This window comes from Heterodontus francisci, chromosome 7 (assembly GCF_036365525.1).
Source record: "Heterodontus francisci isolate sHetFra1 chromosome 7, sHetFra1.hap1, whole genome shotgun sequence".
Taxonomy (NCBI): Eukaryota; Metazoa; Chordata; class Chondrichthyes; order Heterodontiformes; family Heterodontidae; genus Heterodontus; species Heterodontus francisci.
Window position 1 is genome coordinate 68,729,635 of NC_090377.1, and position 72,089 is coordinate 68,801,723.

Genomic DNA, 72,089 nt, shown 5'->3' on the forward strand with positions numbered 1-72,089 from the left:
TCATCTGCAAACTTGGAAATATTACATTTAGTTCCCTCACGCAAGTCATTAATATATATTGTGAATAGCTGGGGCCCAAGTACTGATCCCTGCGGTACGCCACTAGTCACTGCCTGCCACCCGGAAAAAGACCCATTTATTCCTACTCTCTGTTTCCTCTCTGTCATCCAATTCTCAATCCATGCCAGTATATTACCCCTAATCCCATGTGCTTTAATTTTGCACACTAACCTCTTATGTGGGACTGTATCAAAAGCCTTCTGAAAATCCAAATGTACCACATCCACTTATCTATTATAAGGTTCTCCCTTATCTATTCTACTAGTTACATCCTCAAAAAACTGCAGTAGATTTGTTAAGCATGATTTCCCTTTTGTAAACCCATGCTGACTTTGTCCAATCCCGTTTATGCTTTCCAGGTGTTCTGGTGTCACATAACAGACTCTAGCATTTTCCCGATTACTGATGTAAGGCTAACTGGTCTGTAATTCCGTTTTTTCTCTCCCTCCTTTTTTAAATAGTAGGGTTACATTTGCCATCCTCCAATCATTAGGAACTGCTCCAGCGTCTATAGAATTTTAGAAGATGACCACCAATGCATCCACTATTTCCAGGGCCACTTCCTTTAGTACTCTGGGATGTAGATTATCGGGCCCTGGGGATTTGTCAGCCTTTAACCACATTAATTTCCCCAGCACTATTTTTTCACTAATACTGATTTCCTTCAGTTCCTCCCTCTCATTAGAACCTTGGTTCCCTAACATTTCTGGGAGGTTATTTGTGTCCTCCTTTGTGAAGACAGAACCAAAGCATGTGTTTAATTGTTCTGCCATTTCTTTGTTCCCCATTACAATTTCCCCCGTTTCTGACTGTAAGGGACCTACATTTGTCTTCACTAATCTTTTTCTCTTCACATATTTATAGAAGATTTTACAGTCAGTTTTTTTATGTTCCTCATAAGTTTACTTTCATACTCTATTTCCCCAGCTTATTCAGGTGATGCTGTACTAACACAATTATTTCTGAAAATTTTTTATTGCCAATATTTTACTCAGCAACTGCAATATCGATGCCCAAAGTAAAAATTTAAGCACAATAAAAATTCAAGAAGTTATATATTTCATAATAATGTGATTAAATGTATTAAGTGAACTGTCTTTTAATGTCTTCAGTAAAGTTAAAAACACCCTTTCCCAAAAGCCTGGGCGTAAACTTTCTTATGAGAGCAATTAATAGAATTTGGATTGTGCAGTATGCTCAAATTATTTTTTTAAATGTGCATCAGTACCATTGTAGCAGATCTGTTGGATTTTATTTTTGTTCAGTTATCCATCAAAATTATTTGAATACAATTTTTGAAATTTGTCCTCCAGTTTTTCTCATTGCCCTGCCCCTCCTGGCTCCACATAAATATACATTTTTAAAAAAAAATTTTGTTGACCCCAGCAGACCCCGTACCACTCAGGGCAAACTAATAGCCGGATTGGGTCCTAAAACAGGTGTTGTACCCCTTACAAGCACATTCAAAGGGCCTGACAACTGTTTTTTGCAGCAGTGAAGGACGCCTCTACAGCACCTGAACCAATAGGGTGTTGGATGTATTCCCAATACTGTTCAGTTGCAGGAGCTTGCTCCCCTAAATTGAAGCTTTGTGCCCCCATTTCCCACATGGAAAACAGGTGCAACAAGATCCAATTTTTCCAAGTGGAAAAATTTGTTAAATTTCAAAAGCTTCAATAATCACCTGTATTTGGTTGATAATTAGCAATCAATGTTTATATTTTCCTCGATGTGAGAGAGAGAGAGAGAGATATGTTCAGGAACCAATCACTGCACACTAAAGTCAATATTTACAGAGATTCCTTAGTTACAAACCACTGCTGCTAAACATGAGATTCTCCACCCCCACTCTGCACCATAAACAGGATATGTCAGTGGCGCAGTGGTTAGCACCGCAGCCTCATAGCTCCAGCGACCCGGGTTCAATTCTGGGTACTGCCTGTGTGGAGTTTGCAAGTTCTCCCTGTGTCTGCGTGGGTTTCCTCCCACATGCCAAAGACTTGCAGGTTGATAGGTAAATTGGCCATTAGCAATTGCCCCTAGTATAGGTAGGTGGTAGGAAAATATAGGGACAGGTGGGGATGTGGTAGGAATATGGAATTAGTGTAGGATTAGTATAAATGGGTGGTTGATGGTTGGCACAAACTCGGTGGGCTGAAGGGCTTGTTTCAGTGCTATATCTCTAAAACTAAAAAACTAAAACTACACTTCCCCTCAGCAAAGAACACCCACCTCCCCCCCCCCCCCCACACACACTAGCAACTGCACAACAAATTCAAAGACTTCCATCCCAGAGCTGCTAAATTGCAGCACAATTTCTCAGTGCTCCCAAAATCCATGATTTCCAATTTACAGCTAACAGCTCCATATGGTCTATTTTGTGCATTAAGCTTTAAAATGGTAAAGGGGTAGAAATGAAATATATAAATAAAGGAATTGACTCAACATAAATAACACCAAGGGAGATGTACTAATTTTTATTTGTATATAAATATATAGGTAGATAGAACGAGCCAATGTCTACAGTGCATCATAATTAATACTGAATACAATAGTTTAATAGTAAATTCTAAAGTGGTGCCTAAATAATGCATCTGATAAATGTATTTGACTTCCATCATGAAGTGTGAAAAGCATCTTTTTCATTGTATATTTCAAACACACATATACACATAACAAAAAACAGTGATTTCATACAGCAATATTTTGATCATTCATAACTACATAAATGTCTCCACAAAGAATTACATTGAGAATAAAATCTAAATGTTAACAACGAAGAATATATAAAGCAACAATAAGTCTGAAGATTTTAATACATATATTTAGTTGGTGTGTCTCAACAAAGCATTTCTTTTTGGTCAGAATTTCCCTCTTTGCTCCAGAAAGGCAAACTCCCAAGCACCCTGCTATGGATATAATGTTTTGGTTGCTCATGTTCACTTAACACTGAAAAAAATGGAATGACTATTGTTTAACACTCAAAGTATTCAATACTAGAATTTGAGAAAATTGTAATTCATTTCTTAGAATGTTGATCTCTGGCCCGCATCTTCCAAGTTAAGGTGTTTCAATCTTGCTGCGCTTTCAGGAACTTGTTCCATATTGGTTTCAGTAGAAACGTTTGTTTTGTTTAAAATTGATCCTTCTTCACTGCCTATGTTTTCTTTTATATGTTCTGGAGGGCGCTTCCACCCTGGACGTGTGGCAATCCACAAGATGCATCCTCCAAAGAGTAAAATGAAAACTCCCAGGGTATTGACTAATATAGCCTCAGGAGGTGATTGAGAATATGGGAGTGTCATATTACTACCCGACCGCCTGGAAAAGAAAATGGGAAAGTATAGTGATAATAGCGGCAACTCTCTTCTTGCTGAAGTATCTCTGCTCATATTCTAAAAATGTTCAAAGAAACATCATTATCCAAATTCAGGATTCCGAACCTTTCAAAGCATACAAATCTTAAGAGATGACGTTACGTTATATACACTTCTGCATTCATAAACTGTTGCAAATAAAATGCTTTTCCTTTAAGTCAGCAAATAGTAAATGGTGCTGGGAAGGGGAGAGGAAGAGACAAAAGAGCAGAAAGAATAGTATTTCAAATATTGATTTTTTTTTTTAAAAAAGCTTCTTTTCATTTGTAACAGCCAGACATTACAACATGTGGAATGCAGATTTTTCAAACTATTAGTATATTCATTTAAAAATCATAATATCTTAAATATATGAAGAAGATGAATAGCCTTTACTGAATTGAAAGACCAGCATGTGAAATCAAGGAATATAATTACACTCCCTCTTCTCCCCACCCCCACACAAAAGATAGACAAGAATACAGATTTTGCTTTTAAATTAACCTTCCTAGGTGAGATATTCTGCACATGCAAAAATGATTCCTTCTTTCTACACTTATCACTTGATATTAAAAATATGTAAAGTACTTGATTATTCCAAACTTGATTTTTCAGATGTTTATTGCAGAATCAGCATTTTATTTAATGCATGTAGTTAGTTTATTTATATTAATATTGTTAAAGCTAAAATATACTCAAAGAGATAGGGATTTTAAAAAAAGAGTACAAATTACTTTTGTACTTATTAGACTTTCACAAAATCTAAAGAATATAAGGGTAATTTCCGTTATCCTATGCTCCGATCTGAAGCATGCTGAACAGAATATGGATTAAAGAAATTAGGCTATAATATCTAACCCCTCCATTTTCAATTTGAGTGAGGCTGGATGTTGAATAGACAATAGAAGCATTACAGTAAACAAGATCATCCTGATGTTGTAGTGATTGATATCATTCCTATACATTACCATTTCAGATAGGTTTTGCAAGAGAGACTAATTTTGCTGATGACTTGAAGTCCAAAGTTGTGTATGGAAACATGATAAAACAGAACTGTTTGTACTGATTGATATATATTTACTGGAAAATATTGTAGCTGTTAAATAACTGAGAAATGATACCACAGTTTACTTTGATTAGAAATGGTATTTTCCCACTGGACCAAAAGAGATAAAATGAAAATCTGTTCTGCAGGCACATGCCCCGTAGATCAAATGCCCTATTATTGTATATGTTCAATTATTTGTGGCATTTTCTAAACAATTTGTTTAACAATAGATTATACTTACAGAGTGAAAATAAGTTTTTCAGTTATTCCCATTTCAGCTGCAGTAATTGACATTCCAAAGATGAAAAGACCAACAAAGACATGGATTGACATGTAAAATGTCTTGATGAATGTAGGAGTGAAGGTCAGCAGAAAAGTGCACACTCCTATTATTATCTGTAAGTAACAGAAGAAGTTATTCTATTGTTATATGACAATCTGTTCAATATTTTCCATAGCCGGCTGATCTTTATGAGACAAACAGGCAGCTTTCTGGAGGAGTAAGTCTTTTTCTTACAAGGTTTCTGGTGTATGAAATTTATGTACAAAAGCCCTAGAAAGAAATTAGATCACAGCTTGAGTGATCTTGAGGTTCTCATCAAACAAAAGAATAATGAATGACTGCCCATTTAGTTTTCTAAAGTTAGCAACCAAGTGTTTGATTTACTGTGTCATTGTCTCCCCTCTGATTAAATGAAATGGGGATAGGAAAGAATCTGAAGCTAGAGAAGCAAAGATTGTGGACAGCAATAACTTAGTGGTGGCAGAGAAGTAGAGGTGGGTATTGCTGGCTTATGCATGAAAACAAGACCTAGTGCATAAGAATAACTAAGCGATAGCATGTAAGGAAGTGGGGGGCAAATCTCAGATAGCCATCATTAATGGCTGTTTTGAAACAGGTGGAAATTAAGACAGGTTAGAGTGGTGCCTAAAGATGAACCCCAAAGGATAGATGGTGGAGGAGGATGGAGCAATTGACAATGTTTGAGGTAGCAAAGAGGTAAAGGTTAGAAGGGACACTGTGATGGACCACAGCTGTCTTGGTGCTGTATGTGGCTTGGAAAATGGATTGGAGTGATTCAAAGGAATTTTATGAGAGGTGGGAGTTGCATTCAAGGTTGTTGGAGAAAGAGAAGGTTAGAGATATGGTTTGAGTTAGTGGCAAGGTCTAAAGAATATTTTCATTGGAATAGTGTAATGACAAGAGTTTTGAAAAGGTAGAGAAAATATCAGATTATAGGGAAAGGCTGAGAACATCCCTGAGCATGGGGCCAAGAGGAAACAGTTGAGTAAACTGGTTCTGAGTCATTGGGAGACGATTAGAAACCCTAGGTTTCATGGAGGAAATTAGTTCACTGACTTTAGGGGAGAAACTGGAGAATGGAAGGAGGGGGAGTTAAGGTGGCATCAATTTTGGAGAGAGCAGACCATAAAATCACCACATCTTGTGCTAGAGACAGAAGCTGTGGGTGGGAAGATCTGAGGAAGTAGTTTATGGCTGACAAAGAAGTTTTGGATCATTCTTATCTCCCAGAATGATTCTGGAGCAATGGGAGGACTTGGCCATATCTGGAAGTAGATAGCCAGATTGGCCAAATGCCACAAGCATACCAGATGAGAGACTGTGGAGGAGTTAGGTACCAGTTGAAGACTGTCTGTAGCACAGCGGAGATGAGAGCAAGATAGATAGAAGCAAGGCAGTTGAGGTGCAGCTGGATAGAAGTGGCAATATTATCCTAAATGTGATGTGTGGGAGCAATGAGCTGGTTTGGGTACTGGAGTGTTGGGTAGGGGGTATTTTTTCCCAGGGATGGGGCAAAAGGGTTCGAACAACAGCCTCCAACTGCCTATGATGGGATGCTGCTGGTCCAGTCACACACTCACATGTTCCCATGAGTAGAGTGGGTAGGAGAATGTAGATGTGCAAGTGGTTGGAAATGGCGTTCCTTATTGGTAATTAAGATGCTCACGGTAGTTAGGTGGCCTTGTGATTGAGCTGTCAAAAGACCCACAATAAGATTGTGTGGGGGCTTTGATGTGCTGAGTGATGAATTCATCTGCCTTTCGCGTTTTAAGATTTATAAATATAAGATTTCTAAACATTTCTTTAATTATGTTTGGTTCATAAAAAGGTCACATTTGTCTGTTTAATGTGCAGTTATGAAGCCAGATAAAATGCAGGTTAACAATATTGAAGAAAATCAAGAGGAATATAATACTGTAGTGGGTATATGAAAAGGAAGATTATGAGGGAATATGAAAAAGGAAACCAGATAATACAAAAGGAAACAGTAAGGACTTTCACAAGTATATTAATATGGAAAAAAATAATTTAACAGACCACTCGGATGAAGGGATGAACCTGGTTAAGGGTGATGAATGTATGGCAAAGGTATTAAAAGTATAATTTGCATTAGTTTGTAAAAATCACAGAAGAAGAAATCACAGAGGGCGGCACAGTGGCGCAGTGGTTAGCACCGCAGCCTCACAGCTCCAGCGACCCGGGTTCAAATCTGGGTACTGCCCGTGTGGAGTTTGCAAGTTCTCCCTGTGTCTGCGTGGGTTTCCTCCGGGTGCTCCGGTTTCCTCCCACAGCCAAAAGACTTGCAGGTTGATAGGTTAATTGGCCATTATAAATTGCCCCTAGTATAGGTAGGTGGTAGGGAAATATAGGAACAGGTGGGGATGTGGTAGGAATATGGAATTAGGGTAGGATTAGTATAAGTGGGTGGTTGATGGTCGGCACAGACTCGGTGGGCCGAAGGGCCTGTTTCAGTGCTGTATCTCTAAAAAAAAAGTGAGAATACAGAAACACATTTTCAGATCATTTTAGAAAATAATTCAGTTTTAAAAATATTAGCATAATTCAAGATTGATAAGTCACCAGGCCCTAATGGGGGACATTAGCATAGTGGTAATGTTATTGGACTAGCATTACAGAGGCTGGGGCTAATGCACTGGAGACATGGGGCTGGATTTTACTGGCCCCTCGACGCCACAAGTTGTGGCAGCGAGTGGGGGGGGGGGTGGGTACGGTAAAATCATGAGGGGAGAGGCCCGCCTCAACCCACGACGTCGACAAGGGCCCGCCGCATATTACCGGCGGCGGGGGGGGGGGGAGGGGAAACACACCTCACTGCGGCCTCCCACGAGCCCTTCATATATATATGCAAATAAACTTACCTGCGGGCGGTGACTGTCCCACACTGATATTACTCTGCCATTCGTGCTCCGCGTGCCTTCGGAACTCCGCATGGAATTCCGGGCAAGAACCTGGTGGGGAGGGAGGAGCAATAGAATTTTCAGGGTGGGAGGGATGGAGGAGCGGGAAAATCAATTTTAATTGGATGTGGGGATGGTGGGAAGAGGTTGAAGGGCAAAAGATTGAAGGTTGGGGGGGAAAGTTCAGGTAATGACCATGGGGGGGATGGGGGGGGGGGGGGGGGTGGGGAGTGGTTGGGGAAGGGCCTCCATCACTTATTTTTAAGTTTAATAACACTCAACCATATTTTTCCTTTAAACATTGAAATTATTTGTAAGGGCTTAAAGCCCTTTAAAAATGGCATCCGGCGCCTGCGTGGTGGCACCAGATGCCGTTGCCGGGGACACAGCGGCAGACCCCACATGTCATCGGGGGCAGGCGCTCCGCCCCCACTATTTAAATGAGCCCCCGCGTGAAATATCACAGGGGCTCCTTGGCAGCTGCTGCTGCTGAATGCGGGCACCCCGCTGAGTTCAAAGGTCGCCGCCGCGAAGCGCGGTACCCCAATAAAATTCAGCCAATGAGTTCAAATCCCACTACAGCAGCTGGGGGAATTTAAATTAAATTAATAAAGCTGGAATAAAACGCTAGTCTCATTAATAACAACAACTACCAGATTGCCGGAAAAAACCATCTGATTCACTATATTGTCCTTCAAGGGAGGAAATCTGCCCTCTTTACCCAGTCTGGCCTACATGGGACTCCAGATCCACAGGAATGTGGTGCAGTCTTTACTGCCCTCTGAAATGGTCTAGCAAGCCAAGCAGTTCAAGGGCAATTAGGGATGGGAAATGGCCCTGCCAGCAACACTCACATCCCAAGAATGAATCCTAAAGATTCCTGAAGAATGTCAGAATAAGGGATAGCATATGCTGTGAAAACAATTTTTTTTAATCCTCCTTGGATACCCAAATGGTGTTATGGTATTGGAGGGTAACTAATGTAACAGCTTGGCTCAAGAGGAAGAGGGAGATAAACTGGATAACTAAAGACCATTAGTTTAAAACAGTTGTGAGCAAACTCTTAGCATCCTTATTCAAATAAAATTAGTCAGTATTTAGAGTACATAGGATAATAAAGACTTGCATTTATATGGCGCTTTTTAAAACTTCAGGATGTCCCAAAGCACTTTACAACCAATTGAGTAGTTTTTGAACTGTAGTCACTGTTGTAATGTAGGTAATGCGGTAGCCTATTTGTGCACAGCAAGCTCCGACAAACAGCAAGGAGATAATGTGACCAGATAATCTGTCTTAGGGATGATGATTGAGGGATAAATATTGGCTCAGACATCGGGGATAACTCCCCTGCTCTTCTTCAAAATAGCACCATGGAATCTTTTAGGTTTGAGAAAACAGACAGGCCTCAGTTTAACATTGCGTGCAAAAGACAGCACTTCCGACCCATCAGTATTGCACTGAAGTGTCAGCCTAGATTTTTTTTTATGCTCGAGTCTCTTGAGCGGGACTTGAAACCACAACCTTGTGACTCAGGTGAGAGTGTTACCAACTGTCAAGCACAGCCAGCGTGGACTTGTTAAATTGAGAAATTTAATAGACATTTTTTAAGTTACTGATTCTACAGATAAAGGGAATGCAAAAAATGTCATGTATATAGATCTTCAAAAGGCATTTGATAAAATGATTCACAAGAGGCACATTAGAAGAAAAACTTGAATATGGTATACACAATTACAAACCAGTGTGGACAGCAAATTGTCCGACAAGCTGGAAACAAAAGGTTAGAGTTAATGGGTGTTGCTTGGATTAAAGAAGGGTTGGAAGCAGTGCAGTTCAGCAGCCAGCACTAGATCCACTTTTGTTCTCCCTCGCAATATATCATCCTAATATAATGTAGACATAGATGGTTTGGACTCAAGCATAGGTGGCATAGTATTGGAAATTCATTGACAAAAATATAGTGTGTTCAGAAAACAGTGCATAGGACTGAAAAAGAATTCCAGAGGACATACATATATTAGTGGAACAGGCAAACAATTGACAGATGCAATTTAATGCAAATCAGAGTGAAATTATGCATTTTGGGAGGTAAAACAAGCAATGGGACTGTATGAAAAAAGGTTGAAGGGTGTGAAGGAACAAAGAAACTTGGGTTTGCAAAATATAATTTCTTGAAAGTGAGCCAAACAATAGAGGTACCATTACACTACTGAACACAAGAAAACAATAAATAGGAGCAGGAGAAGACCATATGGCCCATCGAGCCAACCAGAGGGTGTATTGTATAGGCCACCAATTAGTGGGAAAGATACAGAGGAACAAATTTGCAAGGGAATTAAAGATAGATGCAAAACTCTGGAGTAGTTATAAAGGGGGACTTTAATTATCCTAATACAGACTGGGATAATAATAATGTAAAGGGAAAGAGTTTCTAAAGTGTGTTCAGCAGAATTTTCTACATCAGTACGTTTTGAGTCCAATGAGGCAAGAGGCATTGCTGGATCTGGTTCTGGGAATGAGGTGGAAGTGTATCAAGTGTCAGTAGGGAAACATTTAGGCGACAGTGCTCATAGTATCATAAGGTTTAGATTGGCTATGGAAAAGGACAAAGAACAATCCAGAGTAAAAATAATTAACTGGGGAGAACCAATTTCAATGGGGTGAGAATAGATCTGGCCTAGATAAATTGGAATGAAAGATTGGCAGACAAAACTGTAATTGAACAATGGGCTGCCTTTAAAGAGGAGATAGTTCGGGTACAGTTGAGGTACATTCCCCATGAGGGGGAAAGGTAAGACAAAGCCAAAGCTCCCTGAATGACAGAAGAGATAAAGTAAGATGAAGCAGAAAAAAAAAAGGTGTGCATGACAGATGTTAGGCTGATAATTCAAATGAGGACCAAGTTGAACATAAGAAAGTTCAGAGAGGAAGGGAAAAAAGAAATAAGAGCAGCAAAGAGAGTATGTGAAGTGACTGCCAGCTAACATAAAAGGGAATCCAAAAGTCTTCTATAGGCACATAAATGTTAAAAGGGTGAAAAAAGGAGCAGGGCCAATCATGGATCAAAAAGGGGATTTACACATGACGCAGAGGACACGACTCAGGTACTAAATGAATACAAAGAACAGTACAGCACAGGAACAGGCCATTCAGCCCTCAAAGCCTGCGCCGATCTTGATGCCTGCCTAAACTAACACCTTCTGCACTTCCGGGGCCCATATCCCTCTATTCCCTTCCTATTCATATATTTGTCAAGATGTCTCTTAAACGTCGCTATCATATCTGCTTCCACCACCTCGCCTGGCAGCAAGTTCCAGGTACTCACCACCCTCTGTGTAAAAAACTTGCCTCACACATACCCTCTAAACTTTGCCCCTCGCACCTTAAACCTATGTCCCCTAGTAACTGACTCTTCCACCCTGGGAAAAAGCTTCTGACTATCCACTCTGTCCATGCCGCTCATAACTTTGTAAACCTCTATCATGTCGCCCCTCCACCTCCGTCGTTCCAGTGAAAACAATCCGAGTTTTTCCAACCTCTCCTCATAGCTAATGCCCTCCAGACCAGGCAACATCCTAGTAAACCTCCTCTGTACCCTCTCCAAAGCCTGCACGTCCTTCTGGTAGTGTGGCGACCAGAATTGCACGCAATATTCTAAGTGTGGCCTAACTAAGGTTCTGTACAGCTGCAACATGACTTGCCAATTTTTATACTCTATGCCCCGACCGATGAAGGCAAGCATGCCGTATGCCTTCTTGACTACCTTATCCACCTGCGTTGCCACTTTCAGTGACCTGTGGACCTGTACGCCCAGTTCTCTCTGCCTGTCAATACTCCTAAGGGTTCTGCCATTTACTGTATACCTCCCACCTGCATTAGACCTTCCAAAATGCATTACCTCACATTTGTCCGGATTAAACTCCATCTGCTATTTCTCCGCCCAAGTCTCCAACCGATCTATATCCTGCTGTATCCTCTGACAATCCTCATCATTATCCGCAACTCCACCAACCTTTGTGTCGTCCGCAAACTTACTAATCAGACCAGCTACATTTTCCTCCACTTTGCAACTGACTTTACAAAGGAAGATGCTACCAAAGTCGTATTAAAAGAGGAGGTAGTTGAGACACTAGATGGGTTAAAAATTCATAAAGATGAGGTATTAGAAAGGCTGGCTGTACCTAAAGTTGATAAGTCACCGCACAGGATCAAATGCACGCGGAGGGTAGAAAGTGAGAATAGATCTGGCCTAGCAAGTGAGGGTGGAAATTGTAGAGGCACTAGCCATAATCTTCCAATCCTCCTTACATACAAGGGATTGGAGAATTGCAAATGTTACACCCTTGTTCAAAATAAGGTGCAAGGATAAGCCCAGCAACTACAAGCTGGTCAGTTTAACCTCAGTGGTGGGAAAGCTTTTAGAACAATAATCTAGGACAAAATTAACAGTCACTTAGACAAAGGAAAGTCAGCATGGATTTGGTAAGGGAAAATTGTGTTGAACTAATTTGATTGAATTATTTAATGAGCTAACAGAGAGTTGGTGAGGGTAATGTAGCTGATGTGGTGTGTGTGGACTTCCAAAAAGCGTTTGATAAAATGACACTTAACGGGCTTGTCAGCAAAGTTGAAGCCCATGGAATGAAAGGGACAGTGGCAGCATGGTTATCAAGTTGGCTGAGTGACAGGAAACAGAGAGTAGTGATGAATGATTGTTTTCAGACTGGAAGAAAGTATATAGTGGGGGTCCCCAGGGTTCAATATTAGAACCAATGCTTTTCTTGATCGATCTTAATGACCTAGACTTGTGTGTACAGGACACAATTTGCAGCAAACACAAAACTTAGAAGTATTGTGAATTGTAAGGACGATAGTGATGAACGTCAAGAAGATATAGGCTGGTGGAATGGGCGGACAAGTGGCAGATGAAATTTAATGCAGAGAAGCATGAAGTGATACATTTTGGTAGGAAGAATGGGGAGAGGCAATATAAAATAAAGGATACAACCCTAAAGCGAGTGCAGGACCAAAGGGACCCAGCGGCATGTGTGCATAAATGCTGGAAGTGGCAGGGCAGGCTGAGAAAGCGGTTAAAAAGGCAAATGGGATCCTGGGCTTTATAAATATAGGCATAGAGTACAAAAGCGAGGAAGTTATGGTGAACCTTTATAAAGGCTGTGAAGGCATTAGAGAGGACGCAGAAAAATATTTTACGAGAATGGTTCCAGGGATGAGGGACTTCAGTTATCTGAATAGATTGAAGAAGCTGGGCTGTTTTTCTTGCAGAAGAGGAGGTTGAGGAGAGATTTAATAGAGGTTTTCAAGATCATGAAGAACCTGGACAGAATAGTTAGGGAGAAATTGTTCCCATTGGTAGAAATGTCGAGAACTAAAGGACACCAATTTAAGGTGAATGGCAAAAGAACCAAAGGCAACAGGAAGAAAAACTTTTTTACGTTGGGATCTGGAACTTACTGCCTGAGATTGTGGTGCAGACAGATTCAATCGTGGTTTTCAAAAGGGAATTGAATAATTACCTGGAGAAAAAAATTTGCAGGGCCATCGGGAAAGGGCAGGGGAGTAGGACTAGCTGAGTTACTCTTGTAGAGAGCTGCTGTGGACACGGCAGGCTGAATGGTTACAGCACAGAAGGAAACCATTCTATGATTCGAAGTAGATAAACCATTAAAAAACAAGTTTTTTGGTTTGATAAATAACAACATAGAATACAAAAGCAGAGAGGTTATGATGAACTTGTACCAGGCAATGGATAGGCCACAGTTAGAGCACTTGCTGTTTTGAGCATCCTATTAAAAGACAGAGGCGCAAGGGGAGAGCCAACTGTGCAACAGCCCCAACAAACAAATTTCTCTGCAGCACCTGTGGAAGAGCCTGTCACTCCAGAATTGGCCTTTATAGCCACTCCAGGCGCTGCTTCACAAACCACTGACCACCTCCAGGCGCGTATCCATTGTCTCTCGAGATAAGGAGGCCCAAAAGAATTACAGTAAGGTCATGAAAGGGCATAGACAGCATGCAGTGTACCTTCATCAGCATGATTTCAGATTTGGGTAATTGCATATAAAGGGAGACTTGGGATAAAACATTATGCCCAGTGGAGCAGAGAAAGCTAAGTAGAGACTTAATAGATACTTTTAAAATTCTGAAAGGTTTCTATAGAGTGAACAGGGAAAAAATATTTCTTATGGTTGGGGAGGGGGTCACTGATGAGGGTAATCAATTTTAAATTGTTACTAAAAGGCTGAGGAGCAAGTATGGGAGAAATCTCTATGTAGTGAGTTTGTGGAGAATGGATTGCTTTCCCACAGAGGGTGATGTATTTTGGTAAGAACGTGTTTGTTGACAATGTAACCACTAGATGGTGCACTACTCGCACATGCAGCGTCATTGACTCAATCATACACAGGAAAGCGAATAAACTCTGAATTCGCAAATTCCACACAGTGCACATTGTAGTCTGAAAGTCAGTTGAAAAGTGCAATCCACCACTCCCAATAGCTCCTTCTCCCCCCGCTCCCTCCTGGTTAGACTCACCACTTGTCCCCTCAGTCCCTCCCTCCCAGCTGGACTCACCGTTTCTCTCACCAGTTGCCCCCACCATTTCCTCTCTCTCTCTCCTGTCCACTTGCTCTCTCTCTCTCTCCCCCTCTCTCCCCCTCCCACATGCTTCCTCCTTCCCGAATGGTCACAGTGCTCATGATGACTTCACTGTATGTGCTGACGTCAACGTGTGCATGTGCGAGTTGATCCTGGCAAGCTGGCAAATCTGCAGACACACTCTGATGACGCCAGAGTTTACGCATGCCCTGGCAAAACACACTCTGATTTATTAATGACTTAGTTGATGGATTAGAAAGCCACATATCCAAAATTGCCAATGACAGAAAGATAAGTGATATTGTAAGCAGTGTAGATTTAAGAGTAAAATTAAAAAGAGATATTGATAAAGTAACTGGACAAAACTGTGGCAAATGGATTTCAATGTGGGCACTTGTGAGGTCACCTGTTTTGGACTTATAAAGGATAGAACAGGGTACTTTCTAAATTGTGAAAAGTTAGTAACAGTGGAAGTCCAGATAGACTTGGGGCTTCAGATACACAGATCAATAAATTGCCATGAACAGGCACAAAAAAGATGGAAAAAGCTAATAGAATGCTGGTCTCTATATCTAGAGGAATAGAACAGAAGAGGATAGAAGTCATGCTTCAAGCTATACAAAGTCCTGATTAGACCATGCCTGGAGTACTTGAGCAGTTCTAGGCACCACACCTCTGGGTAACTGGCCTTGGAGGGAATGCAGTGTAGATTTACTAGAATGATATTTGAACTCCAAGGGTTAAGCTACAAGGAGAGGTTAAACAAACTAGGGTTGTATTCCCTGGAATTTAGAATTTTAAGCAGTGCTTTGATCAAGGTCTTCAAGCTATTAATGGGAACAGATAGCGTAGATTGGGGAGAAACTATTTCCGCTAGTTGGTAAGTCTAGGACTAGGGGACAGTCAAAAAATTAGAATCAGACCTTTTAGGAGTGAAATTAGGAAACACTTCTTCATGCAAAGGTTGTAGAAGTTCGGAACTCCCTTCTGCAAATAGCAATTGATACTTGATCAATTGTCAATTTTAAAACTGAGATTGGTAGATTTTGTTCTTCAAAGGTATTAAGGGGGAGGCGGTGGCGTAGTGGTATTATCACTGAACTAGTAACTCAGAGATGCAGGGTATTGCTCTGGGGACATTGGTTCAAATCCCACCACAGCAGAAGGTGGAATTTGAATTCAATTAATAAATCTGGAATTAAAAGCTAGTCTAATGATGGCCATGAAACCATTGTCGATTGTTGTAAAAACCCATCTGGTTCACTAATGTCCTTTAGGGAAGGAAATCTGCTGTCCTTACCTGGTCTGGCCTACATGTGACTCCAGACCCACAGCAATGTGGTTGAATCTTACATGCCCTCTGAAATGGCCTAGCAAGCCACTCAGTTGTACCACCACCTTCTCAAGGGCAATTAGGGATGGGCAATAAATGCTGGCCTGGCCAGCGACGCCCACATCCCATGAACGAATAAAAAAAAAAATGGGGCAAACATGGGTATATGGAGTTAGGTCACAGCAATAATCTCACTGAATTGTGGATCAGACTCAAGGGGCTAAATGTCCTACTCCTGTTCCTATGTTCCCTGAAGACTGATCCTTTAATAAAAGCAAAATACTGCAGATGCTGGAAAATTGAAATAAAAACAGAAAGTGCTGGAAATACTCAGCAGATCTGGCAGTATCTGTGGAGAGAGAAACACTTTCTGTTTTTATAACTGAAGTCTTTAAAGCTGACTCAAATCACACAAGGCATTGTTTACAACAAGCAAGATCATAACTATTCTCCAGTGCATAAATGTATGGTGATGCATTTTGGTAGCAGGAATGAGGAGAGACAACACGTGCTAGGTGGTGCAGTTTTGGGGGTTGTGGTGGTGGAGGGTCAGGTGGGAATTGTGGGCGAAGGGAGACCTGGGGTTATTTATGCATAAATCTTTGAAGGTGGAAGGAAAGGTTGACAAGGCAGTACATGGGATCCTGAGCTTTATAAATAGAGACATAAAATACAAAAGCCAGGAGGTGATGCTAAACCTATACATGACACCAGTTCAACCAAGGCTGATGTATTGTCTAATTCTGAACCATACACTTTTAGGAAGGATGTGCTGGCTTTTGAGAGGGCACAGAAGAGATTTACTAGAATGGTTCCAGTGATGCGAGATTACAGTTAGGTAGACAGACTGGAGAAGCTGGAGGTTGTTCTCCTTAGAACAGAGAAGGCTAAGAGGAGATTTGATAGAGGTGTTTAAAATCATGAAGGTTTAGATAGAATAAATAAAGAGAAACTGTTTCCAATGGCTGAAGGGTTGATAACCAGAGGCAAAGATTTAAGGTGATCGGCAAAAGAACCAGAGGTGACAGGAGGAAAAACTTTTCTCTGCATGCAACATATGGTTAGGATTTGGAATGCACTGCCTGGATAAAGATTCAATAATAGCTGTCAGAAAAGGAATTGGGTAAATACTTGAAGGATAAAAAATTGCAGGACTATGGGAAAGAGCAGGTGAATGGGACTAACTGGATAGCTCTTTGAAAGAGGTGGCACAGACTTAATGGGCCTAATGGCCTCCTACGCTGGACTATTCTATAATTCTATAAATTCCAACAATTGTTATTATCCTATCATAATTGCAATTAAGTTGCTTGGGGATGACAACAACTACTATCAAGGGCTTTAGTGAAATTCTGATAAGTCTCTTTAAAAAAAAGTCCATGAACTGTCTAAATCATTGTGCACTGTCACATGGCTTGACTTACTTTTTAAGCCCATTGCTTGTTTTCTAGAGATTTAGCAATGTTTAAAATAAAACCTTTTTTTTTCACTTCGAATTTTCCTGAATACAATATTTTCTCACTGATTTTCTCATTTTAAAGATAGTTCCAGTACAAGCACTAGCACAGACACAAAAGGGATGAATTGCCACCTTCTATAATTCTATGAAAGTGCATACTCAGGATCTTAGCACAGCAACTGAAGAAGAAAGGAATAACTGAGGCTAGTTGTTGTTTTTGTATCTTCACTCTTAGAGGAGAGGAAGGATTTGTAGGCCTACTAAGCCAAAGGCTCACTCATTGAGACTAGTTGGCAGTGTGTGAATAGAAGAAGCAGCTGTTCTGGTGTAAACTGGATGCCAAATAAGGGTTATGCCAACATCCTAACGTTCATATTTGTAGAACAAACTTTGAATCAATACAATAAAAGGTTATACAGTATTCCAGCACATTATTTCTTGAAGAAATGCTCTCATTTATATAGAGAGCTCTTCTGGGTTATTTATACCCCACAGGGATGCAGAGAAAAACACCATCACATGTCAGTTGGTGATGACATGAAACTGAAGTGGCATCTATGTCCTAGCATTTTTCAGTATTATAAATAAAACCAAAACCACAAATGATGCTGGATCTGAATTAATGTTACGATTAAGTCTCCAAAGAAGAACTTCCATTAAGAACTGTACTGTTCTAACAATCCAGTGAGATAAGACTGACATTAGTTTAACCACCATTAATTACAAAGTTAAATGAGGTTAAGTACTGTCTACAGTCTTAGGTAGCACCTAAGAGAAACATTAAAACAGGGAGCATAAAGTGAAGATTCACCAAGGATGGAAAACTATAATTATGAGGCCAAACTTGAATTAATGGGACCACTTCCACTGGGACAGAGAAGGCTAAGAGGAGATTTCATAAAAATCCAATAACACAAAAAGGAGGCCATTCAGCCTATTGTGCCTGTGCTAGCACTTTGAAAGAACTATCTAATTAGTCCCACTCCCCTGCTGTTACCATATAATCCTGCATTTTTTCCCTTTTGTAAGTTATATTGAATCCACTTCCTTCACCCTTGCAGGCAGTGCATTCCAGATCATAACAACTCTAAATAAAAAGAATTCTCCTAATTTCCCTTCTTGTTCTTGTGCCAATTATCTTAAATCTGCACCCTCTGGTTACTGGCCTTCCTGCCGTGGGAAGTTTCTCCTTATTTACTCTATCAAAACCCTTCATAATTTTGAAAACCTCTATTAGGAACATAGGAAGAGGAATAGGCCTTTCAGCCCTTCGAGACTGTTCCACCATTCAAAGAAATCATAGCTGGTCTGTATCCTAACACCATCTACCCCACTTGGCGAGCAAAAGACTATCAATCTCAGAATTAGAATTATGACTTGAGCTGGCACTTACTGCTTTTTGTGGGAGAGAGTGTCCACACTTCAACCACCCATCACATTTTCTTGAATGGCCTGGCTCTGATTTTAAGGTTATGTCCCTTTGTCCTAGACTCCCCCACCAGTGGAAAAACCCTCCCTGTCCATCCTATCAATTCCTTTCAAAATCCTAAAAAAAACTCAATCAAATCATACCTTTACCCATTATATTCCAGGAAATAAAAGCCTAGTTTATGTAATCACTCCTCAATTTAATCCTTGAAGCCCAGATAACATTCTGGTGAATCTGTGATTTGCTCTTTCCAAGGCCAATATATCCTTACTAAAAGGTGTGGTATCCAGAACTGCACACAGTACTCCAGATGTGTTCTAACCAGGACTTCCTGGTTATCCTTCTTTGCTCTAAGAAGAACAATCCCAGCTTCTCTAATCTCTCCATGTAACTGAAGTCCCTCATCCCAATATTATTCTAGTAAATCTCCTCTGCATCCTTTCCAAGATCTCGACATACTTCCTAAAATGTGGTGCTTTAATTAGACACAATACTCCAGCTGGGGCCTAACTATCACTTTATAAAAGGTTTAGCACAACCCTTGCTTTTGTACTCTGTGCCTCTATTTATAAAGCCAAGGATCTTGTATGTTTTTGAAACATCCTTAACAACCTATCCTGCCACCTTCAAAGATTTATGTTTGTGAACTTCCAGGTTGCTTTGCACGCCCTTTAAAATTGTACCATTTAGCTTATATTGCTTCTCCTCATTCTTCCCTCCAAAATACATCACCCCCACAATCTTTGCATTAAATTTCACCTGGCTTGCATTTGTTCATTTCACCCGTCTCCCCATGTTCTCCTGAAGTCTGCTATCCTCCTCACTCCTTGCTATGTTTTCAAATTTTTTGTCAGCCGCAAATTTTAAAATCATGCCTCCCTCCCATACCCCAATCTAGGTCACTAATATATATCAAAAAGAGCAATAATATTACTTCTAGGTGTGTAACATTTACAACCCTCTAACACACTGGTATCACTCCCATATCCAAACGGATTGATAGATTGAGGCAAGAATCCCTGCTATTTCCACTACTACTTCCACCCGCAACCTAGGATGCATCCCATTCCAACAGAATGACTTTTCTACTTTGAGCATTGCCAACCTTTAAGTGCCTCCCCTTTATCAATTTCTAGTGCAGCCAATTTCTCTACTCCTTTGTCCTTTACATTTACATTGACATTATCATCTCCTTTTGCAAAATACTCATTTATTATCCTCACCCATGCCCTCTGCCTCTACAAGAAGATTTCCTCTTTGGTCCCATATTGGTACCACCATTTCAAAACCTTATTTTAAAGACCTGTATTAAATTATAAAGAGTTTTGATAAAAAGTTAGTAGAAAGACTATTGCAGGGTGGGGGGAGTGGGTGCAGGGGAATTTTAACTTTTTGACCCACCGGGAGTGGGGGACTGGGTTGTGGAGGGGGGGGGGGTGCTGGGGGAGCGCAGGAGCACGCAGGAAACCCAGTACTCAGGATTTCCCCACATGCTGTGCATGTGACATCACTGAAGGTTTACCACCCAAAAGTCAGCCTGAATAAGAGGCGGAAGGAACAGGTAAGTCCAAATCCCGACTGGCGGGTGAGGGAGGGTCTGATCTTGGGAGATCCAACCTGAAGGAGGGATTGGGAGGTCCGAGGCCTCAGTCGGGGACGGGGGGTACAAATGGGAGGTCAGGGGAGATTGGAAAGGTTGGGGGAGTTGTCCAACTATGGACTGTTGGCACTTGGCTCCTGGATCCAACAGTCCTTGCCTTCTTGCAGCTGCCAGGTTTCCCAAGCCTTGGAAAACCCGCTCATCCAGAGTTGAATTCAAAATCGTGCATAGAAATGAGGCATACAGCCTCATTGTAATAGTTAAAGTGCCAACCCACCTCCTGGGAGCAGGTTGGTTGCCAATGATCCCCATCCCCAACCCCACCCACTGCTAAAACCAAAAGCGGGCAGGTTGGGGTTGGGATTCAGATTTTTAATGCTTTAATGTCCTGTCCAACCCAAATCTGCCCATTTTTGTGGTTAAAATTCACCCCTATTTCTCTCTGATTAGGGAATCAGAACCAAGGCATTGTCAATTTAAAATTGTCACTGAGAGTGAGCAAAGAGGTTCAAAGAATTTTATTTACATTGGAGTTGTTGGAGTTTGTTGGGCGGCGCAGTGGTTAGCACTGCAGCCTCACAGTTCCAGCGACCTGGGTTTGATTCTGGGTACTGCCTGTGCAGAGTTTGCAAGTTCTCCCTGTGACTGCGTGGGTTTCCGCCGGGTGCTCTGGTTTCCTCCCACAGCCAAAGACTTGCAGGTTGATAGGTAAATTGCCATTATAAATTGCCCCTAGTGTAGGTAGGTGGTACGGGGAAGGTAGGAATGTGAGAGGGTAATGAGATTAATGTAGGATTAGTATAAATGGGTGGTTGATGGTCGGTACAGACTCGGTGGGCCGAAGGGCCTGTTTCAGTGCTGTATCAATAAATAAAGCATATAATACTTTGCTACTTGGAGTATTGGAAGCAAAGACCATTCATATTTATGAGAGAAAATTGGATAACTATTTGAAACAGCAAGACATAGATCTAAGGGAATGGGAATAGTTATAGATTGGTCCAGCAAAGACCAACTCAGATATAATTAGCTGTCAGGCCTCCTTCTGTACCCTAACTTCTATGGTTCTGTTGTAAGCTTAATTTATCTCCACACTTTGTTTATTCACTTAATGTTAAATGGTGCAATAACTACACATGCTTCATTCCAAGGCAGTATGCATTTAGGCTGAATCATCACTTACCTGTAGAGCATGCATTATAACAGCAGCCAACCCAATCCAGCTGTGTAAACTGTACATATTAGGGATCCTCTTGGAGTTATGAAAATCAAAAACTGCCACGAGTGAAATGACCATAAGAACAGATGTCACAATATTGAAGCCAAAATGAATGTACTTCATAAGAGGCTTACTGAAGTTCCACGTCCAGGGCAGCCTGTAAACAATTAGACCTAAAAGAAATGAAAATATTTTTGACTTCCGTATGTAAATTCAGAGTAACATTAATTTTCCATCATCATAGTCCAATGTGGGATTGTCATGGCGGGCCCCCACCTGCCAAGAATCAGGCATATAAATTTCACCATATGAACATTTGATTTTAAACTGTTGCTGTAGTGAGGAAATGACTTGTTAAACAGATCAACTGTAGCTTGAAAAGAAATTTGCATAACAGACAGTGCTTGGAGGGACAAAGGGACTATTCCCTGCTCCAATTTAACCCACAATGGACTTTGAGCACCAGGTATTGTGTGTAAGAAAGACATTCCAGGGTTGGTTAAGACAAGAGAATCCACAAACTGGCATGGGCAAACCAGCTAATCACATGACTAACCTGCTTGGCAACCTGGGTTTTTCTGAATTGTACAAAGAGTTTGAACTCAGAAAGACTGTTTGCTCCTGGAGTGAGAAGACCTCTCCTGTCTGCTCCCATCTCTTTCTCACAAGCTCTGGACCCACTGAGGACATATGAACTCCAAGAGAGAAAAGTCTCTGACATCGAACAAGGTTTAAGAAGAATACTGGGCCCCAACAAAAAGCAAGACCTATCTACAATCAAGGACTTTACAGTGAGTTTGAAGAACAGTAAACCAAAACCATCTTCAGATATTGCCTCAGACATTTCCACTTTACGTCCTCTGCTCTTTTCTATCTCTATCTGCATGTGTGTATCGCATATGTATGCTAGCGTGGGCACGTCGTGTATCCGTAAACGTTAACTAAATTAGAGTTGAAGTTTAATAAAGTTCTACCTTTTTTCTTTAAACCTAAGAAAACCTGTTTGGCTAGTTTCCTTGCCTTATATTTGGAAGTTAGCGAACAAGGATTCATTAAGGGGAAGCTAAAAAAATGGTGTGTTTAAAATTAAATCCTGTTACAGTAAGACCAGGTGAAGGCTGAGAGGGAGCCCTAGACCCCTTTTATACCTGGTCATAACAGGGATCTTTACTTTATTAGTCATATTATTTGGTTGAAAATATAGGAATGGAAAGACAGGCTTTCACCTCTGCTTGAAATAATTATCAGAGCAGGTTTTGGAAGGGTTTTTCTCCATTAACAGGAACTGATATTTGGAAATAAATTGGTTTTATTGCTGTTGGCCAGCATTGGTTCAAAGCACAAGACTGTAATGTATGAAACCCTATTTAGTGGTTAAGTATAGTAAGATTTGATTCAAGTGAAAACGTGTAAATGTCTGACTCCTATCCAAACAAAAATGATTGAATTTAGTTATACATTTATCAAGTCTCAATTCTGATATAGAAAAGATGATTACTATGTACACGAAGGTAAAGGAAGTACAAATTCCTCCTGAGAAGTGTTAACCTTAATTTGCAATAAGTTGACTTTGTGTTTACTATTTTTGAAGTGACATGGGTATTTATAATGATGGAAAACGGTTTTGATAATTTTACACTTACTGTTCAACTGTTTATGTTCAGCAACTACTTAACCTCTGCATATTTTTCTCAAAAGGAAAATCTTTATAACACCTGAAACTGACAGTCACAAAATAGATGAAATACCAAAGTTTTAAGCTTTACCGCTTATCAAAGTTTTAAACTATGGTGAGCTAATGGGAGATAACCAGGCAGGATGCCTATTGATATTGCTGCCATAATCTGTCGTCTTCACTCACATCGCTCAACCTTTAAAGATCGAACATTCATTTAGATACAAGGCAAAATAATGTCACTAGTTTAATTGCACAATTTTACAACGCAGAGACGTTGACATGAAATCATGGGATCACAGAATAAGATCCGAACAAGTTACAGTATATTTAGTGAAATGTATTTGCTCTATGACAAAGAGCCGATCGACCTCAAAGTTCGGACACACCGTCGTGCTTCGCTAAGGGACGCGATAAACAATTTTATTGCGATGTGTGAAGCAAGTAAATCTGCTCCCTGTCGCTACCCAGTTTATATTATTCAGCCCAGCACTCTATCTATAATTTAAAAAGATACTAGCGGTATGGCTCAGGTACTAAGCCCTAAGAGTGGAGACTTATACATACCGAATCCATTAATGACGATGAATCCTACGGTACTGAGGACTGGATGCCAGTTAAATTCAAGCAGTCCCAGGTCCCATGCCAATCCCCCTCTCCACTGGAGCACCCAAGTCAAAACAAACACGACCGAGAGAGTCCCCAGCAACGCTGCGGCCACCAGAAACCCTACAAACTGTCGGAAGTTTTCCATTTCTCAAAGCTTGCCTCTTCCCAAAGTGGCGCAGCTCTGAAGGGGGAACTGCAGTTATAACTCTAACAGGAGCAATGTACCACTTGGTCGGAGTAGCTCCGGAGATAACAACAACCCGACTGGTTGGAGTAACTCCAGGAAAAGTTGTGTAAGAGGTGGGCGGCGCATGGTTTTGAATGGGAGTGAAGCTGTTTGCTGAATTGCAAGCAATTGAGAACTCATTCGTTACACTTCGTGAATTGTTATTTTTTTTCAGGAAATGACCTTGTTTTATATCTAAGATGGCACTTTTGACATACGTAACGTAGAAAGTATTTTAAAAGTATTTTATAACGGTGCGCATGCGCGAGGTGTCACTTCGCAAAGCATCTGAAGTATTTCAAAAGCAAAATACTGCGGATGGTGGAAATCTGAAATAAAAACAAGAAATGCTGGAACCACTCAGCAGGTCTGGCAGCATCTGTGAAAAGAGAAGCAGAGTTAACGTTTCGGGTCAGTGACCCTTCTTCGGTACGGACAAATATTAGAAAAGTCACAGGTTATAAGCAAGTGAGGTGGGATTGGGGCAAGAGATAACAACGGAGAAGGTGTAGATTGGACCAGGCCACATAGCTGACCAAAAGGTCATGGAGCAAAGGCAAACAATATGTTAATTTTGCCTTTGCCCCCATCTCTGCAATCAATCTCTGGAAGATAGGAAAAGGTGGGTGGGAATAGGAAACAATAAATACCACTGCTGTCTTTGGGTAGATCAGTTACCATCGTTATAAGTGTGCTCTCACACAACAGACTGAAATTACTATTGTACAGCTTAATATATTTGATATTTTAAAATGTGAACTATTATTTTTGAACTTGTTTTGTGAATTCACAAGCTATGTAGGAATCCAAATCATAAATCTAGTGTTCCCATCTTTTCAAATTTTTCATCTCACCGAGTAAGGATCTTTTTCATTTTATTTCATTTCATTTCATCCTACCGGAATACTCAATCTACCAGCTTCCCATTGCAGCATCAAGCTATTAAATGAGTTTGGTATCCTTGTCTCAAATGCTTTTCTTGGTATCCCATTGCAGTTTTTTTTAAAAAAAGAAATGTTTCCTGGCATATGTCCTAAAATTGTCTTTCATAAGCGCCCTTGTGTCTCTGAAAGTAATGTTTCATGATTACTTAACCTTTTAAATATCATCTGTACTTGTCCCTCTGAGATGTTATTGCAGAAAATAAAAGCTCATGGTGTAGGGGGTAACATATTGGCATAGATCGAAGATTGGCTAGCTAACAGAAAACAGAGAGTAGGCATAAATGGGTCATTTTCTGGTTGGCAAGATGTAACGAGTGGTGTGCCACAGGGATCTGTGCTGGTGCCTCACATTTTCACAATTTATATAATTGTTATGAAGATGAAGGGACCGAAGGTATGGTAGGAAAAATAGGTAGGAAAGAAACTTGTGAAGCGGACATAAGGGAGCTGCAAAGGCATATAGATAGGTTAAGTGAGTGGGCAAAGACCTGGCCAATGGAATATAATGTGGGAAAGTGGGAAATTGTCCACTTTGGCAGGAAGAATAAAAAAGAAGCATATTACCTAAATGGTGAGAGATTGCAGAGCTCTGAGATGCAGAGGGATCTGGGTATCCTAGTGCATGAATCGCAAAAGGTTAGTATGCAGGTACAGCACGTAATTAGGAAAGCGAATACAATGTTATCATTTATCACGAGGGGAATTGAATCCGAAAGTAGGGAGGTTATGCTTCAGTTATACAGGGCATCGGTGAGACCACATCTGGAGTATTGTGTACAGTACTGGTCTCCTTATTTAACGAAGGATGTAAATGCGTTGGAGGCAATACAGAGAAGGTTTATTAGACTAATACCTGGAATGGGTGGGCTGTCTTATGAGGAAAGATTGGACAGGCAAGGCTTGTATCCGCTGGAATTTAATATAAACATAATGTACAGCGAACTATTTGCAATGCAATCTTAAGCAGAAAACTAAAAATGTAAATTTAAAATCCAGTCTCAGCTCACAACGTATTTAGTGACAGTTGACATTTAAGTCTAAACAACTTAAGTGAGGTGGAGTAAGTCCCAACTTGCCCTCTATTAAACCACATCTATATCAAAAACTGGTATACCCATATATTAACTATCACATTACGTTGTTCCATTAACTTATTACATTGCATTTACTTTTGCAGGTGCAAAGTTGCAATGCTTCAACATCTCCACCCAACACCAATCATTTGCACTCAAGATCCTGCATCACTTTCATCAGTGATAAGACTGTCTCACTTTTACTCCTATTTTCACCTTATGTCATGAACTAAAAATACATATTTGTATTTATTTCAGTTTACAATTATGATATATAGGGAAACATTGATGACATATTGGGTAGGATAGCTAAGAGATAAATTAAGTAACAAAACAGTGACAATGTATAGAAGCATTAATGATTAATGATGCTCAAAAGGCCAGAATTAAAGAAGTGCAGATATCTTCGAGGGTTGTGAAGCAGGAGGAGATTACCGAGATAGAGAGGGGCAAGGCCACAGAGAATTTGAAAACAAGAATGAGAAATTTTAAAATCAAGGCATTGCTTGACCGGGAGCCAGTGTAGATCAGCGAGCACAGTGGTGATAGGTGAATGGGACTTGGAGCAAGTTAGGATATGGGCAGCAGAGATTTGGATAACCTTAAGTTTATGGAAGGCAGAATGTGGGAGACCAGCCAGGAGTGCATTGCAATTGTCAAGTCTAGAGGTAACGAAGGCATGAATGAGGTTTTCAGCAGCAGATGAAGTGAGACAAGCAGGGCAAAAAATAGATGTGAGGAAGAGATGTCATTACTTACTGATGAGGACCTCAACACACTCGTCAATGAGGTGAAGGAGAAGCATCAGCAATGTCTTGGTAAGTGTAGGGTGCTGGAAAAGGTAGCATGTTGGCATGGAAGGAAGTTGCAGAGGCTTTGAGTGTAAGACCACTGTGCCACAGAAGTGCAGCAATGTTGCAAGAAATTGAATGATTAAATGCGATACGCTAAGGTAAAGCCTGGCTCGAGTATAAAATTAAAACCCGGCCCAGTCCCAACCCAACTACAGCCAACCCGAACGTAACCCGACCCGAAACTGAATTCTGGACATCGAATATAAACCCAAACCGATCCAAACCCGACACATGTAATTGGGTTTGGTCAGGTTTGGGTTGGGTAGTCAGGCTTTACGCTAAGGTTTGTACAGTTCTTAAAAACATTTTCATTGAAGATTTCTTAAAACGTTACTAAAGTGAACAGCTTGTTTGTGGGTGGGGTGTTTAGGCTCAAATGAAGTCAAGTGATCATAAAATTCAATTGCCATTGGAGATGGGCCTAACTACGTTCTTGTAAAGATCTCGTAACTGTACTCCACAGAGTTGAGGCGTGAACTTACTTTCAGTGAATGATACCCTACTGTAAAAAATGTAAAAAAGAAAAAATAACTAAAAATAAAAGTAAAATGCTCTGAGCATGACGGGCCCCCCATTTTACTTTTATTTTTAGTTATTTTTTCTTTTTTATATTTTTTACAATTTTGTTTCTTTTGTTTATTTCATTTCATTGTAATTTGTTCAGTTTGCTTACCCACTGTTTTTTTTTCATGTTTGTACTTGCTGCTGTTCAATCTTCAGTTCATTAACACCTTATCTGTACTAATGCTTTGTCTTTCAACACACCATTAACATATTGTTTGCTTTTGCTCCATGACCTCTTGGTCAGCTATGTGGCCTTATCCAACCTACACCTTCTCCGTTGTTATCTCTTGCCCCACCCCTGGCTCACTTGCTTATAACCTGTGACATTTCTAATATTTGCTAGTTCCGAAGAAGGGTCACTGACCTGAAACGTTAACTCTGCTTCTCTTTCCACAGATGCTGCCAGACCTGCTGAGTGGTTCCAGCATTTCTTGTTTTTATTTCGGATTTCCAGCATCCGCAGTATTTTGCTTGAGCTGCCATGCTTGAGATTGCAGCAGAGGGCTGCCATTTTTTGAGCTCACTGCCAAGGTCGGTGGCGGACTCTTAAAATCCAGCCCGCTGTCTGTTTATTTTACAAATAAAATACCAAGGGATTAAACCCTAAAAACAAAACACACTTGCTGCGTCAGGTAGGGAACTCAACATTGGATACCACCCACATCGCACCAAGTGGCCGTAACAGAATGATTGTGTTATATGTGATTTTGTTGTTGCTGTATTTAAGGATTAGCCTGGAGTCATTCTAAATTGTTCAAAAACATTGCTAAATAGCTATTTTACTGGAACTGTATTAAAGTCATGCACGAAGCAATGCGCAACAGGCCACCAAGATGCCCTGATTATTGCAAGTTTACTTAGGTTCCACCTGTGCACCCATCTTAGAACCTCATGCAGAAGCTACTCTTTACCCTCCCAACCATGAATGCCACTAACACAAAGCAATTCTGCTAACAGCTAAGCATTGATTTCACATCCCCCCATTGGTCTCCGTCAATTCAGGCATACATTCACACATTGGATGAAGAGCATGTTGAGGGTGACTTTGCAGGAGTGGCATGACATTACAGAAGGATGAGGGTGAATGTCACTGGTGGATGGATTGATGGGCATGTGAGGAAGTGCATGGACAGAGAGGGATGTATGCACCTGCAAGTTAAGTTGGTATGAGGAGAGATGTGCTGGAGTAGGTTTGAGAAAGCTGAGTGAGGGGATAGGGTGATATGCACAGCAGGATGTAGGTAAATGTGCCATTGCTATCACATTTCTTGCCCTGATTAGGTCATTAAATGGCATCCTGCATTGGATCCAAGAGTGGAATGCTGTGCTGCTGCTGCTGCTGATCTCTTCAGTCACCCCCAACCATTCCTTCTTGGATTCCCCAGCAGGCATCTTCCACCAATTGCTTCTGAAAAGTATCTCCCTCTGGGTCCTCACAGACCCCAGCAGCACATCCTGGGAGGCATCTGAGTAGCAGGGCACAGGCTTTGCCCGTCTGGACCCGATTTCTGACATTCCTCCTCTTCTTCCCAACTCCAGCTTCTTCAACTTGCATCTTTGAATTGTCCCTTTAAATACTGGAGGTGAGATCACATCATGTGGGTCATCATCACGCTTACTGACACTGATCGGGTGGGAAACCTAGAAGTTAAATGTTAATGAAATGGCTATATTAAAAAGGCTACTATCAGACATATTTCGGTGTTTACCATGTGTTAATTGAATATTAATTGTGTTTAATTGTATGCAGGTGGTGGGCATTAACTGGGATTCGCTTGTGCCCCTAAAAAGAGATACAGACAGAAACTGTGATGCTTGGGTGTTAGGAGGTGTGTGCTTGTAATATTTAACTTTGTAAATAAATGCTTATAACAGTGTGTAAAGAGTAGCTCTAGTTCTATCCTTCACCAACTGCCTTTCTGTAGCATCAACATGGTAGCAGTGAATGGTTGCCTAAAGGTGAAGGTTGGAAACTAAGAAAAAAAAATTCAGACAGAAAACTAAAATCCTAGAGGCCATTGTGGAAGATGGGAGTAATCAAGTGTAAATGTCAGGGTATGATTACCCTCCGATGTTCCCAGAGTCTCAATCATATGATCAGTGGGAGAATGAAGCGGGTATGTGGACACATCCCAAACAAAGAGGAAACAAGGTATGGCCATGGTATTGTAGCTTCCTACAAGAAGTAAAATCAGAAGTAAATTATTTTGTGAGATGGATGCCAAAAGTTGGAAAGTGATGAAGGTTTGGACTTTCTATTAGAATTCTTGGATGATATGGACAAGAAAGATGGTCTGTTAAATGCCGATGAGGCGTGGTCAGGATTTGACAGATTTCGGAAAACTGATAGTCATTCCACGGTAGAATATATCAAAGACTTTAACGGATTGTAGAAAAGGTTCACAAAATATAACTTGTGAATCCCTAGAACTAGCATTTAAATTTCTAGATTGTGATAAGGTGTCTCATATTGATAGGCTACTGGTTCTAACTGGTGTTCAATTCTCAAAGAGAGGGAGGCCCTATTGGATAAGATATAAAAACAAGAAATGCTGGAAATACTCAGCAGGTCTGGCAGCATCTGTGGAGAGAAGCAGAGTTAATGTTTCGGGTCAGTGACCCTTCTTCGGAACTATTGGATATGATATCTGGCACCTTGCAAAAATTCCTGGGGAAACAGTCATTTCCTTCAGCTTTCATGGAACAAATGAGATATTCTGTGGTGACACAAAGAATAGAGGAGTCAATGATTACCAGCTATCTGAAATGGTTCAGATACTAGACACAGGCATCAATACAATGGAAGGATTAAAGACAGGCAGAATGAAGATGAAGCACCTTTAGCAGATCCGGCTAATACAGCAGAAGATAAAATTGTACAACAATAATAAGCAAATGAATTCCAGGAGTGCCCAAAGAACAGTTATTAGGTGCTTCAGAAGTGACTCGAAGTATCATTATGCAGTGAACTGCCCAAAGTGGAGAGACAGGGTTCTCAAAGTGATCCATGACAAGAGAATACTGAGGAAGAGGATGAAGATAATGATAAATCCAAAAGATTATACTGGTCACAATGAGTTTTAGTCTGGTGATGAATGTGTTAGCTACTGACTCCTTGAACTATGCAGTACCAGATAGTGCTTGCATGTCAACATTATGTGGAACAGGTTGCTTAAAATGTTATCTTGATTCACTAAATAGTGCAGATTGATGCAAGGTTAAGGACTGCTTGCTTTAGGTTTGATGATGACAACACATTGTGGTCATTAAAGAGAGTTGTAATTCCATGTAGTACTGATATAGTCCCTGGTGAGATATGTATGCTGTTGAATGAACCTTCTATGAAAAAGACACAAAGGAAGTTTGACATGGAGTATAATAAGGCAATTGTTTTTAGAAAGTCAATGGATCTGTAGATTACCATGTCAGGACATTATTGTATCCCCTTAACAAAACTAGATATAGTCCCTATCAATTAGTCTATGGGTGAAATCCCAAATTGCTTTCTGTGTTGTGCAATAGTCCTCCTGCTCTAGAAGGTACTGCAAATAGTTCCATTTTTTCTGCACATTGAATGCTTTACATGCAGGGAGTGGACTTTCATCAAGGCTGAGGTCTCGGAGAAAATGTGGAGAGCACTGAGCCATTGTTTATGACCATCTGAGGCAGAATTTAATTCAGGAGATTATCAATTATAAAAGAGAAGGTCATAGGGCATGGAAAGGCCCTGCTAAGATAATTGGTTGTGATGGTAAGATAGTACTTATAAAACATGGCAACCAGAAAGTTAAGGTTCATTCCTCAAGATCAATTGGAATTAATTACAAAACCTTGGACTCTGAGCAGCTGATAGAAGTAAACGAGGCACCTTGTACCTCAAATGCTCTTATGTTTTGTGATGAAGGTCCTGAGGAACAGAATACAGTAGATCAAAGGCTAGATAGTGGTAATGTGAGTGATCGTGACACACAGGACGGAGCTATCACGTCCAAAGGTCAGTTGCCCAGAGTTGGTACTCGGGTGACATATATTCCAGAGGAATCTAGCCAATGGAGGGATGTGACAATTGTGGTTAATGCAGGAGAATCTACTGGCAAGTTAAATATTGGTTGCATGTTCAGGATGATGGTCAAGATCCATAGACTGGCAGAACAGGGTGAAAGAGTGGAGATGAAGGAAGTGTAGATTAGATTTAGAGAAACAGGCCCTTCGGCCCACCGAGTTTGTGCTGAACATCAACCACCCATTTATACTAATCCTACACTAATCCCATATTCCTACCAAACATCCCCACCTGTCCCTATATTTCCCTACCACCTACCTATACTAGTGACAATTTATAATGGCCAATTTACCTATCAACCTGCAAGTCTTTTGGCTTGTGGGAGGAAACCGGAGCACCCGGAGAAAACCCACGCAGACACAGGGAGAACTTGCAAACTCCACACAGGCAGTACCCGGAATCGTACCCGGGTCCCTGGAGCTGTGAGGCTGCGGTGCTAACCACTGCGCCACTGTGCTGCCCTGTTTACTGTGGTTATGAATCATATAATGAAGAGAAGAAAAGACAAATATTGTAAAGGGGGAAAAAAACAAAAAATATAACAATGAGAAACTGGGGAGATGTCTGTGAGAGAAGGTGAACAAGAAGGTATTAAATCATGTGTCGTATTACAAAGTCAAGCCCAATAAAAATATTTTACTGTTTAAGTATCACAGGGTACTATGAATACAAAACCATGTGAATAAGCTATAGATATTTAAAGCACTAAAGGAACCTAACTGAAGTACTTCTCTCTAAATTGGAAGCTGTTATTGTGTTATTTTCCTGACTGATGTCAGAACAGTATTTTTGATAATAAGCATAGTAGTGCAAGTACAGATGGTGGGTCCATAAGTGACTGTTGCATCAGAAACCAATTACATACCAGAGGAAGGCCCTCTGACAGTGCAAGAGGGAGATCTCACAGTGTAAGAAATGTGGATTTTTAAAATCCTTTCATATTATGAATTTTATGTACCCTGCCTGATGCATGTTTTGCGTCAGCGCTTCGTAAAGTAAGAGTTAACTGCCAGTATGTGTTCTTTGATTGTAGTTGTGTACCAAAGAACAGTTTAAACTGATCAAGTTGTCTGCATATTGTAAACCTTGTTGCAATTCAGTTTAAGAACAAGCTGTACTTGAATATAGCTCGAGACTATGTAACAAGTGGTGACTGAATTATGTAACTGATTAACTTTTACCAAATATGGTAAAGGAAGTCTTTGAAAGATAAAAAGACCACATCCGAAGCGGTTTCTCACATAGCTTTACAGAAGAAAGAGACCAGAACGAGCGTAAACCTATGTCGGAGACGCTCCGGTAAGTAAAGGCCTTGTGTGACTCATAAACTATCACCTGCGGGAGGACACCTCAGAGGGGTCATGCAGCGAGGCAATATGGGTGGAGCTCAGGAATAGGAAGGGTGCAGTCACGATGTTGGGGGTTTACTACAGGCCTCCCAACAGCCAGCGGGAGGTAGAGGAGCAGACATGTGGACAGATTTTGGAAAGATGTAAAGGTAACAGGGTTGTGGTGGTGGGTGATTTTAACTTCCCCAATATTGACTGGGACTCACTTAGTGCTAGGGGCTTGGATGGGGCAGAATTTGTGAGGAGCATCCAGGAGGGATTCTTGAAACAGTATGTAGATAGTCCAACTAGGGATGGGGCCATTCTGGACCTGGTATTGGGGAATGAGCCCGGCCAGGTGGTTGAAGTTTCAGTGGGGGAGCATTTCGGGAGCAGAGACCATAATTCCATAAGTTTTAAGGTACTTGTGGATAAGGATAAGAGTAGTCCTCGGGTGAAGGTGCTAAATTGGGGGAAGGCTAATTATAACAATATTAGGCAGGGACTGAAGAATTTAGATTGGGGGCGGCTGTTTGAGGGTAAATCAACATCTGACATGTGGGAGGTTTTCAAATGTCAGCTGATTAGAATCCAGGACCAGCATGTTCCTGTGAGGAAGAAAGACAAGTTTGGCAAGTTTCAGGAAGCTTGGATAAGACAGGATATTGTGAGCCTAGTCAAAAAGAAAAAGGAAGCATTTGTAAGGGCTGGAAGGCTAGGAACAGACGAAGCACTTGAGGAATATAAAGAAAGTAGGAAGGAACTTAAGCAAGGAGTTAGGAGGGCTAAAAGAGGTCATGAAAAGTAATTGGCAAACAGGATTAAGGAGAATACCAAGGCTTTTTATACATATATAAAGAGCAAGAGGGTAACCAGGGAAAGGGTTGGCCCACACAAGGACAGAGATGGGAATCTATGTGTGGAGTCAGAGGAAATGGGCGAGGTGCTAAATGAGTACTTTGCATCAGTATTCACCAAAGAGAAGGACTTGGTGGATGATGAGCCTAGGGAAGGGAGTGCAGATAGTCTCAGTCATCTCATTATCAAAAAGGAGGAGGTGTTGGGTGTCTTGCAAAGCATTAAGGTAGATAAGTCCCCAGGGCCTGATGGGATCTACCCTAGAATACTGAGGGAGGCAAGGGAAGAAATTGCTGGGGCCTTGACAGAAATCTTTGCATCCTCATTGGCTACAGGTGAGGTCCCAGAGGACTGGAGAATAGCCAATGTTGTTCCTTTGTTTAAGAAGGGTGGCAAGGATAATCCAGGAAATTAGAGGCCGGTGAGCCTTACGTCAGTGGTAGGGAAACTATTAGAGAGGATTATTCGGGACAGGATTTACTCCCATTTGGAAACAAACGAACTTATTAGCGAGAGACAGCATGGTTTTGTGAAGGGGAGGTCGTGTCTTACTAATTTGATTGAGTTTTTTGAGGAAGTGACGAAGATGATTGATGAAGGAAGGGCAGTGGATGTTTTCTATATGGACTTTAGTAAAGCCTTTGACGAGGTCCCGCATGGCAGACTGGTACAAAAGATGAAGTCACATGGGATCAGAGGTGAGCTGGCAAGATGGATACAGAACTAGAAGACAGAGGGTATCAGTGGATGGGTGTTTTTCTGAATGGAAGGATGTGACTAGTGGTGTTCCGCAGGGATCAGTGCTGGGACCTTTGCTGTTTCTAGTATGATTTGGAGGAAAATGTAGCTGGTCTGATTAGTAAGTTTGCGGACGACACAAAGGTTGGTGGAGTTGCAGATAATGATGAGGATTGTCAGAGGATACAGCAGGATATAGATCGGTTGGAGACTTGGGCGGAGAAATGGCAGATGGAGTTTAATCCGGACAAATGTGAGGTAATGCATTTTGGAAGGTCTAATGCAGGTGGGAGGTATACAGTAAATGGCAGAACCCTTAGAAGTATTGACAGGCAGAGAGATCTGGACGTACAGGTCCACAGGTCACTGAAAGTGGCAACGCAGGTGGATAAGGTAGTCAAGAAGGCATACAGCATGCTTGCCTTCATCGGTCGGGCATAGTGTATAAAAATTGGCAAGTCATGTTGCAGCTGTACAGAACCTTAGTTAGGCCACACTTAGAATATTGCGTGCAATTCTGGTCGCCACACTACCAGAAGGACGTGAAGGCTTTGGAGAGGGTACAGAGGAAGTTTACCAGGATGTTGCTTGGTCTGGAGGGCATTAGCTATGAGGAGAGGTTGGAAAAACTCAGATTGTTTTCACTGGAATGACGGAGGTGGAGGGGTGACATGATAGAGGTTTACAAAATTATGAGCGGCATGGACAGAGTGGATAGTCAGAAGCTTTTTCCCAGGGTGGAAGAGTCAGGACATAGGTTTAAGGTGCGAGGGGAAAAGTTTAGAGGGGATGTGCGAGGCAAGTTTTTTACACTGAGGGTGGTGAGTACCTGGAACTTGCTGCCAGGGGAGGTGGTGGAAGCAGATACCCTAGCGACGTTTAAGAGACATCTTGACAAATACATGAATAGGAAGGGAATAGAGGGATATGGGCCCCGGAAGTGCAGAAGGTGTCGGTTTAGGCAGGCATCAAGATCGGCGCAGGCTTGGAGGGCCGAATGGCCTGTTCCTGTGCTGTACTGTTCTTTGTTCTTTGGTTGTTAAGTATAACTTTGTTACTTAAATTCTCTTAATTTGTTATACCAAAACTACCATCTGTCAACTGTTTTGTCTTGTCCAAGAACCCAAATAAGGTTCAGCACCTCCCAGAACTTTTACAAATTAACAACCCAGATGGGACAAGACGTTGCAGACATTGTAATTAATTGGACTGCAGGAGTGGCTGCCTGATCAATACATGCAGCGGAGAGGGAAACCCCATGGGGAGAGGAAGTAATTTTACACGCCAATAGTCTACACGTCTATGCTCTAATAGAGAACAAGCGATTGCTGCAAAAAGTATAGTCGCAGTGTATAAAGATAAAGTAAATAAAGTGTGCATGGAAGAGGTGCAAGTGTTGTTGACAGAGTGTCTGGCTAAGGGGACAGGGTACCCTTTGAAGTCGTTATTTTTTCCCAGAAACGAATAAGTCTGAAGAAAATTAAGCCAAATAAAGTGACTAAGTTGGTGGTCTATTCAGCCTTTTACTGTGTTCAGAGAGATGAGAAGCACTGCAAGAAACAGCAGGAAGAAATCGAGAATTAGAAATGGGGTGGAACAGTCTTCCACTCTTGTGCAGCAACAGAGCATAACTGCTTTCCAGCCAGGAAGTGCCATACAGGAAGTGCAAGATTTGGAATAGACATCTAAAAAATCTCAGGAAAAGAATGGAAAACTTAGGCAGGGCCTGGAGGATTCCACGTGAACCCTCCGAAAAACGCTTATGCAAGTCCACAGAGAAGCTCACTGTAAATTAAAAATTTCAGAACTTGAAAGTAGATTGGGAAAGCAACAGGCAGTTGTTAGCGCCGGCACGGTGGTGGCAGCCAGACAAGATAATAGCGATAGTGAGGATCAAAATGAGCTGCTGAGTAGACAGTGTAAAAAAAAAAGGAAAAAAACTAGGAGTTGAAACCATCACTTAGGCTGATAGTAAATGCTGTCCGCTTCTGTGCCGAGAAAATGCTTTTTTAAGATTGCGTAGATGGGAAAATGGCTAGGAGGAAAGGAAATAAGTTTAAAAAGCAATAGTTAATACTGCTGTAAGACAGCAATAGGAGTCATTTTCTGTTTTCATTCAGATCTGCGCCTGCTTTTGCCCTTTCCTGCAGAGCTAAAAGTCTTAGACCCTTTGCAGTCTGGCTTTCATGTTGAAAGCATGAGTCTATTACTTATATTTTATTTCTAATACTTGCATATTTTTGTGGGAAAACTTGAGCCTTGTTTTGATTGTAGTTGAAACTGTGTTCCTTGGGAATGGGAAAATAACACAAATTTTTGGTATTTTCAATTCATAACCCATTACATGAAATCAATATTTCTAAGTTGTTTGGAATTATGAAATTGTGAATGTGTTGCGTCTGTCATTTCACTCTAAGATTAAGTATCCACAATTGGAAAAATTAGAAAAAAAAATCTGAATTACATTTTAGATTAAAGATACTTGGTGTGTTTTATTTTAAATGAAGTTTTGTAAAAGTACTGAACAGAGATAAGCTTCAGACTCAAATAAAAGCAAAATACTGCGGATGCTGGAAATCTGAAATAAAAACAAAATGCTGGAAATACTCAGCAGATCTGGCAGCATCTGTAGAGAGAGAAGCAGAGTTAATGTTTCAGGTCAGTGACCCTTCTTCAGAAATAGCAAATATTAGAAATGTAAAAGGTTATAAGCAAGTAAAGTGGGGGTGGGGCAAGAGATAACAAAGGAGAAGGTGTAAATAGGACAAGGTCACAGAATAGCTGACCAGAAGGTCGTGGAGTAAAGGCAAACAATATGTTAATGGTGTGTTGAAAGACAAAGCATTAGTACAGATAGGGTGTTAATGGACTGAAAATTGAACAGCCGCAAGCTCTGAGATAAGGTGAGGCAGTGCTGCTGGAGAGAGAGGTTCAGTGTGTGCATGTGGCGACGCATCGCACTGAGTGTGGATCTCAGGATGTGGCAAGAAAAGCAGTCCGAGGAACGGTGTATTTCTCGGAGATACCTGTAATCCTGGTTGGATTCAAAACATGATGGGTGAAACTGCAATTGGAATCCATGTGAAATAAGTCGGAGCCGGAGATAGTCACTGAGGAAGGAGATGTGGCTGTGAAAACGAGTTTTGGTAAATACTTTATCAAACACCAGGAGGGAAATAGAAAGCAATGAAGGTGAACAAGGTAAAAGAGACAAACAAAAATCCTGTTAGAGAGAAGAGCAAAACTTTTTCAAGGTAGGCATTCCTGGAAGAGAAGTGGCAGTGAATTAAACACTAAAATAAAAGCAAAATACTGCGAATGTGGCTGTTCAATTTTCAGTCCATTAACACCCTATCTGTACTGATGCTTTGTCTTTCAACACACCATTAACATATTGTTTGCCTTTGCTCCATGACCTTCTGGTCAGCTATTCTGTGACCTTGTCCTATTTACACCTTCTCCTTTGTTATCTCTTGCCCCACCCCCACTATACTTGCCTATAACCTTTTACATTTCTAATATTTGCCAGTTCTGAAGAAGGGTCACTGACCTGAAACGTTAACTCCGCTTCTCTCTCCACAGATGATGCCAGACCTGCTGAGTATTTCCAGCATTTCTTGTTTTTGTTTAAGCTTCAGACTCAGCCAGTTTGAACGATTAAAGTCTGTGGCATTGTGGTGTTTTCTCTTTAAGAGGCTGACACTAAGTCGTTTGTTGAAAGAATGTTGAAGATTTTGTTTAACTCTGAATGCTAACATTTTCATCAGTTTTATTCACCTTCATTTTTATTAGACATTTGGAAAGGTGCCTGAAGAAAGAATAAAACAAGTGATGTAATTTATCTCTTATTTTTTTATTTAAAAAATGTGTGCTATTCTCTTCTATGAGTAGTTAGTAAGTATTGGTCTAAATTAAGTTTTGAATTATTAAGACTAACTAACCCATTAAGTTGGGAAAACTGAAATTTCATTTGTGGCCACAATAAATTTCCAAGTTGTCATATCAAGGTATGAGTGTGTCTTTAATTCTGGATATAAGGCTTGCTCATATAACATTGGCAGCTTTGAATTTTGAATGTTTATTGGTGTGAATTGTAATTTGGAATCATTATGGCTTTGCCAAAAAAAAACCTTGGGCTCGAAACCTTACTAAAAAAAAATTTAAAAAAAGAGGGGGGGTTGGAAAAAGTTGAAGTTTAGTTTAAAATGCTGTCTTTTCTGATGGGACTGTTCATCAGTTGAAATTTGGGCATAGTATGAAATTTTAAGTTTTTAAATTGGCAGATATGTTTAGACAAATTAACCCATTAGGCTCTTGGGCAGGGCCAAATGCATTCTTTGTCTTTCTTTAAAGAGGTGATGGTGTATAAGCAAGAACAGCAAGAGATCCAGCAGCTTTAAGAATTTAATAACTTATCTGCAGACATCAAATGTTACAGCATGGTGACAGTTTGGACTAAAGGCTCTGAAACTTTTGTTAGTTATCTTCTGAGACAAAATGGGAAATATGGAAGTTACCGCTACACTGATTGCAAGCATTTCTGTCTCCGTCTTGAGAGCATACTTTAAAGCTACAAGCCTGAACTTAAGAAATTGGAACTGATAAAATTAAATTGATTGGTTATTTCAAACACTCAAAGGGAAATTTATTTGAAGTTAAGGGGATAATCAAATTTTAAAAAACAACCAAAAATGTCGAGGTGGTTTCTATGAATATCGAGGAATAAGGTTCTTTTGGGGAGAAATAAATTGAACATTAACAAAACCTGTCAGCCCCAGCAACACTGTTATTTGAATTTGGGATAATTTTGCGATGCAAAAGTCCACCTTAATTTAACAAGTTACTTTTAAGAAACCAAAATGTCATCTAAGATGAGAACAAACAAACAAATTATGGTAAAAGCAAAGTACTGCAGATGCTGGAAATCTGAAATAAAAACAAAGTGCTAGAAATACTCTGCAGATCAGGCAGCATGTGTGGAGAGAGAAGCAAAGTTAACATTTCAGGTCAGTGACCCTTCATCAGAACTTCTCTCTCCACGAACAAACAAACAAAATACGATAATGTCTGGAATCAAATGGGAATGTTTGATTTCTGTTTTAAAGATATGATGAGTATTAGACAGTAAAGTTTCTCCAGGGTTCAAAAATGAAATAGAATTGTAGGTAGTGGAATTGGAAATTAAATCTGGCTGAGTTAATTTTGGGAACAAACATTGGCAGAATTAGATCATTAAAAAAGTGCAGAATTTCCAAGAAGTCCAGAACTTTCCGGTGAAAGTCAGGAAAATGTAGATAAGACTACTAATTTGATAGCATTCTCTTGGAGATGGTTGTGCCCTTGCGTATGAAAGTTTTCTTTAAGACAGCCTCTTTTGATCATGATCTGGCAGCTACCTGAGGCATCGGGACAATGCAGGGGGAAATAAGCAAAGATCTCGTGACAGATACCTCCTTCCCCCACCCTTGGTCTTGCGATAAGATCACCTGAAAGTCCAGAAATAGCTTGTATTGGATGGCATGTGAGGCATGATACTGGGATATTGGTAAATGTGCAGATGTAATTTGTTACCTTTGAAGCAAATAACATGCAAAAATGCATGGTGGAAGTACTGAGGAATGGATCTCAGACATGCTCAGCTACCTGACAACAGAACAACATGAAATGGGTAATGTGGCCAGGAGAGTGAGAACATTTTAAATTATCAAGGCATTGACGCATACCCCATAGAGAAACTGATTTTACAATAATCAGGATAAATTAAATAGACTGGCAATGATCAGAGGGAGTAAAATTGAAGTTCAGAGAAACAGTTGAAGGGCTAGGAAACTAATACTTAGCAAGAATTATCCACAAGATGGATGTGGGTATAGGGAGAGCTGGAGAATCTTTTAAGTCCATTCATGATCAGTTGTTTGAATGTTATCGAGTGAGATGATGAGGGTTACAACATTACAGAATTAAGGCAGACCTCTCTATGCAGAATGAGGCCCTTAAAGCTGTCACATAATATGGACACCCTACCACCTTTGTCCTTAAGTCTTAAATCAATCATAGAAAGAACATTCACATCGCAGATACATTTGATTAAGATGACGCAGAATATCTAATTAAGAGAAGGCAATTAAGCAGTTAGGCAAGCGCAAGTGGTGGGAACCAACTTATAGGGCTGGATTTTAAGCACCCGTCGCCAATGGCAGCCCACATGTGTAGGTGATGCGCCGCTGAGCCATCGCGATCTATCGCGCGGCAGCTCATTTAAGTACCCAGGTCAGCCTGCGCCCCCAATCGGGGCAGGCTGTCCGATGCCGGCAATGGCGTCAGCTGCCTGTGCGCTGGCACTACTTTTAAAGGGCAGCCAGATTTGCTGGTTAATTTAAATTTTTAAAGAGATACCCCCACAAGGTACCGAATAAAATTCTAACACATCTTTCCCACTAAAGCCTGGCTACCTGTGGGAACAGAACTATTGGGGACATTTAAAGTGAACTAATCAATTATGTACTACTAACAAACTAACCTCGGAGCTGCAGAGCCAGCTTATCAGAAATGACTTCATAACTTCAGGACTGCAGAGACAGCTTATCAGTAGAAGTAGACTAAGAAGCAGAAACTAACAGGACAGCTGCAGACTGCCTAATAGTAGCCTATTGTATAACAATCAGCCTAACGGTCCAAGGAGATAGGGGGATGAGAAACTGCTAGAGGAGAAGGTGACAAGGCAGTACCCCAATCAGGCCCCGGCACCAAGAAACTGCAGACATTTGTAGACCAATTTGGAACAAAGAATAGGTGTTACTGATTTGTCTGAATAACTATAATAAGGCTTGATTTGGCGTGAAAGGGGGGTTAGTTTAGTGTGTGTGTTGCTTTTAGTTTTAGGTTAGTTCAGTGTATGTGTTGCTTTTAGTTTTAGTTCAGTTCATTAAGTTTTCTGAAGATGTAACAATTAAGTACTGCAATAGAGTTTCTTAAAGCTAAAGTCAGACTTTGTCTCTCTTTGTGCAACTAATGGGATCCAACAATTTGGCGTAGTCGGCAGGATCGCTGGAGGATATCGGACCTTTATCGGGCCCCGGAGGTAAGGACTCCTCTTTGTTTTAAAAAAAAGCCCTCGGCCATTGTCTAAGCTCCACCACGCGATCCCGAACCTTTCTGTTCCGCGACTCGAGACCTCGGGGGAAAACGGAAACCCCCTGTACAGGCGCCTGATTCGGCGGTATTTGGCGTAATACCGACCCGGCTATAAAGCCCCACAGGCTTCGCGTAGGAAGCCCCGGCTCGAGTTCATATCCGACAGTATTTGACGAGATATACCGACCCGGTTATACCGACCCTACGGCATTGATAAAATGACCAACGAAGGCAATCAACAGTTACCAACTACCGTCAAAGGTGGGCGGGCACCACTTGATGTTTCCGAAGATGAAATACTTCGGCAGTTAAAATAATATATAGAGCAACAGTTTGATTTGGCTAAAACATACACCGAAATTGGGCAAAAATATGGCACCTCCACGGGACAGTGGTCCCTGGAAGATATAAAGAGAGTTTGGGTAAGGATAAAGAACGGACCCAATGGTCCTTGGCCGATAAAGGGCTCCATGACAAAGTTTATGGCAGAGTGACATAAAGGACTATGTTTTAGAGTAAAAACAAGTTACTGTGTCTTTGATTTGAATGTGTGAATGTTGGAAGCGTCCACGAATGAATTGAATGTCCCTGGGATGTACAGCTTGTGTTCTGTACAACTTGTGTTCTGTAGAACTGACTGTCGTTAACTCTTTGTTGTCTGGCTTTAATGTTGAAAGCATGGATCTATTAAGTTGTTTGGAATTGAATGGGTGAGAAAAGTGATTGTTGAGTGTACTAATTTCAATTTAAGATTGTGCACCCAGTAATGGGATATAAAATTGAATTATATTTTAAGTTAAAGTTTTATTTTTATTTTAAAAGTTGGTTTGGCAACTGTGAAAAGGCAATGAACAATTTTCTAAGAGATAAGCTTCAGCCTTGAAGGTCTGAAGATGTCTGGCAAAAATCCAATTTGAAGTTTAAAACACTGCTTTAATTGGAAACTCTGCTATTGCTTTATTTTGCAGTCTAAACTTGAAGACGTGTTTTACTGACTGTGTTTAAGTAGCAAATGTCAGGAATTGGATATTGGTTTAAGGGAGAGAAGGATAAACAAAGGAGATATAGGAAAGAAATCCTGTTTAAAGTTTGTGTAAGGAGTTGGTGTTAAATCTTTTGTGTTAAGAATGTTAAATAACTTTTTCTTTAGTTTTTGGTTTTATTACAGTCATCTGAAAAGGCACCTGAAGAAAAATGACATAATTTACCTATCTTTTAAAATAAGTACGTGCTATTCTGTTCTGTGTGTAGTTAATAAGTATTATAAGTTAATAAGTCTGAGTTCAGTTTATACGATTAAGGTTAATTGACCTGTTAAGTTGAAAAACTGGAAATTTCATTTGTGGCCACAATGAACTTTCAAGTTTATTATGTCAAGTTTTGGAGGAGGCTTCAGTTCCGGACACAAGACTCGTTCATATAACATTGGCAGTTTTGATTTTTAAATATTTATTGCAGTGAATTGGAATTTGGAATCATCTTTGTTATAAAAAATCCTAGCATTAGGAACCTCTTACAAAAAATGCTAAAAATTTGAAAACAATTGCAGTTTGATCTAAAATGCTGTCTTTCCTGATGGAGATGCCTTCCTTTGACGTTGATAATGTTACTAATGATTTTGTTGTTTTCAAACCCTAAGGATACCAAAAGGATTGAAAAAAAGTTTAAAATGGAGTAGTTCTCTTCGATCAGAAAAAAGGTTACGTAAAGTGACGCAGCTGAGAATGTTTTGCTCTGCCCCCTTGGAGACAGGCAAAGAAATTAACTCTGCTGCAGCTATTGTTTTTTCCATTTAATCCACCACACAATTTTTGCATTGCTGAGAGTAAAATGTAAACATATTGGACATTGTTAAATTTTAAATTTCTAAATTGACAGATATAAGTGGACAAATTAACCCATTGAGCTCAGGGGCAGAGCCACAATGGATTCTTTGTGTTTTTTTTTAAGCAGGTGACGGCAGGTTCCAAGACCATGTGAGAACTGATGCCGCAGCAAGAGATCCAGCAACTTTGAGAATTTAAGAACTTAATTGCAGACATCAAATGTCACAGTATCTTTATCAATGAGGCAAAGTGCTTGAGAAGGAGAGATAGTTGCAAGCACTTCTGTCTTTAACGTACTAAAAATACCACCAAGTCTGGGCATAAGAAATTGGAATCAATAAACAAAATTTAATTGATATGAGTGGTTATTTAAAGCACTCAAAGGGAAATTTATCTGATATTTAAGAGGACAATCCCAAAGTTTTAGAAAGTAAAAAAAAAAACAGTCTAAGTGGTTTACTGTGTTGGACATTAGCAATGGGTTCTGGTCCATACCGTTGGCACAAGAGTGTCAATATAAATTTGCGTTTATGTTCCAGGGACAACAGTACATCTGGACGTGTCTCTCCCAGGGATTTTATAATAATCCATCGATATTCCACCTTCCTTCAGAAGGTCAGAGTGAAAGTTAAGCTGAAAAAGGCACAGATAATGAAGGAAAAGGTTTCTTATTTGGGAATAGTAATAACACAGGGAAAGCATGAGACAGAGCAAAAGTGAGTGCAGACAATCCTCGAACTCCCCCTAGCGCAAGATATTAAAGCTCTAAGATAAAAAAAGGACAGTTCCTATTCCAGGTTGTGAGATTAAACGGACAAGAATCATCAACCCCCACGGTTACCCCTACATCCGAATTACCGACGAGCAAGGTTACGACCCAGCAGCCACAAGTGACTGGTCTCCCTTGCCCTGCCTTAACTGCAGGACCAGAAAATGGACTTGCGATAATAAAAACTAATAAAATTGTATATGATAATATAAAGCTTGAGTTGGTACCAGTAATATTGAATATCTCAGATATCCAGCTACCTGACTGGTGCCCTGAGAAGACCTGAAAGTTGTACAAGGTATTATTGTAACAATTGCTAAGACAAGAATTTGGTGATGAGGGAATAATAAAGGGAAAGAGACATAAACGTAGTTTAGTGAATGACGCAGCCACAGTCCTTAATACGGGAACTTCAATTGTCAATACTATAGATTTGGAAAATGTGGACCAGAAGGTTAGAACTCTTAGTCAGCTAGTGAAGGATGTTTTGAAAAAGGAACAAAAGGGATAGAGTGGTGTAGCTAAAGTAGGAAAGGATTTGATGAATACGGTGACAGGAAGGGTGATTTGTGAAGGAGCTGTGCAGGCAACTGTATGAGCTGAGGCAGGAGATTCTATAGAAACAGACATGAAAGAGGAACAGACGAAGGTGCCTGTTGTGGGAGACAAAGTAATGGTAAAAGGGAAGGGCCGATGGAAACACTGGTCCCAAATGAAGGTATATAAAGTCAACAGCAAATGACAGACTCCAAAATAAACACCACCTGGTGTGCAAAGAGATACCGGGAATGGAAGAAAATGTGATTTGTTACATGCAGAGCAACTGAACTAATTACAGGACTGATGAGAGTACTAGAAGGTCATGCTCATACTATTAATGATATCATAGAAAAGGTAAAGGAGGTCCACGATATTTCAAATAATGAAAGTGCATGTGATACATACAGTTTGTGAATGTTAGAAAAACGAAGGAAAATTTGAGGCAAATTGATGCGGGCCAGGTGCCAGTTGGGATAAATGACACCCAGTCGGAGAACTTAACTAGTCACACGAATGATAAAATTACCAGGTGCCAACTCAGAAAACTTAAGGTATGGAAAGGTCAGGAATGTGTAAATACAGGATCTATGAGTATTGGAGTAGTGTTGGGAATATCTGTAATTCTGAGAGATAAGTTAGGGATACAATTACATGAAGTAGAAAATATAGTGGTGATAAGGGGAAAAGATTACATAAAATACTATGATATATTACCCTATGTTCTGGAAATGTTGTGGACATTGGAAAAGAGGTAATTGGAACAACATTGTCTGAGTGTAGTCTGGAAAACCAGGTGGTCATATGTCGTCATATATATAACAGCAGAATCAAAATGTGGATTTAATGCCACTGTAAATTGCACCATGGAGACTAGGAAAGCATTGTCAGGGCTAACCCATGTGGCCTATATGGGAAAGGGGAGATATTGCTTAACCACCACAGCGAAGGAGTGCCAGTATGGATGTAAACGGACCTGTCCGGTGAGCAACAGTACATTTTGGTTCAACCCACAAATACCAACCCGAATAGGGAAGATGGAGTTGGTAGATACATAAACAAAAGACAGAAACGATAACTTTGACAGAACGTATTAAGGAGGATTTGGCAAATTACCTCCAGGAATATGAATATACTATCCAGCCATTGCCCACACGCTTGGGTAAAAAGAGACAGCAGCTAGAAGTCATTGCTGTAGTGTACTACAATCTGGAACAACAGTCGAAGATGCTACAACATGAGATTGACGAGATAAATGATTCTACCTGGTGGGAGAACTTATGGAACTGGGGGTCAAACATGCAGATACACCCCTGGTTTAGAATTATCTCCCATGTCCTGATAGTGGTTTTGGGTATCATGGTGTTATATGTGACCTACTTAATTTGGCAACTTAAGAAATTAATTAGGCGATGTAAGAGGATGTATGAATACAGGTTGGACAGCTACCCGATAAGCAATTGGTGTTCGAACTTGCTCTCTAAAAGGAGAGACAATTAGTTATGCCATAAAAGGGTAATTGTATAACCTTTTCATATATACTTAAAATGAATTAATGAATGATCAATGTACTCTAAGAATGGAATTGTATTATGTTTGTACAATTGATTATGTAACAGTGATGCTTAAATGAAATTGTAATTGTACAAGTGTACCACCTTTTATGTTGTAAACAAGTAACTGAAGCCCCTGCAAAACTTATGCCTTTACACAGCTCCCGTGGGCCCCTCTTGTGGCACAAGCAGGCAACGTATTGAGTGCGACCCCTCTGGGTGTTGAAGGCTGTTTCTAGCCAAATAGAGACCATTAAAGGCACCTAGGTGGGATCAAGGGAATGATTCGTAAAAGTGTTTTGAAGAATCAAAGGGAGGACTGTGGGAACAGAACTATTGGGGACATTTAAAGTGAACTAATCAATTATGTACTACTAACAAACTAACCTTGGAGCTGCAGAGCCAGCTTATCAGAAATGACTTCATAACTTTAGGGCTGCAGAGGCAGCTTATCAGTAGAAGTAGACTAAGAAGCAGAAACTAACAGGACAGCTGCAGACTGCCTAATAGTAGCCTGTTGTATAACAATCAGCCTAACGGTCCAAGGAGATAGGGGGATGAGAAACTGCTAGAGGAGAAGGTGACAAGGCAGTACCCCAATCAGGCCCCGACACCAAGAAACTGCAGAAGTTTGTAGACCAATTGGGAACAAAGAGTAGGTGTTACTGATTTGTCTGAATAACTATAATAAGGCTTGATTTGGCGCGAAAGGGGGGTTAGTTTAGTGTGTGTGTTGCTTTTAGTTTTAGGTTAGTTCAGGGTTAGTTCAGTGTATGTGTTGCTTTTAGTTTTAGTTCAGTTCATTGTTAAGTTTTCTGAAGATGTAACAATTAAATACTGCAATAAAGTTTCTTAAAGCTACAGTCGGACTTCGTCTCTCTTTGTGCAACTAATGGGATCCAACACTACCCAACTACATGTGTCGGGTTCGGGTCGTATCTGTATTCTGCGGTCTCGGGTCGGATTGGGCTGTACTGTTTTGTTTCGTATTGTTTTCGTTTTAATCTAAAAAAAATTTATTTCATTAATATGTTAGTTATTGTCGGGTTGGGCATTAAAAAAAATTAAAGGACTCTAGCCTGGGTTGCTTTCGGGTTGGCTGTTGTTGCGTCGGGCCTGGATCAGGTTTTACAGCCTTGGTTCAAACATGGACAAAAGAGCTGAACTGCAAAGGTGAGGTGAGACTGACTGCCCTTGACATCAAGGCAGCATTTGATCGACTATGGCATCAAGGAGCCCTAGCAAAACTAGAGTCAATGGGAATCAGAGGAAAACTCTCCACTGGTTGGAGTCATACCTAGCACAAAGGAAGATGGTTGTGGTTGTTGTAGGTCAATCATCACAGCTCCAGGACATCACTACAGGAATTCCTCAGGGTATGTGGATGATTTTTCTTAAAAAAAACAAAACTTAAGTTTTCAAGAATTAGATCTACCCAGTTATTGAAAGAGGACCAAAAAAAAAATAGTCTATCATGGAATTCCATGATGGAATTGTTTATGTAGAAAGTCATGTTGTAGCTGTTGTGTGATGTACATCTGGAAAGCTGCCACATTATGATTGAAAGTGAGTGTCATTGACCACACCAATGGATCTTGTGGAAAAAATCCACTAGGAATTAGGAGATAAGCCAAAACACAGGATCCAACTTAATTAATTCTCATTACTGAGTGGGTGAGAGACTAACATATACTCAAGTTATCTTAGTTTTGGTAATCCAGTGTTTCAAATGCAAATATTAAAAATGAAAATGCATGGAACTAATATTTGTTGTATCTAGTCTAGACGTTAACTGGCATTGTGCACACTTTTTTTCGTGTGTATATATAGAGCGGGGGGAAGGGGTAGTTGAATAATCACCACTGGCCATCCAAGTATCAATTCTAAATCATTCACAGTAATGAATTAAAACACCCTGGCATATTAATCTGCTGGTACAGTCTATATTAGTCAACCTAATAGCTTGTGTTCCTTGAATGAAGTATTTCTCTGATCCCAAAGAGCTGGTGTTCTGTTCCATGGGAGTAAATAGAGAGTTGGCTATCTCTAGAAATTTCAATTCATGTCAAAACTATTTTGAAGACACTAAACAGTGTAGCATTATTAATGCAATATTTTCCCACCAAATGTAGATAATTTCAAACAAGCTATAATGGCTGTAGAAGTAATGTTAATTGATTTTCAAAAGCAAGCCTTTACCCCATTACTTGCAAACTGATTGGTTCACAGTAGCAGACAAGTAACAGTGCAGAGAGAAAACCATCTATGAGCTTAACAAAAAAAAAGTATATCAAACCATGTATGCGTAGGAATAGACAGGGTGTTAGGTGGTTCTTTTCCCAGAGAATTTAGAGCCTCTGGAATACATTGTCAGCTGGTGTGGTGGGTGATGACTTTCTCAGCGGCTTCAAGAGGGAGCTCAATCAGTTCCTGACTGAGAAAGATTGCGTAATATAGAAGGTAAGTTTCTTTATAGGTAACATGTGGTCCATGTAATCTCCTGGACAGGTTTTCAACTGCCAGGGCAGCAGAGCATTGGTGGGGAAATTTACTGAGTTGTTTTCCCACATTGGCCCAGGGTTTTTATGTTTTTTGCCATTCCTAGTAGATTTAGATGTGAGTTAGGGAGAGGGAAGAAGTGTTTAGCCGTGATGGTCCAGCTATCTTGGTGTGGGCAGTATTGATGGGCCAGCTAGTCTTCCTGCGTCATTTCCATAAGTTTGTAAGCTAGAAATTTCCCTCTATTCAAATTGTACAGGGACCTGAATGCAACAAATGCTACAAGTACCTCCTTCCTCAATATTGTAGATGAAGAAGTAAATAGCAGAGGATCTAAAACAGACAAAAGTTGGTTATGCTCTCTGACAGCACCATGTCTGGGTTCCTGAACTCTGTGCTAATGCAAGAGTAATGGGGGTGGCTCATCCTCACACTTGTTGACTTATCTTGTCTACCTTAGGCACTCTAGCACTCTAGCAGAGTTTGGGAAATCTCTGACACAGTACTACTGATGTAGATTTCCCAATTGCACCGCTAATTGCCGTTCCCATTAGCTAGTGGTATTTTCTTTTTAATCTACAATTTTTTTCTGTTTCAATAATATGTTTGATATTGTCAGGTCAGGCATGAAAAGAAATTAAAGGACTCTGGCCCGGGTCAGATTTGGGTTGGCTGTTGTCGAGTTGGGCCCGGGTCGGGTTTTAATTTTATACTCGAGCCAGGTTTTAATTCTTTGACCTGAATGAGAATGAATCCTTTGGGACTGTTATAAAGGCAGTTTTAAAACTGATATCATAATCACTTTCTCACACAAAGAATGGCATAAAAAGCATGTCCATCAGATTAAAGGGCAATACATTTGGATTCCCTGCATCTGCTATAATGTCACCAACATACCTGCAAGTCCTAGCATTGTACATTGGGAACCGGCTCCACATGTTTCAGATTGGCAGAGAGCAGGTTGATGAGCTGTGCCATCTGTTGCAAGAACACCTGGAGACAACCTGTAGCATCAGGCAAACATTAGGTACAGTTGATTAGGTGTTATTTACAGATGTATGAAGCAACTTTGTGTTGCATTGGTCAGCACAGCTAGAATTTTTGTTTACTTTATGATTTACCAGCAACAAGAGTGCAACATGGCTTCCCAATGTCACTGCATTGCTGTATTTCCCAAAGTACGGAGGATCCTTGATGGTGACTAGCTTCCACCACTTTCTGCACCTCCTCCCTCCTCCTCCTCGTCTCGAGAGACAATGGGTAAGCACCTGGAGGTGGTCAGTGGTTTGTGAAGCAGCGCCTGGAGTGGCGATAGAGGCCAATTTTAGAGTGACAGGCTCTTCCACAGGTGCTGCAGATAAAATTGGTTGTCGGGGCTGTTTCACAGTTGGCTCTCCCCTTGCGCTTTTGTCTTTTTTCCTGCCAACTGCTAAGTCTCTTCGCCTCTCCACACTTTAGCCCCGCCTTTATGGCTGCTCGCCAGCTCTGGCGATCACTGCCAACTGACTCCCACGACTTGTGATCAATGTCACAGGACTTCATGTCGCGTTTGCAGACGGCTTTAAAGCGGAGACATGGACGGTCAGTGGGTCTGATACCAGTGACAAACTCACTGTACAATGTGTCCTTGGGGATCCTGCCATCTTCCATGCGGCTCACATTGCCAAGCCATCTCAAGCGCCGCTGGCTCAATAGGGTGTATATGCTGGGTATGTTGGCTGCCTCGAGGACTTCTGTGTTGGAGATACGGTCCTGCCACCTGATGCCAAGGATTCTCCGGAGGCAGCGAAGATGGAATGAATTGAGACGTTGCTCTTGGCTGACATACGTTGTCCAGGCCTCGCTACCGTAGAGCAAGGTACTGAGGACGCAGGCTTGATACACTCGACTTTTGTGTTCCGTGTCAGTGCACCATTTTCCCACACTCTCTTGGCCAGTCTGGACATAGCAGTGGAAGCCTTTCCCATGCGCTTGTTGATTTCTGCATTGAGAGACAGGTTACTGGTGATAGTTGAGCCTAGGTAGGTGAACTCTTGAACCACTTCCAGAGCGTGGTCGCCGATATTGATGGATGGAGCATTTCTGACCTCCTGTCCCATGATGTTCGTTTTCTTGAGGTTGATGGTTAGGCCAAATTCATTGCAGGCAGCTGCAATTCTGTCGATGAGTCTCTGCAGACACTCTTCAGTGTGGGATGTTAATGCAGCATTCTCAGCAAAGAGGAGTTCCCTGATGAGGACTTTCCATACTTCGGTCTTCGCTCTTAAACAGGCAAGGTTGAACAACCTGCCATCTGATCTTGTGTGGAGGAAAATTCCTTCTTCTGAAGACTTGAACGCATGTGAGAGCAGCAGGGAGAAGAAGATCCCAAACAATGTAGGTGTGAGAACACAGCCCTGTTTCACGCCACTCAGGAAAGGAAAGGGGTCTGATGAGGCGCCGCTATGCTGAATTGTGCCTTTCATATTGTCATGGAATGAGGTGATGATACTTAGTAGCTTTGGTGGACATCCGATCTTTTCTCTTTCCCTTTTCACTCACCTAATAATACCTGTATCCTCTGGGATTTTTGCAGCTGCATGGTAATTGCAACAGATGATGGTGAGAGGGGCAGAGAGTGCTGTTGGATGCGGTCCTGTCTTGGCCTGCTGATAGGCTGCTGTTTCATATCTACAATGATAGGAAAATGTATAATGTGGCAATGAGTCCTTTTCCAACAGATCTTACATTACAATATGGTAACCCTATAATTTGTTTGGATGGATGTGTGTATGTTTGAGTGACAAGGTAGGGGGAACAAGATAAGAAAACAATGATACTGACCCATCACATGGGGTTGAGGTTACAACTTCCCCTCTTATAATCTGCTTTTATAGATTATACAGGGTGGCTTCCTCCAGGGGAATAAAGGGCTTATTATTTCTCAACCATCCTGTTCAGATTTCCCACCTTGTACCTTGTACCATCTTGTTGTGTAAGCACGGTAGTATTCTTGACATGTTTAAGTTGAAGGAGCACATGTACATTTGAAGGAGGCATGCTGAAGCTGCAGCTGATTGTGGGGGTAATTAAGTGATTATGCATTATTGAGCCAGGTTGTGTTACAGGTCTTTGAAGATGTGAATGCTTTCAGTTGTAATTTACAACTGTAATATGTGTCCTATGGGCATGTGTGGTTAGCAATGAAAGAGCTGTAGGTTAGTGAGAAAATGTTATGGGCCGGCAGTAAATATACAAATGATTGCTTGGAAACACTTTGTGGTATGAAAACATTTGCCATGTACTTGGCAAATGATGTGCACAATGTTGAATCTGGCCACCATCTTCTGCCAGGCATTCTGCCCTGCTATCTTTGGATAATGTGCCCTGGAGTGACAAACAGAACAACCCTCTTCACACTCGGTCCATGCAGCCACACTTCCATTTCAGAAGCCATCAAGCAGGAGGCTCTAGTTCTGGACTGCACCATGACTAGCCCAAAGACTTTGTTTTCTGCCTCTACACTTAAGGGCTGGACGGAAGAAAATGGAGGGGGTCATACAACGCATTCTGCTGCCATCACCCACGCGGTGGCTCATTTAAATACCCCGGTCAGCCCATTCTCCTCTCCACCCACCCCACCCCCCGCACCAATCACATTGAAGGGGCAGGCTCTCTGACGCTGGCAATGCCATCAGCTGCCTGTGCACAGGCGCTGGTGCCATTTTTAAAGGGCAGCCAGTCCTGCTGGCTAATTTAAATTATTAAAGGGAACCAACCCCTCCACAGTTCAAATCAAAATTCTATCGCCCCTTTCCCATCCACCAATAACAATAAAATGAAGTTTCTGCCCTTTCCCAACTGCCACCACCACCACCCCCTCCCCAAAACACTTGCATTTCAAATATAACCTCCCCCCCCAACCCCCATAAACTGAACAAAGTTTACAGGTCGCCCCTTCCCACCATCCCCTACACTAATGGTGAAAGTTTGACCCCATTCCCACCCCATCACTTAAAATCTCACGTTTTCCCCCTTTCCCCACCACTGTGGCACCTGCTTTCCCCAGACAGGAAAGTGAAGGCGCGGGAGAGCCGGCTGCCATTCTGAAGATCAAGGCCTGACCGTTCAATCGCAGGTAAGTATATTTAAATGTCTGTATTGAATTAACTACCATGGGCTGCATTTTAAAACCCTGCTGCCGAAGTAGGCAACGGGCATAAACATTTGCAGCCCACACACACAGGGCCCACAACACGGAGCCGCTGCGATTCCAAACGTGGCGACTCATTACCATGTCTGGAGTGGCCACCCCATCCTCAATGACGTGGAGGAGGCGGGTGAGCTGGCAACGGCTGACAAATTAATTGAAAAGTCTCCCATGCCCTCTCCCACCCTACCCCCCACCCCACCCCACAATGGCATTAAACTTCATTTCACCCCTTCCTCCTCCGCTCCCCCCCCCACAACCCCTGGAATACCTACCGTCATTAAAGGATCTTTTCCTCCCACCCAAAGTTCAGACCCTTTGTCTTTTACCCCTTCCCATCACGCCCCCAACCAATCCAAGGAATTTGACACCACTCCCTCCCTCCCGCACTGGGAAAAGTTCCTCCTCCCACCTCCCCACAGGAGTTGCGCATCATTTCCCTGAACGAGGATTCGAAAGCCTGGCATTGCTGGTTGTCCGAATGAACAGACCAACCTGCTGGCAGAATCGCAGTGGCCTGCATATTTATTACAGGTAAGTATCCATTAACATAGTTTAATGCGGGTCCCGTCACTAATCAGCGGGGCGGCCGCATGAAGCCTTGCCGCCATCGCCAAGATTGGTATGGGGCCTGCTGCTGTCGAGGTTGGTGGCGGGCTTCCTCCATTGCAATCTTCACTGTCCCCCGCCATCTTTCCCGGCGTTGGAGAGGCTTTAAAATCTAGCCCATATGTTAATCCAGGTCCCTTTGCCTAGTGGCGGGGGTGGGGGGGCGCTGCCACGGAGCCTCGCTGCCTCCAGGAAGATTGGGCCTGGCCCTCCTGGCGTTGGGCTCTGTGGCGGGCCACTGCCGGAACAAGTTTCCGGCACCCACCCCCCCCCACCAGGCCCCAACCCCTTGCCATGGAGCCCGACATCAGGAGCCCTGTAAAACCTAATCTTATTATGCCTGCTACTTTTATTTGCTGCTACATTGTTGCCCCAAGCAACCTGAGGAAAGAATCAATGATGCTTTAAAATATTTATAGCTTTTTTTAAAGGCCAAGACAAGTTTTGTCCCCTATACGCAGCTAGTTATCTCTAAGTAGCAATATTATTTAAATGCTTTCAGGGCTGCTGTTCTGGTCTAATGCAACTGAGCAATTTACTTGCCTAATGAGAAATAACTGACCACATGTACAATACAGAAAGATGATTCAAAGAAATTTTGGACAAAGTCAATTTTCTAGTTGGTGAAGATGCAATCTGTGATCAGTGGGTGGTGTATTACAAATCACTATTTGACAATGTTCAAAGGAACAAGCTCAAAGAAATCTCTTGGGTGTCCAACAGTGATTTGCATTTGTGATTTGTCTTGCAGCAGTGTAACAGTGACTGAAGTTTATGGTTTTATTTTTAGTCTACCAACTGTTAAGCTCTGGGGGAATCGGTCCAGATGGACTGACATTTGAACTTTTAAGCTCACACACGGTAGACACCTGGAGTTACTCCCCTTGCTTTAAACATGTATTTCATGTATTATTGTCTTTAGGGGTTTTAGTTGTATTAGTTTTTTTTTAATAGGTTATAGACAGCCTTTCAAGCATGGACAGTTTTTATCCAATTACTGGTGCAGGAGTTCTGCAAAATGTCTAAATTTTTTTTAAAGTTTGTCATGGAATTCTGTCTTTTCCCTTTCACTGGTAATTTATTTAATATTTGAGAATTCTAGTTCAGTTTAGGAAAGCAGTTAAGTACAGAATACTGTACTTTTCCTAAAAGAGGTGGATTTCAATTTGTAAAATAACTCCTTAGTTCTTGTCACTTTTTTCAAAAACTTGAAAGCAATTTGAGCTCACAAAGCCATTTTACTGAAAGGTAGCAGCAGGGTCTGAATATTTATGCTAAGACATTTCCTGGATAATTTTAAAAGAGTGCTCCATTTTGGTTACATTTGATAGGGATATAGTATCTGTATTTTCATATTTCAAATGATGCAATATGTGGTTGGTTTCTGTCTTTTTAACCTATATGTGAATGATTTGGATGTTGAGGACTTCCCAAGTCTGACATTCAGCATGTCTAACATCTTCTTAAAAACAGTAACGATACATTAAGTTAGTGTTACATTTTAACTTCTGCTTCCAAGAAGTTTTTTCTTCTTTCTCTGTATTGGGCATAATCTACCCTATTGCTTCATCACAATTTGAGGTATATTCTTTATCTTTACAGTCACAACCCAGATTTTCACATGATGAATGCATCCCATTATTTTTATCTATTATGTACAAACAATGACCTGCTTGAATTCTTAATATGTGCTGCAGGCATGTGAAAATCTGCATTGAGAATTTTGAAAACAAAAATTTACACATGGCAATCTGTGAGGAGGTTTCACAACAAAGTGATCCAAGAAGCAAATTCTTGATTATTTAATTTTTTTAAATCAACCACAAACTTCCACCTCAGCAACTTTACAATTTAACACCTACAGGTTTGAAATATTTTTCTTCTCTTGTCTATTGGAGGATGTTGCAGTTCTACACTGGATGCCATCTATTACCTCACTTTTAACCATTATTCACTTATACAATTTTGACTGAGTGTCAGCAGGTGGGGGGAAATGTGCATTGGGGGATGGGGGATGGGGGATGAGAATCATATCCTGACCTCACTCTGTGGCCATAAATGCTTACTTCCAGCAGTGGGTGCTGGACTGTAACCAGGAGTAGGGAATCTGGCCAATTTTTCTCTCCATAATCTAGGAATTGAGGCCACTCTAATGTTACCTGGCTGAGAACAGATAATCAAGCACAGAATGAAGTAATTAAATCTGGGACCTTCTTGACCTGGCAGGTTCAACTACTCATTTGATAAACTCACAGCCATTGGGGAGCCTTAAACATATTGGGGTAGAAACTGGTTCTTGTGTCTATTTCCAGGTGGAAAGCAGGCAAAAATGACCAACTACATGTGACTATGTTTCGCACCCCAGGGCCTTTGAAATACATCCAATGCCTAATTGGCCTGGGACAACATTCAGGCAGTCCAGGTGGCTGCCTTAAACAGGCATTCGGCCCCTTGAATATGTAGAGGAGGGGGTGTGCTAAAGTCTGTTTAAGAAGTACCTTTCAGTGAAATTGGACAGCACAGAGTGGAGAAATATTCGGGCCTGCTCTGTTCATTTTTTTGCTTCCTAATACAACCTCAAACTAAGTGCATTTTTTAAACTTACCTTTATGTGGAGCTGGAGGGAGTAGGAGTACTTCATGTGGGTTGAGAGCGCTCCTGAACAATTGAGCATAACCAGGTGAGGGATTTTAGTTCTGGGTACTAGTAACAGGATACAGCATAATTAAGAACAAATGTGGGAGATATAAAATAAAAACAGAAAATTCAGGGAAAGGTAGCAGATCAATCAGAATCTGAAAAAGATACGCTGACTGCTTAACATTAGTGAAAATGTTGGTTTTACGAAGAGTCGACTTTTCCTTGTTAAGGCTTTTAAAAAAAAGAACTTGCCTTTATGTAGTGCCTGATCACATATCTTAGAAATGTTCCAAAGTGCTGTACACTCAAATCAAAATGTATTTTACTACAAGTCAGACCTGCTTGATGAGGGGAATATTTTGATGTATTAACATAGACAGAGACTTCGGAGCAGTTCATAGGTCCACTCTGCTGGCCAGAAATGGGCAGGAGCATATTCCAAGTACAGGAAAGAAACCATGTATCCACCTCCCACACCAAGCAACCTTTATCCTCATTGTTCCAATAGTCCATTCCCACCATCCTATTACTCCAACACCCTCTTCTATCATTTCACATTTTCAACCCAAAATTCCAAAAAACATGGAATCTCCACCCCACTGTTTCAATACCCACAGAATCTCTTCTCAAGTACACACCAACATCCCAATACTACTCTGATCTCTTCAACCCCCTCTTAATGCCACAAAACCTCCTCAGTACCTCAATGTGCCTCTTACTGATCTGCTCCCTGAAGCATCTTTGCTACCATCTTCCACTCAATCTTTAACTTAAAATGGTAAGACATAAAATTAATTGCATATCTTTACAAACATATAATTAAAACTTCTGATTCATAACTTCCATAAATATATAGCCATAATTATTATATTTGAATCAGAAAGCATTGCTAATGCTCCTATAACACTTTGTAAGCACCAAAAATCAGTGGCTTTGATACATAGAAACATAGAAAATAGGAGCAGGAGTAGGCCATTCGGCCCTTCGAGCCTGCTCCGCCATTCATTAAGATCATGGCTGATCATCCAATTCAATAACCTGTTCCCATAGAAACATAGAAAATGCTTATTATACATTACATCAAACCATGTATTCTTCAACTCATTCATTTTGATAAAAGAGCTCTCGCCATTTTTCATTTTAAAAATGAGATTAATTTTGGCCCCTTTCACTGCCGACCTAAGATGGTCAGGAAGACAATTTAGCAACACTGAGTTGTTGAACAAGCCAAAAAGAAATTTTCTCTGAAGTCAAATTGTCCATAATTGTAGTTAATAACAAACCCTCTTTGGTTGCAAGATGGAGCATGCCTTTATTCACAAATATGGAATTGGCTAAAATAAAGTAAAATTAAACTGCAATTTTATTCTTTACAATCCACCAGTGTTATTTTCATCCTCTGAACAAAGGCAGGTAAAGTTATGGTCCTGATGAATGCTTAAAAAAAAAATGCAAGAACAACTACAGAAAAGCTCTCTAAATGATTTCTTCCAAAATTGGGTCTAGTCTAAGATGGTATTGAAAAGGAACTTTGTCGTCTAACCTGTTACCAGTAACAACACCATCAAAAACTGAGTCAAACATGTCTGCCACTATCTTTTCAATACTCTTGTTGAACTATTTAAACAATACAACCTATATGCAGAAGCTACTATCTGAGGATTACCTTTTAACAAATAGCATTATTGAACAGATTATGGCAAGCTTGCTGTCTAGATTTCCTTGGATTTGGAATTGTTTAAATTCAGGAAGGAAGTGACCATTTTAAAAGCTTGTGCAATGGCTTCCAAAATAATAGAGGGTGGAAGTTTGGGGCTTCACTGCTGATATACATTATAAATAAAGGGCTGGAAGAGAGTTGGCCTTGGAAAGAGGTTTTGCAACTATCAGAGAACTAATGGGGAAAGTGTAATTACTTTCTAATTACATAGATTTTTGAGCAGATCAAATATAAAACAAGCAAAGTATAACATATGAATGCCTATTCATCAGTAAAACAAATGTTAATTTGGCATTACTTTACGGCCTGGCAAAATTACATGATCATTATATTTAAAAGATTGAAGACCATTTAGAGATTTATTAAAAGTAAAATAAGAATTATTTTCTCCTTTTAAAGATGCGGCAGATCACTGTGCTCATTCTGTTTTTCAGAAGACAGTGTGAAAATGCTCTGTGCAAAGTCCAATCATGCATTTACTAGAATCAAGCCTCAGGCAGCGCTCGTATAAACAAAGACTGCCTGTAGTGGATAGATTTATTTGAGATGTTTATTGTTAACCTTAAAAGGGAAAGTACATTTTCAAAAGGGAATTAGATAAGCACCTGCAGAGAAATAATTTGCAGGGCTACAGGGAAAGGGCAGAGGAATGGGAATTGTTGAGTTGCACTTGAAGAGAGCTGGCATGGACATGTTGGGCCAAATGGCCTCCATTCAGTGATTCTATGATAGCTGCCTGTAGTAATAATTGGAATAGATTTGAAGATTTTGGTGCAGGGAGGGGTAGGTGGGGCCCATTTGGTACCAACATGCCTCCAAGGTGACAACCCTGGCAGTCAAACTTCAGAGCTGTCAACCTTCTGTGGCAGACTGTGTTACTCGGTACATGAACCAGGCAGCTCCACAGTACTCCAGGACTCTGAATGAATGACCAGCTAGTCTGACTCACAAATGGAACTTGTAAAGGTAGACATGCTACTAGTGGCAGGGAATCTTCCACTTGGCTCCAGATAACTATGCAAGTCAATGTGATAAAAGGTAAGATGATCCGAGCTGTACAAGAAGTATAAAGCCTACTGGTGCCTTTAATTTGCAATGTCTGTGACTAGAGCTGGTAAAACACCAACACTACCTATTAGCATGTAAAGAGCACTAAACCTTGACCATGCCAACCTGTGCTTAAACTCACAAATCACAGAACCATTACAGCACGAAAGGAGGCCATTCGGTCCAACATGTCCACACCGGCTCTCTGAAAGAGCAACTCCCTCCGTTCCATTCCTCTGCCTTCTCCCCATAATCCAAGCCACATCTTCCTTTTCAAATAACTACCTAATTCCCTTTTGAATGCTTCAATTGAACCTGCCTCCACCATGTTCTCAGGCAACGCATTCCAGACCTTAACCACTCGCTGCGTGAAAGTTTTTCCTCATTTCACTTTTGCTTCTCTTACCAAATACTTTAAATCTGTGCCCTCTCGTTCTCTATCATTTCACGAGTGGGAAGTTTCTCTCTATCTACTCTGTCCAGACCCCTCATGATTTTGAATACCTCTATCAAATCACTTCTCAGCCTTCTCTTCTCCAAGGAAAACAGTCCTAACTTCTCCAATCTATCTTCATACTGAAATTCCTCATCTCAGAAACCATTCTCGTGAATCTTTCTGTACTCTCCCCAATGCCCTCATGTTTTTCCTCCAGAATTGGACACAGTACTCCAGCTGAGGCCAAACTAGTGTCTTATACAAGTTCAATATAACTTCCTCGCTCTTGTACTCTATGCCCCTATTAATAAAGCCCAGGCTACTGTTGCTTTATTAACTGCTCTCTCAACCTGTCCTGCCACCTTCAATGACTTATGCACATATGCACCTAGGTCCCTCTGCTCCTGCATCCCCTTTAGAATTATATCCTTTATTCTATTGTGTCTCCATGTTCTCCCTACCAAAATGAATCACTTCACATCTCTCTGCATTGAACTTCATCTGCCACCTGTCTGTTCATTCCACCAACTTGTCTATGTCCTTTTTGAAGTTCTACACTATCCTCCTCACATTTCGCAATGCTTCCAAGTTTTGTATCATCTGAAAACTCTGAAATTGTGCCCTGTACACCAAGGTGTAGGTCATTAATATATATCAGGAAAAGCAAGGGTCCCTGGAGAACGCCACTACAAACTTTCCTCCAGTCCAAAAAACATCCATTAACCACTACTCTTTTGTTTCCTGTCGCTCAGCCAATTTCGTATCCATGTTGCTACTGTCCCTTTTATTCCATGAGCTACAAGTTTGCTCTCAAGTCTGTTGTGTGGGCACTGTATCAAATCCCTTTTGAAAGTCCATGTACACCACATCAACAGCATTGCCCTTATCAAGCCTCTCATCAACCCTCTCTGTTACCTCTTCACAAAACTCCAGCAAGTTAGTTAAATGTGATTTTCCCTCACGAAATCCATGCTGGCTTTCCTTAATTAACTCAAATTTGTCCATGTGACTATTGATTTTGTCCCATGTTTTCACTTCCCCTCTGGACCTTCTGTATTCAGCCTGGTTCTCAATAGTATTTTCTACCTGGCATCTGTCATAAGCACACTTTTTCTTCTTTATCTTAATCTCTACCTCTTTTGTCATCTAGGGAGCTCTGGATTTGTTTGCTCTACTTTTGCCCTTCGAGGGAATATACATTGACTGTGCCCGAACTATCTCTTCTTTGAAGGTAGTCCATTGTTCATTTACTGGTTTTGCTGTCAGCTTTTGGCTCCAATTTATTCATTACAGCTCCATTCTTACCCCATTGAATTTGGCCTTTTCCCAGTTAATTATTCTTACCCTGGATTGCTCTTTGTCCTTTTCCATAGTCAGCCTAAACCTTATGATACAAGGATCACTATCCCCTAAATGATCTCCTACTGATACTTGATCCACTTGGCCCACCTCATAAGAACCAGGTCTAGCAGTGCCCTCTTTCTCATTGGTCTAGCAACATACTATTGTAGAAAATTTTCCTGAACACACTCTAGGAATTCTTGCCCCTCACTAACCTTTACACTACTATTATCCCAGTCTATGTTTGGATACTTAATGTCCCTCATTATAACTACCCCATAATTTTTGCACCTCTCTGTAATTTCCTTGCAAATTTGTTCCTCCAAGTCCTTCCCACAAGCTGGTGGCCTATTGTCAACACCGAGCAATATAACTGCACCTTTTTTGTTCCTTAGCTCCAGCCAAATTGATTCTGTCCTCGACCCCTCTGGGACATCCTTTTTTCTCCAGCACTGCAATGCTCTCTTTAATCAATACTGCCAGCCCTCCCCCTTTTTCCCTTTCCTATCTTTCCTGAATACCTTGTATCCAGGAATATTTAACACCCAGTCCTGCCCTTCTTTGACCCAAGTCACTGTTATAGCCACAGCATCATATTTCCACATGGCAATCTGCACCTGTATCTCACCAGTCTTATTAACTACACTCTGTGTATTCACATACATACACATTAACCCTGATTCAGACTTTTTATTACTTTCTCCCTTACTCTGATCCCACCCAATAACATATTATTCCCTACTGTTGTGCTATATATCTCCTTCAGTATTCTGTGCACCTTTGGTATTCCTTTCTAATACTTGCTCCTGGTTTCCAAACCCCAGACAAGTTACCAGTTCTGCTTCCCTCCAATCTGAGCTCCCTCTCAGGTTCCCATCCCCCTGACAATTTAGTTTAAACCCTCCACAACAGCACTAGAATATACCCTGCGAGTATATTCGTCCCAGTCCTGCTAAGATGCAACCCCTCCTTTGCACGGGTGCCACCCACCCCAGAACTAGTCCCAGTGTCTCAGAAATCTGATGCCCTCTGTCCTACACCAGTTCTCCAGCCACATGTTCAATTGCTCAATTCTCCTATTCCTATGCTCACTTGCATATGGCACTGGGAGTAATCTGGAGATTACTGCTTTTGAGGTCCTGCTTTTTAATCCTCCTGGCTCCCTAATATCTGCTTTCAGGACCTCATTCCCCTTCTTACCTATGTCATTGGTACCAATGTGGACCACGACCTCTGGCTGTTCACCCTCCCCCAGAAGGATGTCCTGCAGCCAGTCCGTGACATCCTTGACCCTGGCACCAGGGAGGCAACACATCATCCTGGAGTCTCGTTTACTGCTGCAGAAATGCCTGTCTGTTCCCCTAACTAACGATTCCCCTGTCACTACTGCTCTTCCACTCCTCTTCCTCCCCTCCTGTGCAGCAGAGCCACCTGTGGTTCCACAAACTTGTCTGTGACTGCACTCTTCTGAGGAACCATAACTCTCACCAGAATCCAAAATGGGAAACCGATTAGCGAGTGAAATCATATCAGGGGACTCCTGCACTACCTGCCCGGTCCTCTTAGACTGCCTGGCGGTCACCCATTCCCTATCTGTCTACATGCTCCTAACCTGTGGTGTGACCACCTTCCTAAATGTGCTATCCACATAGTCCTCTGCCTTACGGATGCATAACGGTGACTGCAGCTGTTGCTCGAGTTACAAAACCCGGAGCTCAAACTTCTGCAGCAAGTGACACTTCCTGCAGATGTGTTTGTCTAGGATACATGGTGTGTCCATGACTTCCTACATGCCACAGGCTATACATTACACTCAGCAGAGCTGCCCTGCCATACCTTAACTTTACAGACTTATAAGTAGAATAGTTTACCAAGTACTCACCAAACAGCTTCTTCCACTGCACTGAAGCAGAAACCAATTACTGGAGTGTTTTATAAAAAAAGAAAAAAAGTGGAAAAATGGAGCACCTTCTCCCTTCCCCCCCTTACTGAACTCGCCACTCACCAAACTCGAATCTCTACACTCAGTTTGCAGTCTGCACACCATTTGCAGGCTGCACCCAGACCTCTGCATTTATACCTTTTGAAGCTAAAAATGCAGCAACCAGATTTGACTGGTCAGCTGCTTAACTAATCAGTTACTCGGCAGTAGAGCCTGTTAATCCCTGCTGAAGACTGTAAGAAACTTACTTTACTTTCTTAACCCTGCTTTATCTAGAGAGTAAATCCCAGTTAATTGCTAACTGCAGACCAGACTTTTATAAAGATAACAACACTTAAAATCCACACTCACCAAACTCTTTCTTGTCTTTCTTTATCTCTTTCCACTCTCAGCTTCTCTCGTTTGAATTGCCTCCTTTCCCTTTCTTGTTTTGATTCAATTTTGGCTAGTTCTATTTGAATACAAGCAGAAATATCCTTTTATTCCTCGAGCTTCAGTTGAGGAGCTAATACTGGATTATCTCTACGTTTTTAGCCCCTGATTTTAAACTAACCCTTAGGATCCCTGCTATAACCTTCAGATTTCTTTTGTCAACTGTTTCAAAGCACTAAGACAATTCCCCTGCTCCAAAAAGGCCTGAGCATCAAAGGTACGCCTATTGGTTTTCACACTGAACACAGCCAAAGTAAATGTGAAAACTTGTTCGTTTAAACTTTGGAAAATTCCAGCGAACCCATTTCAAAGTCTAATCTAGACCGATCAGAGCCTGGACGAGCCCCCAATTTTGTTTTGATCACAGTGGAGACCAACGACTAACCAAAAGAATCAAATCCACCAACTGACCCCAATTTAGGAAACAAAAACCAAACGGACAAGATTTTACTTTTATAAATTTTACTTTAACGCTGAAACCAAAAGCAACATAAATTAAACAGGAACTAACAGTTAAATCACAATTCATGTATGTATATTTTAAAGGTTAGACATTGATTAGCAGATGCAACAAAGATAGCCCTTACTAATCCTCTAAACAGGCTTATCAGCAAGATGGTGCTGAACAGTTCCACAGTGCAACAAAATCAGGAACTTACTCGGGTAGTTTTCCAACTCCTGTACTCCAGGATACAGATGTAAATGTAATGAGGTCCTAACAAAGGTGAACAATGCAAACCTTCCTTTATTTGTTCAGTCTTGTCATCTGTCAAACTGTCTCAACCTCACCCACAACCATGCTGATGGTGTCGTTCCACTGATCAATTTTAAGTCACCAAAGACAACTGCCCTAAGTCATTTACCAATTGTCAGCCCTCAGTCCACACTCCTCTAAAGCAACTATTCCAGCCTCTGCTTTGTATTCTGTTTCAATTCCAAGCAGCTTCTCTGGAAGCACAAAAATCTGCAGCTCTCAGCTTGTCTCTTTAAACAACAACTTTCTTCCTTCCACAGCAAAGCTCTTCTAAAACCTGAGCGCTCCAGTCACATGTCTCTGGTGAAAAAAAAATCTGTTTGTTTTCTTAACCTGGTTCTAACCTCCCAGAACATTGAAGCTTTTAGTTTCATTTTCAAATCCGGGTCTGTCTCAAAAAACACACTTTGGATTCAAAGTCATAGAACCCAACTGGTCAACTCATGAGGACTCCACCATACTTGACATTTGAAGTTTTAAAATCTGTGTAGATCAAACAGTTTGCAAAGTATTGTATGCAGAATAAAAATGTTAGTATTCTGAAATCTTTTGACAATAAAAAGGCACATATGGAGAATGGCTTCCTGTATTTGTACTATAATTCTGTGGGCAGAATTTTACCAGCCCCGTGGCAGCAGAAATGGAGGTGGGTGAGGCCAGTAAAATGGCATGGGCCCGTGTTGGGCCAGCTCCCTGGTGTCTTTCCACTGCTGACCAATTTTACGAGATATGAGTGATGGGATAGATCAGTGGCAGACACATCAGCAGGGACAGGCAATTGAGGCTGTTAAACAGCATTTTCCTACCTTTTTCCAATTTTACAAATGGCGCATGAGATGCACAGAGGATCAGAGTTTGGCCTACTCAAAGGAGGCAAGATCTGAACAGTAGTTGAGTTATGGAGGGAACTGGCAGCCATACATTGAAGTTGTCTGCAGGCTGTGTCTTGATGGTCAATCAAAACAGTGAATGCCCTGAAAGAAGAGCTGCCATAGTTTCGCGGGAGCTTGCGAGATATAACATCGATGTTGCAGCTCTCAGTGAAATGTGACTCCCTGTGGAAGGCCATCTTAGAGAGGAAGGAGGAGGATACACTTTTCTTCTGGAAGGGGAAACCAGAGGAGGATTGTCACATTCACAGAGTTAGGTTCGCCATCAAAAGTAGAATCACAGAGATACTTAAGGAACTTCCTAGTGGCAATAACGAACAGTTCGGGATGACCCTACGCTTTCAATTCAGTGGCTGCCTATGGGCCACAATCATTATTGCTTATGCTCCCATACTCGATTCTGCTGATGAAACCAAAGAGCTCTTTTATGCAGATCTGGATTCTGTATTGACAACCATCCCAAAAGAAGATAAACTGACTTTACTGGGAGATTTTAATGCCCGAGTTGGGCGCAGCTACACAGTCTGGAAGATCCACATCGGGAAAGAAGAAGTGAGGAATTCAAATGCGAACAGTCTTCTCCTCACCAAGTGCACTGAACCTCTGCTCACCCTCACAAATACATTCTTTTGTCAGAAAGATAAATATAAGAGAATGTTGAAACACCCCCGATCCAAGCATTGTCACCTCCTGGACTATGTCATTGTCCAAGCCCGAGATAGGAAAGATGTGCACATCACCCGAGCCATGCAGAGTGCAAACGACTGCTGGACAGGCCACAGGATGTACACTCCATCATGAGAATATGCCTGGCACCTGAACACCGAAGATCCTCAAAGAAATCCAGGAGAAGATTCAACAAGCACATTTTTCCAGAATATAAAAACAAGAGAACATTTCCAGGTGCAACTTTCTTCCCATCTTGCTCTCACAGGTTCCAATGATACCAGTGTGGAAGGACTTTGGGACAAAATCAAATCTGCGATCCAAGAGATATGCATCCAGACCATCTGGTTTGAATCTCGCAGGCACCAAGACTGGTTCAATGAGAACAATAAAGAAATACGCAAAATTCTCGATTGGAAATGCCAAGCCTTCATCATGTGTCAAAATCACCCTACAATACAGCAGAAATGAGAAGAATACATACTACTCAAATCTGAAACTCCGAGAATGATACGTGTTATCAAGAATAAGTGGAAGGCCAATGAAATTCAACATTACACAGACCTGCACAATATGCACAGCTTCTTTCAGGCCAGCAAGATAATCTATGGTCAAATAACAAATAGTCCCTCCCCACCTCTTAGCTGAAGACAGCATTACTCTTCTCAAAGATGACGCAGCTATCCAAGACTGTTGAAAGGAGCACTACCAGAACCTTCACACTCGGGAGAAAATAGTATCAGAAAAACCATCAAAACAATTCCTCAACAGCCTGAGAGATGATATTTGTTTTTTTAAATTCTTTTATGGGATGTGGGCATCACTAGCAAGGTCAGAATTTGTTGCCCATCCACAATTGCCCTTGTGAAGGTGGTGGTGAGCTGCCTTCGTGAACTGCTGCAATCCATCTGGTGTGGGTACACCCACAGTGCTGTTAGGGAGGGAGTTCCAGGATTTTGATCCAGCGACAGTGAAGGAACGGCGCTATATTTCCAAGTCAGGATGGTGTGTGACTTGGAGGGGAACTTGCAGGTGGTGGTGTTCCCATTCATCTGCTGCCCTTGTCCTTCTAGAAGGAAAAGTTTGTGGGTTTGGAAGGTTCCGTCGAAGGAGGCGTGGTGAATTGCTGCAGTGCATCTTGTACTCAAGAGGTGAGGTGAGAGTGACTGCCCTTGACATCAAGGCAGCAGTTGACCGATTTATGGCATCAAGAGCCCTAGCAAAACTGGAGTCAATGGGAATTGGGGGAAAACTCTCCACTAGTTGGAGTCGTACCTAGTGCAAAGGGAGATGGTTGTGGTTGTTGGAGGTCAATCATCTCAGCTCCAGGACATCAATGCAGGAGTTCCTCAGGGTAGTGTCCTAGGCCCAACCATCTTCAGCTGCTTCAATGACCTTCCTTCAATCATAAGGTCAGAAGTGGGGATGTTCGCTGATTGCACAATATGCAGCACCAGTCGCAACTCCTCATATACTGAAGCAGTCTGTGCAAAAATGTAGCAAAACCTGGACAATATCCAGGCTTGGGCTGATAAGTGGCAAGTAACATTTATGCCACACAAGTGCCAGGCAATGACTATCTCCAGCAAGAGAGAATTTAACCATCTCCCCTTGATATTCAATGGCATTACGATCACTGAATCCCCCACTATCAACATCCTAGGGGTTACCATTGACCAGAAACTGAACTGGAGTAGCCATATAAATACCATGGCTACAAAAGCAAGTCAGAGGCTAGGAATCCTGCGGCAAGTAACTCACCTCCTGTTTCCGCAAAGCCTGACCACAATCTACAAGGCACAAGTTAGGAGTGTGATGGAATACTCCCCACTTGCCTGGATGGGTGCAACTCCAAAAACACTCAAGAAGCTCAACACCATCCAGGACAAAGCAGCCCACTTGATTGGCACCCCATTCACAAACATTCACTCCCTCCACCACTGACACACAGTGGCAGCAGTGTGTACCATATACAAAATGCACTGCAGCAACGCACCAACGACAGCATCTTCCAAACCCGCGACCTCTACCACCTAGAAGGATAAGGGCAGCAGGTGCATGGGAACACCACCACCTGTAAGTTCCCCTCCAAGCCACACACCATCCTGACTTGAAACTATATTACCGTTCCGTCATTGTTGCTGGGTCAAAATCCTGGAAATCCCTTCCGAACAGCACTGTGGGTGTACCTACCCCACATGGACTGCAGCAGTTCAAGAAGGCAGCTTACCAGCACCTTCTCAAGTGCAATTAGGGATGGGCAATAAATGCTGCCCTAGCCAGCGATGCCCACATTCCATGAACGAATAAAAAAAGTGTGCTGGTATCCATCCCCCTGCCAATTTCCCTTAAACCTTCTCTACCACAGGGTGAAAAGAAAAATTGTACTATTAACCTGAATACTGATAAAATGTGCAGTAATACTGCTTTACTTAATATTTTTGAGTTTTATGGGTAATAAGTATGTGAATATTGAGATTTTTTTACATATTGGTCAAGGAGATACATCTCTGGAACATTGAATGCCATGTATCTGACCATGTTAACATACTAAACAAGTGCTTTATTTTTAAGTAGTACTAACTCTTGTCCCTACTCTATAAAGTAATTTAAATGCAGGATTTATCATCACTTGCTGAATCAGAGTTGCTGAAGATTGTATTGTTTTGACAAATCTAAAGCTTTACACTATTCCCAGCAAACGCCAGGGTTAATTTTGTGAGAAATCTGCCTTGTTATCTTAAATTGAATCATTATGTCAAACACCCACCTGTAGAAATATGTGACCGTTGATGATAAACAGCAAGCTTTCAAACCACAGACTGCTCGATGTGGATTACGACTGCAACCATACTGATTCATGTCACCATGGCAACATACAATCAATCAGTATAAGAACCATAATATCTGAATTAAACACACAACAAAAAACAGTAAACAACAGAATAACCACAAATCACTTTGGTTTCTATGTCTACTACACTGCACCAATGTCAACAAACAGACTTCTTTCAGAAAGTACATGTCCAGTTTTGAACTGAGCAGACTGGTTATCATGTGGGCTACCTGGTAATGATTGCTATTTAAAACCAGACATTAAAAGCCTAATAATTGCACATATTGATAAAGTATTATGAAGTTTGCGATTTGGAAATAAATGTAATTCATTAATATTGCCTTTGGAGCTGGGTTTGAGCCCAGATATTTGATACATCTGGAGATTCCTAGGGGCAGGTAATAAACCACAAATACAATCTCAAGTGCCCGTTACAAGCATGAAGGAGGGCCCAACTTTCCCAACAATGGTCACAACCACTGGACGGTACACCATTGGGAAAGCATGGCCTGGAAATGGATTGTCACCTTCTGGTAGGAAACATCCCTGGAGGTTTGGTCATATGCTGTTCTGACCTCATAATATCTGATCATGTGATGCCTGCGAATGTTATTGTATTTATTGCATTTAATGGTTGGATTCCCTGTAGCTGCTTGGGGTTTTGTGTCTGCAGCTGTTCATAGAATCATAGAATGATACAACACAGGAGGAGACCATTCAGCCCATTGTGCCCATTCAAGAAGTTCTGAAAACCAGGAGGCCCCCTGAGCAAGTGAAGAATGGAAACTGATAGTGAGGAAGAGGGGAAACTGAAGGTGGGGGAGTGATTTGCAGTGCTGAAATCAGAGACGGGGAACTTTGATTCCACTAGTGACTAATAATAACTCACGGAAACTGTACCAATAGCTAATAGTAATACTTGTAATGCTTGGATTCCCCTTGTAATCAACAGTAATGCAATAACTCACTGAAATTCTACTGATCCGCACCCCCCACCCCTCGCCCGCCCGCCCGCCAACTCCATCTCCCTCTCTGCCCCCAAGCTTTCAGCCACCGACTCCCAATCCCCTGTCTCCCTGTCCCCTGCTTGAGCCCTAATCCTCAACACACAGTCTCTCTTTCTCTGTCTCTGCTCGAGCCGCAACTCTTGACCCCCATTCCTCAGTATCTCTCTAACTCCCCAGTCCTGTCTCTCTCTCTCTCTCCCAGCTATTACTCTCTTTCACTGCCTTGAGCCCCAATCTCCAGAGCCTTGTCCCTAGTTCCCAAAACCCCTTCTACTTTGTCCCTGTCAAACCTTTTCAAACCCAACCCTGTACCTCTCCTGTCTCTCACTCTCTCTTCTCACGCCCTCCCTGAGATTCACAGCTAGTTCGTCACCAGCTGGTCTAGTTTTCAGAGCCATTGTCCTTGAAACCACAAGAATAGCAGATAAAGGAATTGCATATGAATGCATTAACCATTCTGACACCAGCATTTGCACATCATTTTAAGATTATAACGTGTTTAGTTAGATCTTAAATTTCAATATTGATAAGCATTATATACTGTAACAACAATTCTCTGACTTTATCTAAATTTGCCTTTCAGTGTTTTTGTGGATTTATTCCATTTTCAGAACAATTACTGTCTAAATAGGGTGCCATTATGCTCTTCTGCCATAATGCGGCGCTGTTACCCTTTGACTAAATCACTGCAAGTGCTTCAAACTAAGAAAAGGTTCTGTGGACTGAAAAAACAAAATAAGAGCTTTCTGGGTGTGATAAATGGACTTTTATGATATAACAATGAAATGACCTCCACAGAAATAATGAATGATCCACTATAAATGCTACTGCACAAAAACAGAAAGCCAAAAATATAATAAATCACGCAATACTCAGGGAATATTCTCTCACTGCCAGAATATGCAAAAAAAATAAATTTGACCGAAAAGAAGCAGTGCAGTAATTTTCTGTAGGGTTATTTCTTTCTGTTTGTGGGATAAGATTAGGGCAAGAGCTGGAAACACACCTGCCTTAAAATAAGTTCCATCTTCGCATGCAATAACTTCTGAATCCTGGAAATTACATCCACCGTTTCAATCACTAGCTCAATGTTGTTCATCTCTGGAAAGTATATATTTGCTGAACAGGAAAGAGCAAAGCCAAAGAATATTGAATTCCTGTAGAATATATTGAAGTAAAGTACAGGCCACCATCTCTATTGCTTCCACGAGCCAGTATTTCATAGGAAATAATTTGATTATTCAATTTGTTGCAGCTTGGAAAATTGTATTGTGTTTCTGTGGAAATAGAATAAGTTATTTTCAAGCAGTAGTTAACCCTAGAACTATTATTCCAACTCCATTTAGCATGTTTCTGCCTTTCTCATTAACCATCAAGGGCTTTTTAAAGTAACTTCTGAAAATTCTTCAGATGTTACATACAATTTACTCTTGTGCTTAAAATTGCAGTTCATCCTCCAATGCCAATTGAATGAAGACGCCATCCGCAATAGCACCAAACCGTGCAGAGCAGAATGTCCTCCGTTCACTTTGTGATCTGTGCTAAGTTAGGCGATCTCAAATGGGGCAGCAGTCAGGATCGTACAAGTAGTTTTCCCTGAGACAAAAATAAAGTATTTTTGACAAGATGTAGAATGGTATTGAGTTGCTTAATTGTCACAGGGATTAAAAGTCAGCTTCACTCACAGAAAAACATGCCTCAGTTTATTTTCATACAATAGTTGCAACAATTCACTAGGTCTCGTATCCAAGGGAATGGTCAAGCTATTCAAAGTTCAAATGCAAATATCTTATGGGATTGATTCAGATATGTTTAATTGGCTGCTCCTTTGGATTTTATTTAGAGACTGTTATTTAAATTTGCTTAGTTCAGATTGTTTTGGGAAGTATTTCTCAACCTGCATGGTTCAAATTGGAAAGCCCATCTGAGGCATTCCAAGATAGAAGGCTAGAGAATTTCTGTGCACATTGGGAGGGAGAAAAAGTACCACAGTTACATATATTTTAGTATTGTACACCAGTGTGATTATTTAATATTTACTATTTACATGAGTTAGTTAAGTTGAACGACAACTGTAAAATGTACACTGTGGCACTGCTCATGTTCACATACTTAAGGCCCAATTTTAACTCTGATGCTCAACGGAAACTGAGCAGGTGGGTAGTTTAAATCGGGGCAGGGGATGTAATTTTAACCTATAGTTTTTAAACAGGCATACAGGATACCTCCAAAAAGGCAGAAGAATCCTGTTTTAAATATGCAGATCAGGCTGAAATGATATCATTAGGACCTGTGGCTAGACTGGGATGCCATCATTGCTTTCCTGTCAGGCCGACCTGGCGGCAAGTGGATTTAGGGCTAGACAAGGCCCATAAAAATGGGGAGTTTTTTTTGGTTTCCTTGTCAGCCAGTTGGAGCATGAATAACCCTAACCCACTGGGTCACACATAGGAACAGGAGTAGGCCATAAAGCCCCTTGAGCCTGTTCCATCACTCAATAATATCATGTCTGATATATCCACCTTTGACCCATATCCCTAATTGAAATTTAGCAATCTCAGATTTTAAATTAACAATTGATCTAGCATCAATTGCCCTTTGTGGAAGAGAGTTCCAATCATCCACCACCTTTTGTGTGTAGAAGTGTTTCCTAAAACTCCTGAAGAGCCTGGGTCTAAGTTTTACGCTTTGTCCCCTTGTCCTAAATTCTCCAACAAGTGGAAATAGTGTGATGGAAACCACGCCTGCCAAAATGAGACTTATTCATTTTGTCATATGGAACATTATTTTTGAACTGTTACTGGACATTGAACAAAGTTGCTTAAAAAGACCACAGAACAGTGGCTGAAAATATGGCTGCACATTTGCATTCTAAAAGACAATGGCATGGAGAGACAATGGGAGTATTCCCTGATTCAATTAGCCAGATGGGTTTTGTCAATGGTGATGATCAACAGACATTGAGAGTCATTGAACCAAAATTCCA

At 41.2% G+C, this 72,089-nt stretch overlaps 1 protein-coding gene across 1 annotated transcript; it reads right to left on the reverse strand.

Moving 5' to 3' along the window:
• Window positions 1-2,529: 2,529 nt before the first annotated feature.
• Window positions 2,530-23,910, reverse strand: cybrd1 (cytochrome b reductase 1). Its single transcript, XM_068034550.1, has 4 exons — window positions 23,587-23,910; window positions 21,309-21,517; window positions 4,706-4,860; window positions 2,530-3,381 (listed from the first exon to the last, which is right to left on the reverse strand). Exons 1-4 carry the CDS (start codon window positions 23,771-23,773, stop codon window positions 3,087-3,089), a joined length of 846 nt encoding a protein of 281 aa, XP_067890651.1. The 5' UTR covers window positions 23,774-23,910; the 3' UTR covers window positions 2,530-3,086.
• Window positions 23,911-72,089: the final 48,179 nt, after the last annotated feature.

Excerpts from the sequence above, each read along its gene's own strand:
- cybrd1 (XM_068034550.1), bottom strand. The coding sequence starts at position 23,773 with ATGGAAAACTTCCGACAGTTTGTAGGGTTTCTGGTGGCCGCAGCGTTG. Across the intron at positions 4,861-21,308 it reads TTATAATGCATGCTCTACAG|ATAATAATAGGAGTGTGCAC; the intron begins GTAAGTGATGAT and ends TGTTACTTACAG. Across the intron at positions 3,382-4,705 it reads GAAAAACTTATTTTCACTCT|GCGGTCGGGTAGTAATATGA; the intron begins GTAAGTATAATC and ends TTTCTTTTCCAG.